Source organism: Eumetopias jubatus, unplaced genomic scaffold, assembly GCF_037043125.1.
Source record: "Eumetopias jubatus isolate StellerSeaLion01/CBP00866 unplaced genomic scaffold, mEumJub1_p1.0 scaffold_13, whole genome shotgun sequence".
Classification (NCBI taxonomy): Eukaryota; Metazoa; Chordata; class Mammalia; order Carnivora; family Otariidae; genus Eumetopias; species Eumetopias jubatus.
Window position 1 is genome coordinate 14,060,533 of NW_028274819.1, and position 72,089 is coordinate 14,132,621.

At 35.4% G+C, this 72,089-nt stretch overlaps 5 protein-coding genes and 1 pseudogene across 5 annotated transcripts; all 6 read right to left on the reverse strand.

Annotated features, from left to right (window-relative positions):
* Positions 1 to 5,317: 5,317 nt before the first annotated feature.
* On the reverse strand, positions 5,318 to 6,265 carry LOC114215137 (olfactory receptor 8H1-like). The gene has a single exon (XM_028111060.2). It carries the CDS (start codon positions 6,263 to 6,265, stop codon positions 5,318 to 5,320), a length of 948 nt encoding a protein of 315 aa, XP_027966861.2.
* Positions 6,266 to 14,641: 8,376 nt separating this feature from the next.
* Positions 14,642 to 15,598, reverse strand: LOC114215151 (olfactory receptor 8I2). The gene is given in 1 exon segment (XM_028111072.2): positions 14,642 to 15,598. A coding segment is annotated over 1 exon segment (957 nt).
* An 11,901-nt stretch (positions 15,599 to 27,499) lies between these two features.
* LOC114215265 (olfactory receptor 5J3-like) lies at positions 27,500 to 28,437 on the reverse strand (annotated as a pseudogene).
* Positions 28,438 to 43,082: 14,645 nt separating this feature from the next.
* On the reverse strand, positions 43,083 to 44,017 carry LOC114215241 (olfactory receptor 5J3-like). Its single transcript, XM_028111124.2, is given in 2 exon segments — positions 43,083 to 43,490; positions 43,493 to 44,017. Coding segments are annotated over 2 exon segments (933 nt in total).
* An 11,588-nt stretch (positions 44,018 to 55,605) lies between these two features.
* On the reverse strand, positions 55,606 to 56,556 carry LOC114215210 (olfactory receptor 5J3-like). The gene has a single exon (XM_028111101.2). It carries the CDS (start codon positions 56,542 to 56,544, stop codon positions 55,606 to 55,608), a length of 939 nt encoding a protein of 312 aa, XP_027966902.1. The 5' UTR covers positions 56,545 to 56,556.
* An 11,442-nt stretch (positions 56,557 to 67,998) lies between these two features.
* On the reverse strand, positions 67,999 to 68,937 carry LOC114215249 (olfactory receptor 5AS1). Its single transcript, XM_028111141.2, has one exon. It carries the CDS (start codon positions 68,935 to 68,937, stop codon positions 67,999 to 68,001), a length of 939 nt encoding a protein of 312 aa, XP_027966942.2.
* Positions 68,938 to 72,089: the final 3,152 nt, after the last annotated feature.

Below are 72,089 nucleotides of genomic sequence, written 5' to 3' on the forward strand. Positions count from 1 at the left end.
CTCTGTTTCTGAATCCCTTTGTTATACCACCATACCCTGTGCCTTGACTATCACAGGTTCTCTCTGCAGAACAATACCATCGTCAGATAAATTTTGTTGGTTATTTTTTTCAGAATCACTCTTTCTGTAAGTAGGACTATGCCTGTATGTTTGAGAACATTTAGCCAGTATTGTCAAAATCGCCCTGTCTTCCATCAGCAATTCTAGAGTACCAGAAACATGCACCTCTTAACAGCCCCTAGTGTTTTATTTAATGCTCTCTTTACTTTGATGATGAATTTTCTGTTTTCACCTCTGATGATAATAATATTCTCAGCCCAGTGTGATGTTGAAGAATGTGAGTTCTAGAGCTAGACGGTCTGAGTTCCAACATGAGCTTGTTCTTTAACATGGAGTGGCCATGAACCAGTTACTTAATCTCTTTGTGCCCCAGGTTTATTATCTGCAAAATTCTTCCTTCAAAGACATTTATTAAGGTAGTTTTCTAGGTGATGGGGTACAATGCTAAACAAAGTAAGGAAAAATCCTGGCTCATGATATAGGGGCAATAGGGAAGGAATACAAGAAACAAAAGTCACCAGATAAATATATAAAATGTTAGTTGGGAGAGCCTGGGTGGCTCTGTTGGTTAAGAGTCTGACTCTGGATCTCAGATCAGGTCTTGATCTCAGGGTCGTGAGTTCAAGTCCCACATTGGGCTCCATGCTGGGCATGGCACCTACTTAAAAAAAATATGTGTGCATATATATATATATATACACACACACATTAATATTATATATATAATAAGTCAAATATGTATATTTATTAGTTGGAGAGAAACTGTTATGGAAACAAATGAAGCATAGAAGAGGGCGAGAAGCAGACACAATTTTAAATCAGGTGGTAAGGGATATTATTAAAAAAAGAAGAAAAAAATCATGCATTTGCATATGAAAAGGAAGTTTCAGGGTGAAGAGAAGAAAAGGGAAAATTCTAGGCACAGTTGAGACTAATGTGCACAGGGAGAGCTAGGAGTGCATGTTCTTTTTTTTTTAAGATTTTAAAGATTTATTTATTTTAGAAAGAGAGCAAGCACAAGCAGGGGGAGGGGCAGAGGGAAAGGGGCAGAGAGAGAGAGAGAGAAGCAGACTCTCTGCTGAGCACAGAGCCGGTTGTGGGGCTCCACCCCACAACCCTGAGATCATGGCCTGAGCTGAAATTGAGAGTTGGATGCTTAAAGGACTGAGCCATCCAGGTGCCCCAGGAGGGGATGTTATTGAAACAAAGTAAGCATGATGGACAGAATGACAAGGAATGAGTTATTAGATGTAGGGAGTGGAGACAACATCATTTTGGACCAGTGGGTTTCTTTAAAAGTTTTGGTTTTCATTCTTAGTGGGATGAGAAGTCTGGTAGGATTTGTGGAAGCGATATGATTCAACTTACTGTTTAACCACTCTGGCTCTTACACTGTGATCAGATTCAAGAGGGCTGAGGTCAAACAGAGCAACAAGCTAGGGGGCTGCAGCAGTACTTCTGAGACCGGGGTCCCTCGGGCCAGTGTGGTGACAGAGAATGAGCTGAGAGATAGACTCTGGATATATTCTGTGTTTAGAGTCCACATAGGATACTGTTGGAATGGGTGTCAGGTGTGTGACATAACAAGATAATTATGGATTATTCTTAAATCTTTGCCTGAAGGAATAGAAAGATTGCTTTCCATTACGTGAGATTAGCATTTGGATATTGCTAGTACCTACCTGAAAGTTATCTTGTGAAGATAAATTATGTTAATATATACAAGTATATATGCCTCTGAATATTGTCTGGCACACAATAAGTGCTCAACAAAATACATTATTACCATATCTATCAATTATTTGGAAGCAGACACAGCTTTTCATATTTTTGTCATTCTCTATTCTACTCTTATTTTTATCATATTTGTATTAAATAGCACTTTGGCATGGCAAGAAGAATAGTCTTAAATTATGTCTGACCACATCCTATGTAAAATATGGTATGCACTAATATAACAAGGAATTTTAAGGGCAAACACAAATAGTCTAAATCTTTTATATTATGCATAGATTATATTACATATATGTAATAACATACATACTTTCTAAATTATATAATAAAGAAGATGTGGTAGTCCTACTTTAACTACAATTTAATTTAATTAGCATCTGTTCGACTTAAGTGCTGTCTACAAAATCACAGAATCTCTTGGCCATCTTTGGCAACTCAAACCAACAGGATACATTTCCTAATCATAAAAGTAGACATCAACAGACACAAGGTGAAAAAATAGTTTATAGAAAAGACCAGAAAAAATGAAAAGACCTATAAATATATTAAATGACATAGTGCAGATGCAAGATGATCAGCCAAAAAAGCATATTATTAAGCAATAAATATTTATCATAACCTTGTTACTAATTGCAAACAAAAACAAATAACACTAGCAATAAAGAAAGAGTCTAGATCACATAGATATCAAAGCAAAAATAAGTCATGATAATTTTAAGTGGCAATGATATATGAGAATGGAAATTTTAAAATATATTAAATGGAAGAAAATAATGCATATTTAAAAATTTGAATAAGTTTGTTGACACTTCTGAATTAGCGAAAACTTTTTAAACTTTTTAAAAATTTTTTTAATTTACTTATTTGACAGAGAGAGACACAGTGAGGGAGGGAACACAAGCAGGGGGAGTGGGAGAGGGAGAAGCAGACTTCCCGCTGAGCGGGGAGCCCGATGCAGGGCTTGATCCCAGAACCCTGGGATCATGACCTGAGCCGAAGGCAGGCACTTAATGACTGAGCCACCTAAGCGCCCCCAAAATTTTTAAACTTTTAACTTATACAAGAGAATTTGCACTTTTACACTTTATTTTAAAAAGTATTTAGGAAAAATAATCAACTATAGTTACATTTCAGAAATAAAAATTTTATAATATTACTGCTTGAAATGAAAACTATCTAGTTATAAAAGTTTAAACAACAAATGAAATACTTGGAAAATAGAAGAATACATTCTTAACCTCTACCTAGCAAAGAAAATTAAAACTAATTCAGATTATGTAGAGGGAAAAAGGAAAAATAAAGGAAATTTCAGCAGTATGACTACAGTTTATGGGTTGCTGCAAATTATGAATTCATTGCCATTTCTTGGCTTTACAACTTGTCTCTGTTAAAAAAAAATTAAAACAGGGCACCTGGGTGGCTCAGATGGTTAAGCGTCTGCCTTTGGCTCAGGTCATGATCCCAGAGTCCTGGGATCGAGTCCCGCATCGGGCTCCCTGCTCCTTGGAAGCCTGTTTCTCCCTCTGTCTCTCTCTCTCTTTCATGAATAAATAAATAAAATCTTTAAAAAAAATAAAAACAAATGAGTCAAACTTTTAATTCAACATTTATTTTTAGTGACCATAGCAAACTTATAAAAATTAGGAGAAAGCAATAATGTAAAACAAACAAACAAAATCCACAGAAAAGCAGCAGTTTACTGAAGCTTATTGACAAGTCACTGAAAGGTAAGATTTTTAAATATTTAGCAGGTAGCCACCAAAGAGATACGACTGCATACAGATTTTTAAATTGATGCATTTACATTTCAGATCCAAAGCCTTGAACGATGAGAGTCTTGATTTATTTTTTTCAAATACCCATAACACATTCACCTCATATTTCAGTGACAAAGGCATTATCAAATGTTAAACTTGTAAGTGTATGTAGATAGCTGTAGAAAAGTGCATAGGAAATGACAGAAATTTTGTTTATATAAGTAATATATGCACATGTGTACATAACTATAGCTCCAGAAGAACACATTCAAAGCTGTTAATGACTGTTAAGTCATTTCTATTCCCTTCTCCTTTTCCATGATTTCCATCGTTAACATGTTCTCCAATGCTAACAGACACCATTTTAAATTCATCATTGTGAAGTGTTGAGTTTTTCCTTAGTTGTTTGTCAATTAAATTAACCAAACTAATTTATAAAACACAAGTGAATATTCTCTTTTTTTAAGATGATTTAGTTATGTATTTTTTTAATTTATTTTAGAGAGAGAGGGAAAGAGCCGAGGGAAAGGGAGAGAGAGAATTTTAAGCAGATTCCCCACTGAGGGCAGAACCCAATGCAGGGCTCCATCCCACGACCCTGAGATCATGACCTGAGCTGAAATCAAAACTCTACACTTAACCAACTGAGCCACCCAGGTGCCCCACAAGTGAATATTCTTTAAGAAAAAGCCATTGTGCATTAAAAATATTACAGGATGGCCAATGGGTGGTTCAGTCGGTTAAGCATCTGCCTTCAGCTCAGGGCATGATCCCAGGCTCCTGCACTGGGCTCTCTGCTCAGCGGGGAGTCTGCTTCTCCCTCTCCCTCTGCCATTACCCCTGCTTCTGTGCGCTCTCTCCTTCTCTGTCAAATAAATAAATAAATAAATAAATAAATAAATAAAATCCTCAAAAAATATTGCAGGAAATTAACCCTTCTAATGATATTGGTCAGCATTTATTAGAACTGCCTTGAATGCTTTACATCCTTTATCTGATTTAATCTTTATAATTAATTCTATGGCCCTGGAATTATTATCTATCTTGTGCAGTTGAGGAAACTGAGGCTGATCCATTAAGGGTTATACAGCTAAATGGTTAGCAGATTTAGAATTTAAATCCTGGAATGTTTGATTCCAAAGCACATTCTAGTAATTACTCTGCTGTATTTTTTCTTCATATAATAAACAAAATAACTTCTGAAACTGCTATCATTGTGCCCAAAATGGAGCTCTTTTCCATAATAAAATTTCCTGAAGTTGAACTATTCATGGGCATTTGTATGATATTATTTAAAAGAAGAGAACTATATTGTCTCATTTTGCCTATCAGTTACCCCTAAAAATATATTTATTTTTTAAAGATTTATTTATTTAATGAATTATTTTAGAGAGGGGGGAAGAGCAGAGGGAGAGGGAGGAGAGAATTTCAAGCAGACTCCATGCTGAGCATGGAGCCTGACAAGGGGCTGGATCCCACCACCCTGATCTCATGACCTGAGCCAAAACCAAAAGTCTGAGGCTTAACCCACTGAGCTAGCAAACGCATATATTTAGATCATAGATTTAAAGCACACTTCATGGCTTTCTATTATAACTTGAAATTTCTAAAGACATCTTCCTGGAAATATCTGAGATCATATTTGGTCAAGTAAAGAATGATTTGATGGAAATATAAACAAGTTAAAGGAGTCAACTGGTTTTGGAGACAAAGAAAATACACCGTAGGGAAAACAAAAAGTGATGAGCTGAAAAATTTAACATTGCTTATTTCAATTGCTCAGAGCACTCTCCCTTCTGCATGACTCTAATGAGAGCATTTTTGACTTCTTTGTTCCTAAGACTATAAATGAGTGGATTCAGCATGGGGATCACAATAGTATAAAAAACAGAAGCCACTTGATCCTTTCCCAAGGAGTAAGACCTACTCGGCTTTAAATAAGTAAAAATCGTAGTGCCGTAAAAGATGGTGACTCCCAGGAGATGAGAGGCGCAAGTAGAGAAGGCTTTTCGCTTTCCTGAAGTGGAAGTAATTTTCAGGATAGTGGACAGAATGGACACATAGGACACAGATATTGTGATAAGAGACACTGTTAGGGTGGAACCAGCGACAACAAATATCATGATTTCGATGTCATGGGTGTCAAAGCAAGACAGGGCTAAAACTGGGGGTGTGTCACAGAAAAAGTGATGGATTACATTGGAGTCACAGAAATGCAGTCTGCTAATGCAAAGCACACTGACAAAGGAGTCTGCAAAGCCAATCAAATAGGACCCAAAGACGAGGGAACAGCAGAATCTTGTGGACATAACCACTGGGTAGTGCAGAGGATTGCAGATAGCAACGTAGCGATCATAGGCCATGGAGGAGAGAAGGAAACATTCAGCAGCCCCCAAGAAGACAAGAAAGTACATCTGGGTGAAGCAGCCCACATATGAAATATACTTGGTGGAAGACAGTAAGTTCTCTAAGGTTTTAGGTATGATGACAGTTGAGTAACTGAGGTCAAGAAATGACAGGTGACTGAGGAAAAAATACATGGGGGTATGCAGCAGGAGATCCAGGCGGACTATCAGTATCATCCCTGCATTGCCCAACACAGTAACCAGGTATATCTGGAGGAACAGCACGAAGAGGACCAGCTGGATTTCTTCAGAATCTGTCAATCCCAGAAGGATGAAGTCAGGCACCTGTGTGTTATTCTTTCTACCCATAGTGTCAACTGCTATGAACTGTGAAGAAACCAAATTTGATACTTAGCGGGAATGACTTCAAAAAGGTTTGTGTTTATATGAACCACATGGCATATTTATAACTGTGTTTCTAGCAATTGATGATGAGAGGTTTAAAGACCATGACTGAAAAAAAATCTTAATTTGATTGCCAAATATAAAAATAGGCATAAATTGACATTTGAATACAATATAATTAAAGCTAACATATTGAATAATTAAAATGAGACTGATCCAGTTCTAAATATTTCTCAATGCATTTAGTCCTTGTGAGACTATTATACCACAGTGCCACTGTTAAGCCATATTTTTAATACAAGATAGACTGACTCTAGAGAACATGCACATAATACTATAATCCTGTTTATAACAAATTTCAGCAAACCTGAAAAAAGTTAGATATATAACAAATGGTGATATAAAAACAGTTTTAATGCATTATTCAGTGTCCTTTTCTCAATATTATTTAATACAAATGACAAACTTCAAATTTAGGGGATTTTGGAAGATATACTAACATTATAGACCACATATTAATTTTAATTTCCAAACTATATGATGTTTTCCTAACCTGATCATTCAAAATTAAACTTCTAAAATATGTTCATTATTTATAGACCCTGATTCCATTAACTCTATATTTCTGATTTCACAAATCCTGGCATTATTTGGGGTAAGGTCTAAATGACATGTATATGCATACTATTCTGATAATGTCCCCATTAAATTTGATCCTAACTAAAGGCCTCTAATTTTGACAGAATAATACTTACTGTGAACCAAAGTTGGGGAAAAAAAAAACCTCCCAATATGATCTGCCTAGAAGTTTGTCAACCTCAAGTTTTGCTCACAAATCAAATTTGATAACCATTTGAGTCGAAAATTTCTGTGATACATTTGTTCTTTTTGAGATAAATTCTTTTTAAATTTTAGTGTATTCATTTTGTTTTATTCTGAGATAAAAATTAATCAACCTAGAAATTTTGTTCAGGTCCTGCTCAAATGGAAAATTTGCTAGGAAATTATTTCTAAAAAGAATACCAGGAAGCTATAGTGCACATAAGCAGAGCAGAATATGTCTTGCCTGTTATCCTGATAATTCCAGGGCACCTTATATACTGGGGACCAAAGATAATGTGATGCATGGTCATCCCTGTGGACCAATTTCCAAGGAAGATTGCTTGACATGTTTCCAAGGGCAAAAGTTCAAGGACTAAATGCAGCTATGTTAGGTTTGAGAAAATGGTTGCCTTTTCCCTTAGAAGCCACACAATGAAGAGCCTGATGGTTAGATTTTCCTTTGTGATGCTCTAAATTTTTGGCTGGGATAGTGAAGAAGCTATTTCTATTTTTGTTGTTTTCAAATTCATCAATTGTTATCTAAGTTTTATCATTTTATTTCCTCTATTAGGTTTGTGGGGAAGGAAAAATAATATTTCCTCTACTTTTCTAGATGCTTGGTTGAGAGACCCCCCTCCTCCCATAATAAAAGACATATTAACAAAAGAAAAAAAAAGTTTAATAACCTGTATACTTCTTGTACACATGGGAGATTGTAAGCAGAAAGAGTTAGGGGTCCCCAGAAAAAGAGACAAGACAAGGCTTTCTTGACACAAGAAAAATCATTTTAGGCCCCGGCCATCTTATGATCTATGCCTGACCTGCACTTCTTAACCAAAGCATATTCTTGAGTTATTTTTTTGCAGACTTTAAACCTCTTTGAGCACTCAAATACTGGACCAATTGGAGCCAGAGAATTGATGATACTAACCCTTGCCTGCCCTCCCTGGACTTTGATCAACCAGGATCTGGACTCTATCTCTTTAAGATAACTTCTTCCCCAATTCTATGCTGAATTTCCATTGTGTAAGCCCCTTCCTTGAACATGCATGCACCCTTAGCTTAAAATGTCCCTGGTCTTGTTGTTTGAGGAAAGATTGTTTTGAGAACTATTAGCAGTGTTCTCCTTTACTTGTTGCAAATAAAATCCTTCCTTTTTACTCTTTGGCTTGGTTGTGTCTTTTGGCTCCACACCCACCAAGAAGCGAACCCAGTTTCGGGTATCAAGATGACCAGGAAAATTAACACCTCAAGTGGCCCAAGTCACCACCTTGAATACCATCTCCTGCTAAAGACAAAAGATGTTGGGGGTGGAGGCCAGTTATAGGAGGTTACTTATGTAGGAAGGGCGTTAGGGATTGAAGCCGATGGGCAAGAAATAATTCTTGAGACATCTTTGGTGCAAAAAGGTGGTTTTATTAAAGCACAGGGATAGGACCTGTGGGCAGAAGGAGCTGCACTAGGGTCCTGAGGAGTGGCCCATTATACGCTTTTAAGTTGGGAAGGGGTTAGGGATAGCTTAAGCCTCTAAGAAATTTTGGAAGCAAGGTTTTCAGGACCTTGAGGGGGCTAGCAATTATTGGGAAAAAGTCATTTATTACTGTCTAATAAAACTTTAGTCATGAGACCCTTCAGATGTATATTGGTGGGCCATATGCTCAGAGGATGTTTGCCAGCATGTATCTTAGAGGGTAGAGATAAAGGAAGTTTCCAAAGGAATTTTTATATGTTAAAGTATACTTAGTAGGGATTAAGATTGCCTTTTGCCCTTAGCAAAGTGTCAACATCTCGGCAGCTGAGTTCCTAGAGGAATGTTACTTTGCCTGTTTAAAGGACTTGTCAGTGGGCTGTAGGTAGTAAGGAAATTTAATAAATTTTTTTCTGCCTTTTTTCCCCACATCAGTTACCAGGAAAATCACAGTAAATGACGGTTTGGTTGTTATGCAGATTTAAGTCTATGCCCTCTCCATTCATAAAAGTTTCTAGAGGGACACCTGGGTGGCTAAGTTGTTAAGCGTCCTCCTTCCGCTCAGGTCATCATCCCAGGGTCCTGGGATGATCAAGCCCCGCATCGGGCTCCCTGCTCAGCGGTAAGCCAGCTTCTCCCTCTCCCACTCCCTCTGCTTGTGTTCCCTCTCTCGCTGTGTCTCTCTCTGTCAAATAAATAAATAAAATCTTTAAAAACAAAAGTTTCTAGAGATTTAGTTACCCTCTTCTTCCTGGAACAAAGAGGGTAGGGATTTCCCTTATAAATGTAAATATCTCTTTCAAAAGGGTAAGTTCTATTCAGTTTTCAGAGCTTCTCCTGTGTCTACTGTTTCAGTTCAAGATAATTCTTAGGCCAAAAGTGCATTTTTGGTGGTGGCAAATTCTATGCCCCTTCTAATTGAACTCATTGTTTTTGTTTCTGCACCTAGTAACAACTGCTTGTTTTATTTACTTTTTATCTGTTTAATAATATAGGAAAATAATATTTGCATTATTAATCTGAGAGTTGCTTTACTTTTAAATTATATGTAATGATATTTATTATTCCTATTGTGGCCCATTATATAGGTAGTTAAGTTACATTTTTTTAATTTCTTATTTGACTAAGAATAATTTGATATTTTTAAAATTTCTGTGTTTTTAATTTTCAAGCTAAACATATATTTTTCTTTTTTAAACATTAATTTTAAATTGTACTGCATTACAGTCAGAAAATGTGACTCCTTTAAATTCAGTTTTGTAAATTTATTGAAATTATGGATTAATTGTAATCAACTAGTATAAACAGCTCTTAGATGCTAGGAAAGAAAGATTCAAATATTGATAAGGAAGTCTGGCCTTACCAACTACAGTATTTATAGAGTCTCAGCAGGGAAAAACAAAAAAAAAAACCCACAAAAATTAGTGATACAACAAGTTAGGAGGGGAAAGTACTATAAAAAAAATAAAATGTGAAATAGCTTAGGGGATGGAGAGTCCTGGAGTAGGGGAATGAGGAAGCAATCAGAAATAGTGTGGTCAAGGTAGGCTTCAATGAAAAATTGGTATTTGAGTCAAGATTTGAAGGAGGGAGGCGTTAATCATGTCAGTACATGGGAGAACAGTGTTTCAGACAAAGGGAACATCCATACAAAGGCCCTGTGCATTGGATGGGCCATGCAGTTCGAGGAAAAGCAAGGACTATGTGGTAAATAAAATTCACCTGGGGGCTGGGGTGACCAGAGAAATAACAATGAAGTATTAGTATGTCAATGGTGACAAGTGCTGTGGAGAAAAAACAGGTGAAGAGAGTGCTTGGAGACAGTTGGACTTTCTTAAAATAATCTTTATTTTTCAGAGAAGTCTTCAGTGATAGGGTCACACTGAAAGAAGTGAAGTAGACACCCACAAAAATATTTGGAGAAAGTGAGCATCAGGCAAATGGAATAGTAAAAATAATGTTCTGCAAAATTGGTTCCTTCTTCCCGAAGTCGGGGTCCATCTTGTCGGTTCAGAAGGAAGAATGAACACTACAAGTTATATGAACCCCAGGCATGGGACCAGTCAAGGAACATGTAGGGCTAAGCCCAAAGGATAAGGATGCTTCTCATTCAAAGGAACCTGTAGGACAAGTAGTTAAACAGCATTACCCTAGGGATAGAATCATCAGATGTACCTAATGAACTCTCTAACATAAAGAATAAAGATATATTTTCAGATTCCAAGTCTTGAAATGGAAGAGACCTCTGGAGGACCAGATGAACAGGCACCAGAACGGATGCCAGGATGACGTCATGGGTCAAAGTATTCGCCTAGTCAGGAGACCACCGCCACAAATTTTGCCCTGAAAGATCCTCACTTGCAAGGCATCAGGGTGTTTGGGACTTTAGAGGATTAGCTCCCCATTTTCCTGGGTGGTGCCACTCCAATAAATAGCTTATCTTTCTCCACTGCAAAGGCTCAGTGTCTGTTTTTATTGGTTTGTTGTGCATTGGTTGGACAAATTCTCCCTTGGTTTGGCTATATTCCTCATGTTTTGTGTCACTTTATTTTGATGAAAATTGTGTAAAAAATATACTGGAGTTTGTATTTTTTTTCCCAAATTTTTATTTAAATTCCAGTTAGTTAACACACAATGTTATATTGGTTTCTGGTGTAGAATTTAGTTATTCACCACTTACATACAACACCCAGTTCTCATCACAAGTGCCCTCCTTAATCCCCATTACCTATTTAGCCCATCCCCCACCCACCTCCCCTCCAGTCACCCTCACTTTGTTCTCTAGAGTTAAGAGTCTGTTTCTTGGTTTGACTCTCTCTCTCTCTTTTACCCCTTTGTTCATTTGTTTTGTTTCTTAAATTCCACATATGAGTGAAAGCACGTGGCATTTGTCTCTCTGACTTATTTTGCCTAGCGTAATATTCTCTAGTTCCATCCAAGTCGTTGGAAATAGTACGATTTAATTCTTTCTTATGGCTGAGTAATATTCCATTGTAAATATATACCATATCTTTATCCATTCATTAGTAGATGGACATTTGGGCTCTTTCCATAATTTGGCTATTATTGATAATGCTGCTATAAACATCGGGGAGTTTGCACTTTGACTCACTCTGATAATCTTTGTCCTTTTAGAATATATTACACTTAATAAATATAAAATCAGTTATATTTTCTCTAATATTTTTATATTTCATAATACCACTATTTTTAATTTTTTTCCCTGAAATGCATTTTCTTTTATTTGTTGTCTTTTAGTCATTTTTAGACAGCTTATCTACCCATTTTGAAAGAGAAATATCCAGTGCAAAATCCTGATTTATTCTACACTACTTTATCCAATTATCAGACAATATTCTGACATTTCTTTCTGAATAAGCGTCTAATCTTTGTGTATGAGCACAAGTGTGAGTCTAGCTTTACCTGATATCAAGAAGTCAATTTTATTCAATATGTTTTGTTTTCATTGAGTAATTTGTTGTTTCTTCAGGAATTTCTGCAAGATTTCTTAAAATAAAACAAGAAGAATAATCTCATCATTTTTTGTTTTGATATAAAAGGTATGTTAAAGGTGGTGAAATAGAACGCATGGTCAAGAAATACACATAGATAACAGGAATATTACAAAGGCACCACAGGTTTAATAGACTGAAAAAAAAGAACACTCAGTATCTTTGTATTGAAACCTGGTACATCAAACGTATTTTAAATTGAATAATTTTTTTCCAGCATATTTTTTTAAAACAAGAAGATAACTGGCAAATTAAACATTCCATGATCATTTCTGGGACTCCCAGAGATTATGGAGTTGGTTTTCTGGATTGGTCAATGGCAAAAGTTCTGGGATAGTCTGGCAGAAGAAGGACTGAAGAAAAGACAAAGATATGCATGACCAATTGTGAAAAGATGTGTATTACAGGGTCCAGAGGGAAGGTACAAAAAGCAGCTGAAGGAAAGAATGATGGGAAGTATATCAGCAACAAATGTGAAGAACATATTGAAAAACATAGATGGGCATTTAATCATAATTTTGGACAAATAAACTACATTTCTACTTCTTATGATGAGCAAGAAAAGTGTTTCATCTTTTTGCTCCTAGACAGCAATCAGCAAGAAAACATTAATAATAAGAGAAAGCAATTAGATACATAGTTTTATTAATGCTAAGTAAATATTAAGTCTTGAAATTATTTAGAGCAGAATACACATGCAATGCAAGTGAAGATAAAAATAGCATACAATTAAAACCAGGGTAAATATAAGTCATGTGCAAAAGCCACACAATTATAGAAAATTGAGCATTGGATTTAGAATGCATGAATGAAAATCCTTGGTGGAAAGAGGGAAAAAAAGGGAAATATAATCAGTTTAATAGTCCTCAATGATGATGATGAGAAATCTTCAGAACAACCAATCTGAATCAGATACCATGTTTGGAAGGAAAAAAAAATCTCACAAAGTCTTAATAAAAAGGAATGAGTAATGAGATAGGTAGACAGTAGCCTCAGTAGGTCCATAAATTAAAACATAGTATGTTTCATAAGTTGTCACTTATAATAGTTTGCAGAGTAAAATGTTGCATTGTAAAATGAAGTTTGCAGGAGTCAGACCCCAGTTATATAGATCAGAGAAGAAAATTAAAAATTCCAAAGCAAATGTATATATATGCACATACAGATCTTTTCACATACATTACCATCAGCCACTCCCAAGACTGAAAACTGATTTTCTTAATAGGAGGTTTGTTTGTGATGTCTGATATATGAATTTACTCCAGTTATTTAAAATCATATATACCAAGTATAATTCTATGTATACTTATTTCCATATCCTAACCATTGAGGAAAAAAGTCCTTTGAAAAGAAGTATATCTGTTAATTACTATGCTGATTTTAACATGTAAATAATAAATGTTTTTGAAAGAATTCTATAAATAGAATTTTCATAAAGCTAATATTTTTTTTGAATGCCAATATGCACATGACTATCCAGATTCTACCCAAGAAAGATACAAATAAGAGAAAGGCAGAATGTTTCACCTTTATGGATTGATCACTCTACTTCCACCAGCAAACAGACTGCAAAGAAAGTATTTACTTCCATATTTTGTACATGATACATTTCATAAGTGTGGAGAGCACAATTATGAATAAGCAAACTCTTCTCTGAAAGAGATTACATTCTTGTTGGACAGAAAGAAATATAGATACACACATTTTCTTGTATAAGTGTTCATCAAATTTATCTGCAGTTGCTTTCAACATACATTTTATTTTTATTTTTTTCAACATAAATTTTAAACGTGATTTACTGCTCAGTGCTTTATGCACAGTAAAGGCAGTACTAAAGGACACATCTTTTCCAGTGGTCATTTTGTAACAATGCCTGGAGGAGTCCATTAAACGGATCTCTTTTCAAGGAAAAACAAAATAAAAACCCAGTTTCTCCTTTTAATACTATGGACTTGACCAAGCATTTCTGCCTGATTTGGAAAAGCAAGAATCTCTGTAATATACTCCCAAACGCCTCAGGAATTGTACCACAGCTAGTAAGCTTTATTTATCTACACAGACACACAGACACACACACACACATACAGACACACACCACACATATATTGAAATGCTTACCAAATATTTGAACTTTGGGAAGCATATTATGATTTTTTAGAAATTAAACTCTGCTGCATTTGGTAGAGACCCTACTCCATAAACATCATTTTCTTTGTTACCAAAGCTCACGTTTTACAGATAAATGATCCAAATTTTAACTCTGTGGCAAAACTAATCCACATGATCAAGAGATTTTCTATTTCAACCAGTGTCTGTTGCCATGGTGTTTGGTATATGTAAGCTACATGCTGAAATGAACTCCTAATATGCTAGTTCAGTATTCAATACAAACAAAATAATAATTGGCCACCAAAATTTCAAGTCTCTTAAGTTATCATTTCGTTTATGTTAAGCCTTTTGAGTTTACTCTATGATTTTCCTGATTGGAGCAATCGCATGCCTGGAGCAATCGCATGCCTGGAGCCATCCAGGTGTGTTTTAATGGTAACGTGCACAGATTTGTCATGACAAAAGTTTTCTATGTATGACTCTCAGGAGAGCATTTTTCACATCTTTGTTCCTCAGACTATAGATCAGTGGATTCATCATTGGAATGACAATGGTATAGAAGACAGATGCCACCTGTACCTGGGTCAGGGATGATGTGTTATCAGGCTGCAAATACGTGAAAATCAGGGACCCGTAGAAGATAGTTACACCCATGAGGTGGGATGCACAGGTGGAAAAAGCCTTCTGTCTGCCTGCTGCAGACTGGATCCTCAGGATGGCTGAGATGATGGCAATGTAGGTGACTGTGATGAGGAGCAGGGAACTGAGAAGTGTGGTTCCCGCTAAAATAAAGATCACCATTTCTGTGCTGAAGGCATCTGCACAGGACAGGGCCAAAAGAGCTGTGGTATCACAGAAGAAATGATTGATGCTGGAATCACAAAATGCCAAGCTGCTTATCACACAGACTGAGACCAGAGAATTCGTGAAGCCTATTGCATATGGCAGGACTCCCAGCCAGTTGCACACTTTCTGGGACATAATCACTGAATACAATAAGGGATTGCAGATTGCTACGTAGCGGTCATAGGCCATTGATCCTAGAAGAAAACACTCACTGCACACCAAACCCACAAAAAAGTACATTTGAACAAAGCAGGCAACAAAAGAGATGGTTTTCTGTTGGGATTGGAAATTTACCAGTGCTTTGGGTGTTACAGTGGAGGAATAAAATATGTCAATGAATGCTAAGTTGCTAAGAAAAAAATACATTGGTGTGTGAAGCTGAGAGTCGATTCTGATTAACATGATGAGCCCAAGATTTCCCAAAACAGTGAACAAATAAATAAAGAGAAACATTAAGAAAAGACTGACTTGTAGTTCAGGGTGATTCGCAAATCCAGAGAGGATGAAGAGGGTCACCTCAGTGAAATTGTTCCCAGTCATTTGTATCAAATCAGGTCTTTGACTTACCTGTTGAATAACAGTAACAAAAATTAGAGAATGATTCAAACTTAAAGACTTAATAATCAGAGTTGACTTAGACTCCAATAATGAGAGAGTAAAATATGGCAAGCATATATTTAGTGACTTCAATTTGATTGAGAATTTATACGTGATTTTCCATTTTTTTAATAGAACTGACAGACACTAACAGAAACTTCCAAGTTGATAATTGTATGGAACTGGTAGCCCTCTAAGAGATAGCTATCTGGAAGGATTTTGGAAGAGATTCCTCCTGAGATATACCATCTTCTACTTCAGCCTATCATCATGGGCCTTGAATCATACACTTAGCAATTTATCCACAGGAATTAATTATATGATACTCTTAGAAAATATAAAGGTTATTTGTGAATTTAATGATATCTTTGTATGGCAGTCTTAATGTGTCAGCACCTCACAAATACTTTATAGCATCATTTTAGCAGCATAACAAGATCTTAGATAGGCACATCTAATCGTTTCTTGGACTCAATAAAGCTTTGTTAAATGTAGTAAGGAAAATATATACATAAAAATCCTGCTTACTTTATATGTTAATGCTAAAATTCTTTATACTTTTTTTTTCTGTCACATGCCCTTTCTATTGGTTCACTAAGACCAAACACAAGTTCATGTATAATATAGTCAGATTGTTTTGTGTACTCACTCAGCAAACATGTTTGCTCAGAACATAAAGCACATGGTTATTGGTGACATCAGGCAATAGCCAATTCAACACCAAAAACAGTGGTTTCCAAGTCAAAAATAAAAATATTACAAATAATAAAATAAATGTGATTTTCTATATTTACAATAAAGTGTTAAAATACAAGGTAATCTTACTAGAAAATCAGAGAACTTATTTGCCTAATTCAGTTGACATAAATATGATGGTTAATGCAAGTTTGTTTCAGATGTTTGACACTCCACCCGAGTGACCCAAAAGCACTTGATGTTCTATCGAGTAGACATAATCATTTAGTGTCTCCCACCCTCACAAGGGCTCCTATTCTTTCCCAATTCATTTAACAAGCATTTAATCAATGAAGGTATTTTGTCTTGCCTGTTATTAGAAACACTTTTCTTAAGGCTTACTGGAAGATGTAGGCATGTAAAAAGGAAAAGGTTTTCAGTGTGAGAAACACACACTTAACACACAAATACACACATACGCACACAGTTACAGAAAGAGATGGTAAGATTAGACTTACCTGGGAATTAATTATCCAAAGGACACCTTCTTTGTGAGCCATCTTCCAGTTATTTTCAGGTTTATCAGAGGACAGGAGAAAAAACATGCAATATTCACCAAATTCACCATTAATTTTTGACATACATTTGCCTCATTTACAGTTCTGTCTCTCCTGAATTGTTAATACGATGGCTTTGATCTGTTGCTGCGGTTTAGCCCCGAGCTATAGTTCCTATATAATGGACCCCTATTAATATCACGGATTTGATGGAAAAAATGCTGGTGTTGAGGACAGTTCTGGATAATGTGTCTATTACCTTCCATTGATAGAATATAAACAACAGCCAAATTAACTAAGATAACTGTTTATTTTTATGTGCCTTCTTGAGAATTAGAGTCTGATGTTTTAGCTCAAACCTAGACTCATATTCAGGATTAGTTTTGTTCTTCATATATTTCTAAAGCAGTCTCAGAATAGAGGATTATCTTCAGAAATCTAGTGTGTTAACAGTTTTCTCAAGGAGCATCTGTTCCTCAAACTCTCAAGCTTGTATCATAAAGGAATTGGCCAATTAGCATCTCTTGAGATTTGCATTTTAATTGTACCCCAAGGCCTATTCTTAATTTGCCTGGGATACATCGCCAATGGAAATGTTCAGAAATACATGTTCCTTCTTTTGTGTATTTCAGTTTAAATGGCTGTAGACATACTGAAAAATGTAATTGATATAGTGGAAAGTCAGGTTTCTTATTTATTAACATATACGTAATATATATATGATACATGTTTATATAATATAAATGTTATATTTAAATATATTAAAATATTGTATATAATAATTAATATCTTCAACTATAATATGATGTGATATAATATAATATGCAATCATATATATAACATCACATATCTAATGATATTATATATAGTGCAATATATATGTATATATAATGTAATTATAATAAAATGTATATATCATACATATGTATATATATGAAGCTTTTCTAAAACACTAAACATTATAAAAATATATGAGCTACATGGTGTCAGAGAGTATCAGATTACTGTTGCCTCTGCCTGGGCTTCCCAGACAACCCTCCCAGCAAGGAGAAGTAAACTTTTTCCTATTTACTGATTAAATGGTGTTATATATTGAAATTATGCTACCACGACATCAACAAATCATCCACATATTTATTTTTAATGCAGGCACTTAGTGATTTTTAGCTGACTGTTCTCAATGATCATACACAAAATCACTGACTGAGAACAGCATGCCATCTAGGAAAATAAACCAGAAACCTGAGGTAAAAAAATCAAACTCTACTCTCGGTTTCATGATCAGCTGATAGGAATTCAATTCACATCATTATCCCAGTTGTCGTTTGTTTATTTTTTTAAAGCAACTTCCTAGGCCACACGCCTAAAAAAATTCTGGGTTACTAGGATCAGACCCACAAAAGTGAAATTTTTCAAAATGCCTCAGGTCCATGGATGATTGACAAACATCAGATTTGAGGGATCTCACAGACTTGTCTCATTAAATTATTTTTCTTCTGTAAATCTTATGGTCTCTTATTTTACTTTAAAAGGGGTTTGGTGTTAGGATGATGAAACAAGACAGATTCTTCATTGGGAAAGGGAAAAATGCATCTCTAATTTTATTTAGATCACTTTAGAGATTTTTAAGAAGGAATAAAATCTATTATATATGTGCTATATGACTTACAGATAATCAGTGTACTCAGATATTCAGACAAAAGGAACAGAAGTACATTTTTGGTTTGGCTCTTCTATGTATCTTGAAAAAATAAAACTTTGAAAGACTTGGGTTGTATACCTGAAAATTCAATTTTCCATCCATTCTCTTACTCATTTTTTCAACGCACATTTTTATTAATTAATTAACTAATTAATTAATTAAGAGAGAAAGAGCAGGGAGGGAGAGGCAGAGGAAGAGAGAGAATCTTAAGCAGGCTCCATGCCCAGCACCGAGCCTGACACAGGGCTCAATCTCAGAACCCTGATATCATGACCTGAGCTAGAATCAAGAGTAGGGTGCTTATCCAACTGAGCCACACAGACACCCCTTAACACACATTTATTAAGCAGCTATTAAATGACAGATACAGACAGGACCGATTTATCGTATTTCACTTTATTGGGCTTTACAAATATTGTGTTTTTTTGTTTTGTTTTGTTTTTTAACAAATTGAAGTTTTGTGGCAACTCTGTGTCAGCAGGATTGTAGATGTCATTTTCTAATATTATTTACTCACTTCATGTCTCTTTGTCACAATTTAGTAATTCTTGCAATATTTCAAACTTTGTCATTATTATATTTGAATTGCTGCAATCTCATGATAAAACTTTAATGGATGAGGAATTGCTTCTTATGAATGAGCAAAGAACATGGTTTCTTGAAATGGAATCTACTCCTGGTGAAGAAGCCATGGAGACTAATGAAATGACAAAGGACTTGGAATATTGCACACACTTAGTTGATAAAGTAGTGAAAGGGTTTGGGAGAACTGACTCCTATTTTAATGAGGTTCCACTGTGAGTAAAATGCTATCAAGAAGAATGACATATTACACGGAAATCATTTGTGAAAGGAAGAATCTACTGATGCACCAAACTTCATTGTCGTCTTATTTTAAGAAATTGCTTCAGTGACTCCAACCTTTAGCAACCACCACCCTGATCAGTTAGCTGCTGCCAACGCTAAGGCAAGAACTTCCACCAGCAAAAAAAAAAAAATATGACTCACTGAAAGCTTAGATGATGGTTAGCATTTTTATCAATAAAGCACTTTTAAAGTGTGCACATTGTTTTTTTTAGACATAATGCTATTACACCCTTAATAGACTACAGCATAATGCATACATATCTTTTATAGGCACTGGTAAACCAAAAAATTCATTTGACTCACTTATTGTAGTGATCTAGAACCAAGCATGCACTATCTCTGAGGTGTGCGTACATTATGCTTTGTGTTGGATTGCAAAGATAAGAATGATATTGTCTGCTTTCACATTACTTAGAGTTTATTGCTACTTTCAAGATTCAAAATTTGGCTCAGTTCTTTGATAGTCTGATATTTGGTGAGCCTATAGGCTATGGTTGACCATGGTAAAAGATCAGTGGACATTTAATAAACACCAGTTTAGTTGAATTCATATTTGCTTATTAATCTATTTTGAGTTCTAGTTGTTAATCAGCTATATTTAACATTTTATTTAGATACTTTTAGGTTTACAGAGTTTTGAGTTGTACTTTACCCACCTTTATAAATGTTAATATCTCACTTAATCACAGTACAGTTATTGCCACTAAAAAAATTTACACTGAATCAATAATATTAACTAAACTACAGATTTTATTCAATTTCACCAGTTTTTCCATAAAGGCCTTTTTTTCTGTTCCAGGATCCAATCCAGGACATCATGCTGGCATTAATATCTCTCCCTGTCTCCTGTGATCTGTGACTTTCGCATTTTCTTTCCTTTTCTTTCGTGACTGTGATACTTGTCAAGATTACTCCTCAAGCATTTTGTAGAAGACTACCTAATATTTTTCTTGTGCTTAAATTGAGGTAATTCATTACAGGGAAAAGTGCCAGAGAGGTGGTATGTTTGCCCTTTCATCTTCTCAGGGGATGCATGATGTCAATGAGTGATATTACTAGCGATTTAAACTTGATCACTTACTTAATGTGGTGTCTGTGGGACTTTTTCATTATGAAGTTAGGACTTTTCTTTGTAATTTATATATACTTGGGGAAGGTAATTTAGACTATGTAAATATTCCATTTATCCTTTTGGGCACGCATCAATACGTTCCTTCTACTGATTATTACTATGCTATTTTTGTAGCAAATTTCCATTTCCCCATTCTTTTAACTTATTTTATTTATTATTTACTTTTTTATTTATTTACTTTGGTGAAAAGATTTAGATTTAGATTTAGATTTAGATTTAGCCTGACAGACTCAGTTTAAATGATCTCAATTTTGTTGGCAACATTCAAAGTATCATCTTCAAAGAGCCAATGGAACATATGTCTTCTTCTCTCCATCGGGCCTGAGCAGGGTGTTGACTTTGGCCACATCAATGTCAATAGAGCTTCTTCACAGCCTGTTGGTTTTGTGCTTATTGTTGGCCTTGACATCCACGATGAACATAAGCATGCTGCTCTCTTCTATTTTCTTCATGGCTGACTCAGCAGTCAGGGGGAACTTGATGATGGCATAGTGGTCAAGCTTAGTTCCCCTGGGGGCGCTCTTTGGAGGATATTTTGGCTGCCTTCAGAGAGCAGTGAATTGGGCCATGGGAAGGTAGGTGATGTGCAGACCTTTTTTTGTGGCTCTGGATGCCTTTTAGCACTATTTTCTTGGCCTTTAAAACCTTGCTTTGGCTTCAGCTTTGGGAGGAGCAAGGGTCTTCCTTCTTCATCTTCCATGCCACCTTTATGAAAGGGCCTTTCAACATATTTTAATTGAAATTATTCTGTAAAGAAGAGTTGTTCTTTCTTCTGTGTATTTATTTAGTTAGCTAGTCATACGAATGTGCACTCATTGTAATTACTTTTTCTTTGGGTTATCCAACACTACCATTATTTATTTTGTTGCTCAAATTGTTCCAGGTCTGCTAATGGAACTATCATTGAATTAGCTCCTGTACACTTTGCTCTTTGGTCATGCTTTTGTTTTTATTGTTTGTTTGTTTTGTTTTGTTTTTTACCTCTTACATTCTGGCAGCACAATAAGCTCCAAGCTCATCTTATATTTTCCTGGACTCAGCTCCAGAGACAACTACTTCTCCAAGGAGCCTTGCCATCTTTTATGGGAGGATGGTATTTGGAGACCAGAATCTGGACTACATACTCTATTTTTACGTGTTCGCCCATATTTTTCCCTTAAGAATATGGCACACATATTTTTGATGCTTTTGAATTTCCAAGTCTCTGTAATTATAACTTTTCAAATGAAGACTCTGTTATAGTTGAAAATGTTCAGATTTAGGAACCATAATTCTGAGTTTATGTCTTTTGAAATACCATTTACTACTTTATGACCGTGTGAACATTTCTTAATTTCTTTAATCCTCAGCGTCCCCATGTCTAGAAAACAACAATAGTAGTACCTGCCTCATGTGTTTGTCAAGATGAAATTAAATACTATATACAAAATATCTTGTATAATATTGAGGATATGCTAGGTATCAATGAATGTTGATATTCATTGATAACAAACAATGAATGTTTGTTTCGTGTCTTTAATATAAATGAGGTTGTAATAACCTATCATATTTATACACCCATGTTTATTATACTGTTTTCTCCACCATTAGACATTTACATTCATCATGATTTCTCTCTCTTTTTTTTAAGTAATTCAGAATAAACATTAACTTGTTTCCTTTAGTTAAATAACCAGAAGCATTATTTTGGGGCCAAGCTTACAACTTTCATATTAGTGGGAGGTATTCTAGAGTGGTCTGACAAATTTTAATTTCAATGAAGAATGTCCCTGATCATCAAAGTCATCATAACCTTGCCTCCATCGACCACTTATATCTTATCAAATCCCACATATGATAGAGCTCAATAAATCAAAGGTTATTTTATTAGGTATTTATTTCATTATTATGCATCAGGAATACTTCCTTATATCTTTGTTTACTATTTACATCACTTTAAATGTTATTGAAAACCTGACTTCTATAGGTGGCTGATTTTTTTTAAACCGTACTAGATGAAAAACCTCCTAATTTAAAATTTATCTTTATTTGCTCCTCAATATCAAATATGCTATTACATTATAGATTAGAAAAACAAAACAAAAAAAAACCCAAAACAGTCTTTGAAATACTTAACTTATCGATTTATTAAAGAAGTAAGTACTGCATACCTGCTATTGTGACAATCACTATCCCAGTAATCCTGAAACTATAAAGTTGAATAAGATGCAGTCTTTTCCTTACAGGACTAAACAATTCAGAAGAGGAATGAAGAGTTAAAATAAAAGCTCACAATCCATTATTAAAATACAGTGTGCAATGATAGAACAATGGAGGAAATAAACTAATTTTCTCAAAGATGTTATCAAGAAAATCTTTAGAAAGATGGGAGTTCTTGCTCTTGGCCCTTGAGATTAAAGATAAGTGTAAATTGTTAAAATGAGAGAATACATGTGGCATTAAGGAAAGAATTATGACCAAAACCTTTCTCTGAGATAAGAATAGAGACGCAGTGAAGGGGAGGGAAGCAATGGAAGAAGTCAGAAGACTACTTCAATAGTTAAGGTTTGAGAACATAAGGTCTGAACTGAGACAGCAGCACTGATGATTAATGAAGAAGAGGAAACTGATTTTAAGGGTATTTGGGAACCAGAGTCAATAATACCTAATACAATAAATATTTGAATAAGATAAGATAGATGAATCTAGGCTGACTTGCTAGGTATTTGACTAGTGTGATTGAATGTATGGAAATTAGGTGCAGGGACAGTGGTGAGATTACCTTAAAATGCTGGGTTTTAGAAATTTGAAGGACATTCATAAAAAGAACTATTTTTCTTCAGTGAGATATAAAATGCTCACAAGTCTCAAAAAAGTATGAATGTGTCTCTCAGACTTTTAGTTATCTTAATTAGCTTTCAAAGCAAATTGCTCTGTAATATCATGTGCAGTTATAAGGGAACGGGACTGAAATTCAGACTGCCACTAATTACCCAACGAGCCCAAACCCATATATAATATACAGTTGCATTTCCTTCTCTTCAGTACTTGGTTTTCTCACTAGAACAGATTATAACGTCCCATTTAATTATAAACTCCTATGATTCTGAAAAAAGAACATGGCACCAAAAAAGAGGCCATATTCAGCTCTTTGAAATTCATAAGTTATAAACTTTTTAATATCCATCAGCACAATATCTAACTGTTGAAGTGGCACTTAGAAGCCGTATACATAATATCCGTCTGATACTCAAAACTGCTCCCTACAAATTCTCACCAAATTCTTGTCCATCTTTGGCTTGAATCTTTCAAGCGATTTTTATTCTCTATGCATCTCCCTTGATCTCAGGATATCATGTATTGCAAAGCCTCATTACATTGAGTTGAAATGTAGTTCCACACAACTTCTAAGAAGTCAAGGTAGTGTTAGAGACACATTTCTTTGATTTTCAAGTGCATTTAATTTAAACCTTTTTAAAATTAAATATTAATTTAAATTAAATAATAAACTTTAAATTAAATATTGAAACCTTTTAAATTTAAATATTGTACTCCTTTAAACCCTGTAAAACAAATCTAATCCTTTCTTTTTATAACATTTCTTCAATAATGAGGCAATTATAATGTGTGCCTTGACCTTTTCAATTCCATATCCATCGACATGATATGTTTTTATCAGCATTGTTGCTTTCTCCGGCAAAAGAACTTAAACTGGGACATTGAAATACGTAATATTCACACCTACATATATTAATTCAGGATTGCCTGAGCACTGTTAATTAAAGTAGAACCAAACACCTTAATACCTTAATTTTATCATACAAACTATGTATCTATCATCTATCTATCTATAAATAGGGAGCTTGATATGTAGATACATTTAGATGTCTATAGATATAGATACATACTATCATTAGCACTGCATTGCTAACAGAGGCTTTTAATAGCAACAAAATCAAACATATATCTTCAGGTTGGCTATAGATCTAAAGAAAGAGACTATATTCACTTGCATGCCATAAAATTATACTAAATTACTGCTTTAATTTTAAAAAGCATAACCAGAAACAAGATCATCACAAAATCCAGCAGTAGATAAAGTAAACTTTAGGGAGAACTTTGCTTGGTTAAGATCTTTACTGATTGTTGGAGAAACTATCTTTGTATATAACTAATGCCTCGCTAGATCAGAGAAGTTAATTTTTGTTGCTCTTTTATATATCAGCCTTAAACTATTGGGAAAATTCACTCTACCAATTTATAACTTTTATAAGAAATATTTAAATACATCTGGGCTCTTTGTGGTTTTAATGGTATTCCTAAACAATACTTCTACCTATAATTTTATAATATTTCAGAACGCCAATTTCCATTGATTTCACTCTTTCCATTTGATTTAATATTCTCCTGTTTTCTTGATTTGGTCCAATGACCATGTTTTCAAGTCCTTTTTTTTTTAGTAAAAAGAAGAGGGAAATTTATCTCCTCAAATTGCTTCTCAATCAATTTATAATTTGGGGAAAGAAGAGCACAATCACTTATTCTATCTTCATTAATTTTCACATTATGTGTTTTGACTCCCTCATTTATGAAATTTTATTGTGCAGCACATTTTTTATTTATTTCTATGAGGTTATAATAACTAAACTTTTAAATAAACATAATTGTATTGATGAAGGAATTAGGTTTTATACAAGCTTTTGGAAAGTAATTTAGCAAAGTATCAAAATACATTTTTTCCATGTATTTTACCAAAGAATTCCATTATCAGAAATCCACTGAGATGAAAACAATTAGAAAAATAAAGATTTATATACAGACTTTATCATTATGATATAAATTTCTTTATAAAGCAAAAACTCTAAGTATATAACACTGGGAGATGGATACCTGAGTAGGCCCAATGTAGCATTAAATTATAGTCTTTGGTTATGAGATATCCAGAAAACTGTTTACCGTCGCCTAAAATCTCCCTTATTAGGTGATAGTTTTGCTTTTGGAAGTTTGATTATAACAATAACAGTGATTACTGAATAGCTATTATATTAAAATATTTGACAATAGAATTATGCTGGAAGAAAATATGGACTGTATAGAAACAGTAAAATAAAATTTGCTTTAACACATTATATTACATATTTACCTAAATTTAATTGTCAAGCAATAAGAAAAAAATTCCATAGACATAGATTTTAACAGGAAAGATTTATTGCTATGAGCTAAATATCATTCCATTTGATAAACATTCTTTTCACACACTCAAAACCATTGTTCACTACATATTGCAAAAATACCATTAGCCAAAGGCGATAACAATGATACTGGACAGAGTTTTTGATGTATAGCTGAGTAAGCAGAACAATAAACACTATATGGAATAATGAACATAAGCAACATGGGGTTCTAACAGTTACTTTGTTTAAAAAACTATCAGCATTTTTAAGTGGCTGTTTCATGGAAGTTTCCTAAAGGTTGATTTTAAGTGAATTCCAATGTAATCTGATATGACAGAGTGTCTTTGCATTGCTATTTTGGTATTTCTTTTAAACTGACATTCGGAGTGTCTGGCTGGCTCAGTTGGTAGAGCATGGTGCTCTTGATCTCAGGGTAGTGAGTTCAAGCTCTATGTCGGGGTGGAGCCTACCTTAAAGAAAAAAGTATTAAACAACTGGCAGAAATGGAATTGCCCTAAAAAGGAGCCTGTGGAGGGGCACCTGGGTGGCCCAGTCAGTTATGTGTTTGACTCCTGACTTTGGCTTGGGTCATGATCTCAGGGTCATGAGATCGAGCCTTGCATCAGCCTTCACGGTCAGTGGGGAGCCTGCTTAAGGTTCTATCTCTCCCTGCCCTCTGCCCTTCCTCTCCTGCTCGCACACTCTCTCTCTAAAAAGAAAAAAAAAAGAGGTTGTGGAATTATTTTTAAGTTAAATATTCAATTGTAACAGTTCTAGATAAAAATGTCATACAAGATACACACAGGGAATTCTATTTGTTTCTTAAAATGGAAAGAGGGCTGAGTGCAAGTATATATGGATATATGTGTGCTTGAAATCTATCTTTCAAACGTTGATCTTCTCTGGTCTTGGGTGAGCTTTTAACTCCATTGATCCTTTATTTTCTCATCTGTAAAATAAGTCAGCTCCTCTAGAGTTGTAAAGAAGGAAAATTTAGTGCACTCTCTGTAACCGATTTTCATTGAGTTAGTAGGGATTCAAAATAATAATTTGCAAATGTAAGGGATCCAAATTATATAGTGGCATAAAATTATTTCCAACTAGAGACACTTGGGATTCAGTTGATGCATAAAGAGAGTTTTTCAGAGCTTCCCTTATTTGACTAAAAGCAGAAACCTCTAAGAGTGAGGCTGCTGTAACTGCTCTCTCCCTGGGGTGTTTTCTCCCAAGAAAGAAGACAGAGAAGACCACTAGCCCCTGTATAAACAAGCAATATCACAAAATTTCTTATCTCTCCTTTTTTTCCCTCAGAAGCCTGTTTGTTCTTCCTATAAAAACTTTTCACATACTAAATTATATTGAACTCTAATTATTGAACAAGCTACTTTTTTTGCATCTTATATACATATGAATAAACTTTGCCTATTCATTTGTTAATCTGTCTTTTGTTAGTTTAGTTCACAGGTCTTCAAACAGTAAACCTAGGAGGATGGAAGAAATGTGTTTCCTCCCAGACAGAATGTATTGCATGTGTATATGTATGTATCGGCATACATACATAATATATATATATATATATATATATATATGTGTGTGTGTGTGTGTATATATATATGTCTGTGTGTTTCCAAAAGCCAATAATGAATACATTTGAAAATATCATTTTTTTTCTCCAACAAATCTCACAGGTATTTAACAATACACCTGCCTGTAGAATCAATAAACATTCCTTAAAAGTTTCTTCTTGAAAATTCACAGTCACTGAGCAAATATTTTTCTCAAAATAATTCTTTTCATTGCCTCTTTGGCCTCTGTATTTCTCACACTGTGTATCAGGAAATTTAGGATTGGCAGCAAAAGAGTATAAAACACGGAGAGGATTTTGGCTCTATCCTGTGGGTAGTTAGAGCTGCTCCCCAGATAAGTAAATATCACTGTTCCATAGAAGAGAGCGACTACCATTAGGTGAGAAGCACATGTGGAGAATGCTTTATATCTGCTCCTTGTGGAGTGTAACTTCAGGACAGTGAGGAGGATTCCCAGATAGGAACTGACCACTATCAGAAAGGTAGTCACTGATGTCGTGCCAGAGAGGACAAAGAATAAAATCCTGCAGTACCGGGTGTCAGAACAGGACAACTGAAAGAGCAGTGGAATATCAAAGAAGTAATTGTTCATGACATTGGGCCCCCAGAAAGACAGGCTGAGCAAGCCGCTCAGGTGGGTGAGTGAGCTAGCAGAACCTACCAGGTAGGACGCAGTTACCAAATGGACGCAGAGCATGCGGCTCATGAGGCCTTTGTAGGGAAGTGGGTGGCAAATGGCGACATAGCGATCATAGGCCATGGCTGCCAGGAGGAGCATTCGGCGGTCAGGAACATGCTGAAGAAGGAATACTGAAGGAAGCAACCTCGATAGGAGATGACTTTCTGTCCTGTTATGTAGTTCACCAACATTTTAGGAATAAAGACTGAAGAATAGCAGAAATCCAAGAAAGCCAACGGGCAAAGGAAAAAGTACTTGGGGGAATGCAGCTGCGCACTAGCCCAGATGACTGCGATAATCCAAACATTCCCCACCACAGTGGTGAAGTAGATGGAGAGAAACAGCACAGAAAGGACAACATTCAACTCAGGGCTATTGGTCAGCCCCAGGAGAATGAATTCTGTTACGACACTGACATTTCTGGTGGCCATTTGGGTGTCCCCCACTATGTGGGATCTGCAGGGAACAAGAAGACAATGAAAATAACTGAAGTATAGTGTAAATATATGCATTCAATCAACTAGCATCTTTGAAAAGCGCAAGGTCTTAGTTAACAATCACAGTCCACAGGAAATTTCAATTCTCTCAAGTGAGAGAAATCAGCCTGGTAAGAGACTTTGGTTGACTCAAAGTGTCATCAGGGGGTGTAAACTGACATTATGCACCATGAGAACCTTGGAGGAATCAAAACTCTCTTGCAAAGGCTCAGAGGAATGTCGGTTTAAGAGTTTAGGTGATGGATCTGGGGTAACAGTATATTCCACATTCCAGAACACAAGGCAAGGATTCTGTTTTTGAGGAAAAACATCCCTTAACAAAGAACACAAAAACTCAATATGTAATGGGTAAATTTCTGAGACATCTGGCAAAACTACTATCACATCTTTTTAACTTAGACAAATAAAACATGACATGTGTTACACAATAATATACATACACAGTATAAACATGATTAAATTTATAAACTATCCATAAAAATGGAAAATGAGAATTAGGGATGTCTAGAATAGAGAGTGAAAAAACAGTCAATCATATTATATCATAACATTACTTCTTTGTTAAAATTCACTTGTTCTGGGAAGTCGTTCTCTGCTATTCCAACAGATATTTGTCATCCCACTTTCTGATATCTGAGAGCATTTATTATCCAATGGTGTGGATCAGTCCATATCAGGTTCTTTTCATTAAGATTGAATCAAGAAACTTTTCAATATGTTTGATCCCTGCAGTCAAAAAAAATCTCAAGTCTAATGTCAAGGACAATGCATATACTTTTGGTACATTAGATCATGTGTGAATATGGATTTTTATCAAGAAAAGGGTTATTAAATTAATTTTATTTTAGGCTTTCTCATATAATCCAGATTACATGAAAAATAAGATTATGAGAGCTGGTACATTAGGGAAACTCAGGATTAAGTAATTTTGGAGGAAAGTTTCTTCAATCCAGGATTTATAGGAATACATGATGGACTAATACACTTTGGGAGTTTCCAATAAAAGAAATAAATATAAAGCATGCTTCCTATTAATTTGACAATTGAATCTATTTTCATTGAACATTAATGAATATGGTGTTTCATAATCCAGGCTCTGGTAATATTTCCCTGATATTGAATAAAAAGTGAGAATGACATGGTTTTGGATCTCTGCCCTTTACTCACAGTGTGATATAAAGTTATTTAGTAACAATTCAAATGTTGCAAACCTGGGGACCAGATTGCTTTGATCATGTTTACTTTACTGAAATGCCAGAGGTGAAAAAGAAGGACGTGTTCTTTTTTGCTCCATTAAACTGTGATTTCATGTCTAAGTCTTAGTTTCTAGCTTAACTACCATTTCACCTATGAATCTTTCTCAGAAGATAGTTGTGATAATTAAATAAGAAAATACATGAAAACTGTCTGGCACAGCCCCTAAATGTTTGCTGTATAGTCAAAGTAAAACAAATAAGTAAAACAGACACCAGACTGTCTATTGACATACTGGACAAATGGCTTTTGACTAAAGTACTATTTTGGATCTTTGCTTTTTTTGTTTGTTTGTTTCATTTTGTTTAGATAGCTTTGCCTGCCTCCCTTGACTTTAAACAAACCAATTTGTTACTTTAACTATGAGTTCCCTCTTAAGCCACTGATTTTGTATTTGTTCCTTTGATTTTCAATTAATAAGTAGTAATTTTCATCTGCACTGCCTTTTCATGCCATTTTTCTTTTACTGTAAAGTCAGTTATATACAACAAATTAATCTTTGAATCTAAAAATTAGCTCTGGTAACAGGGCCAAAAATCACCACTCTCTCAGATTTTTTTTTAAAATTTTTTTATTGTTATCTTAATCACCATACATTACATCATTAGTTCTTGATGTAGTGTTTGTTCCATGATTCGTTGTTTGTGCATAACACCCAGTGCTCCACGCAGAACGTGCCCTCCTTAATACCCATCACCAGGCTAACCGATCCCCCCACCCCCCTCCCCTCTAGAACCCTCAGTTTGTTTTTCAGAGTCCATCATCTCTCATGGTTCGTCTCCCTCTCCGACTTACTCCCCTTCATTCTTTCCCTCCTGCTATCTTCTTCTTTTTCTTTTTTCTTAACATATCTTGCATTATTTGTTTCAGAAGTACAGATCTGTGATTCAACAGTCTTGCACAATTCACAGCGCTCACAATAGCACATACCCTACCCAATGTCTATCACCCAGCCACCCCATCCCTCCCACCCCCCACCACTCAGCAACACTCAGTTTGCTTCCTGAGATTAAGAATTCCTTATATCAGTGAGGTCATATGATACATGTCTTTCTCTGATTGACTTATTTCACTCAGCATAACACCCTCCAGTTCCATCCACGTTGTTGCAAATGGCAAAATCTCATTCCTTTTGATGGCTGCATAATATTCCATTATGTATATATACCACTTCTTTTTTATCCATTCATCTGTTGATGGACATCTTGGCTCTTTCCACAGTTTGGCTATTGTGGACATTGCTGCTATAAACATTGGGGTGCACGTACCCCTTCGGATCCCTACATTTGTATCTTTGTGGTAAATACCCAGTAGTGAAATTGCTGGATCGTATGGTAGCTCTATTTTCAACTGTTTGAGGAACCTCCATACTGTTTTCCAGAGTGGTTGCACCAGCTTGCATTCCCACCAACAGTGTAGGAGAGTTCCCCTTTCTCCACATCCCCGCCAGCATCTGTCGTTTCCTGACTTGTTAATTTTAGCCATTCTGACTGGTGTGAGGTGGTATCTCATGGAGGTTTTGATTTGGATTTCCCTGATGCTGAGCAATGTTGAGCACTTTTTCATGTGTCTGTTGGCCATTTGGATATCTTCCTTGGAAAAATGTCTGTTCATGTCTTCTGCCCATTTCTTGATTGGATTATTTGTTCTTTGGGTATTGAGTTTGATAAGTTCTTTATAGATTTTGGATACTAGCCCTTTATCTGATATATCATTTGCAAATATTTTCTCCCATTCTGTCAGGTGTCTTTTGGTTTTGTGGACTGTTCCTTTTGCTGTGCAAAAGCTTTTTATCTTGATGAAGTCCCAATAGTTCATTTTTGCCCTTGCTTCCCTTGCTTTTGGCGATGTTTCTAGGAAGAAGTTGCTGCGGCTGAGGTCGAAGAGGTTGCTGCTTGTGTTCTTCTTTAGGAATTTGATGGACTCCTGTCTCACACTGAGGTCTTTCAACCATTTTGAGTCTATTTTTGTGTGTGGTGTAAGGAAATGGTCCAGTTTCATTCTTCTGCATGTGGCTGTCCAGTTTTTCCAACACCATTTGTTGAAGAGACTGTCTTTTTTCCATCGGACATTCTTTCCTGCTTTGTCAAAGATGAGTTGACCATAGAGTTGAGGGTCCATTTCTGGGCTCTCGATTCTGTTCCATTGATCGATGTGTCTGTTTTTGTGCCAGTACCATACTGTCTTGATGATGACAGCTTTGTAATAGAGCTGGAAGTCCGGAATTGTGATGCCACCAGCTTTGCTTTTCTTTTTCAATATTCCTCTGGCTATTCGGGGTCTCTTCTGGTTCCATACAAATTTTAGGATTATTTGTTCCATTTCTTTATATAAGTGGATGGTATTTTGATGGGGATTGCATTGAATGTGTAGACTGCTCTAGGTAGCATTGCCATCTTCACAATGTTTGTTCTTCCAATCCATGAGCATGGAACGTTTTTCCATTTCTTTGTGTCTTCTTCAATTTCTTTCATGAGTATTTTATAGTTTTCTGAGTACAGATCCTTTGCCTCTTTGGTTAAATTTATTCCTAGGTATCTTAGGGTTTTGGGTGCAATTGTAAATGGGATCGACTCCTTGATTTGTCTCTCCTCTGTCTTGTTGTTGGTGTATAGGAATGCCACTGATTTCTGTGCATTGATTTTATATCCTGCTACTTTACTGAATTCCTGTATGAGTTCTAGCAGTTTTGGGGTGGAGTCTTTTGGGTTTTCCACAACAAGTATCATATCATCTGCAAAGAGTGAGAGTTTGACATCCTCTTTGCCGATTTGGATGCCTTTGATTTCTTTTTGTTGTCTGATTGCCGTGGCTAGGACTTCTAATACTATGTTGAATAGCAGTGGTGAGAGTGGACATCCCTGCCGCGTTCCTGACCTTAGGGGAAAAGCTCTCAGCTTTTCCCCATTGAGAATGATATTCGCTGTAGGTTTTTCATAGATGGCTTTTATGATATTGAGGTATGTACCCTCTATCCCTATACTCTGAAGAGTTTTGATCAAGAAAGGATGCTGTACTTTGTCAAATGCTTTTTCTGCATCTATTGAGAGGATCATATGATTCTTGTTCTTTCTTTTGTTAACGTATTGTATCACGTTGATTGATTTGGGGATATTGAACCAGCCTTGCAGCCGAGGGATAAATCCCACCTGGTCATGGTGAATAATCCTTTTAATGTACTGTTGGATCCTATTGGCTAGTATTTTGGTGAGAAGTTTTGCATCCATGTTCATCAAGGATATTGGTCTGTAATTCTCCTTTTGGATGGGGTCTTTGTCTGGTTTGGGGATCAAGGTAATGGTGGCCTCATAAAATGAGTTTGGAAGTTTTCCTTCCATTTCTATTTTTTGGAACAGTTTCAGGAGAATAGGTATTAATTCTTCTTGAAATGTCTGATAGAATTCCCCTGGGAAGCCATCTGGCCCTGGGCTTTTGTTTGTTGGGAGATTTTTGATGACTGCTTCAATTTCCTGAGTGGTTATAGGTCTGTTCAGGTTTTCTATTTCTTCCTGGTTCAATTTTGGTAGTTGATACATCTCTAGGAATGCACCCGTTTCTTCCAGGTTATCTAATTTGCTGGCATAGAGTTGCTCATCATATGTTCTTATAACTGTTTGTATTTCTTTGGTGTTGGTTGTGATCTCTCCTCTTTCATTCATGATTTTGTTTATTTGGGTCCTTTCTCTTTTCTTTTTGATAAGTCTGGCCAGGGGTTTATCAATTTTGTGAATTCTTTCAAAGAACCAGCTCCTAGTTTCGTTGATCTGTTCTACTGTTCTTTTGGTTTCTATTTCATTGATTTCTGCTCTAATCTTTATTATTTCTCTTCTCCTGCTGGGTTTAGGCTTTCTTTGCTGTTCTTTCTCCAACTCCTTTAGGTGTAGGGTTGGGTTGTGTATTTGAGACCTTTCTTGTTTCTTGAGAAAGGCTTGTATTGCTATATACCTTCCTCTCAGGACTGCCTTTGCTGTATCCCAAAGATTTTGAACAGTTGCGTTTTCATTTTCACTTGTTTCCATGAATTTTTTTAATTCTTCTTTAATTTCCTGGTTGACCCATTCATTCTTTAGTAGGATGCTCTTTAGCCTCCATGCATTTCTTTCCAACTTTCCTCTTGTGATTGAGTTCTAGTTTCAAAGCATTGTGGTCTGAAAATATGCAGGGAATGATCCCAATCTTTTGGTACCAGTTGAGACCTGATTTGTGACCTAGGATGTGATCAATTCTGGAGAATGTTCCATGGGCACTAGAGAAGAATGTGTATTCTGTTGCTTTGGGATGGAATGTTCTGAATATGTCTGTGAAGTCCATTTGGTCCAGTGTGTGTCATTTAAAGTCTTTATTTCCTTGTTGATCTTTTGCTTAGATGATCTGTCCATTTCGGTCAGGGGGGTGTTAAGTCCCCCACTATTATTGTACTGCTGTCAATGTGTTTCTTCGCTTTTGTTATTAATTGCCTTATATCATTGGCTGCTCCCATGTTCGGGGCATAGATATTTACAATTGTTAGATCTTCTTGTTGGATAGACCCTTTAAGTAGGATATAGTGTCCTTCCTCATCTCTTATTACAGTCTTTGTTTTAAAATCTAATTTGTCTGATATAAGGATTGCCACCCCAGCTTTCTTTTGGTGTCCATTAGCATGGTAAATCGTTTTCCACCCCCTCACTTTCAATCTGGGGATTCTTTGGGTCTAAAATGAGTCTCTTGCAGAGAGTATATAGATGGGTCTTGTTTTTTAATCCAATCTGATAGCCTGTCTTTTGATTGGGGCATTGAGCCCATTTACATTCAGGGTAACTATGGAAAGGTATGAATTTAGTGCGACTGTATTGCCTGTAAGGTGACTGTTACTGTATATTGTCTCTGTTCCTTTCTGGTCTATGCTGCTTTTAGTCTCTCTCTTTGCTTAGAGGACCCCTTTCAATATTTCTTGGAGGGCTGGTTTCGTGTTTGCAAATTCCTTTAGTTTTTGTTTGTCCTGGAAGCTTTTTATCTCTCCTTCAATTTTCAATGAGAGCCTAGCTGGATATAGTATTCTTGGCTGCATATTTTTCTCCTTTAGTGCTCTGAAGATCTCATGCCAGTCCTTTCTGGCCTGCCAGGTCTCTGTGGATAGGTCTGTTGCCAATCTAATGTTTCTACCATTATAGGTTACATATCTCTTCTCCCGAGCTGCTTTCAGGATTTCCTCTTTGTCTCTGAGACTCATAAATTTTACTATTAGATGTCGGGCTGTTGACCTATTTTTATTGATTTTGAGAGGGGTTCTCTGTGCCTCCTGGATTTTGATGCCTGTTTCCTTCCTCACATTAGGGAAGTTCTCTGCTATTATTTGCTCCAGTATACCTTCTGCCCCTCTCTCTCTTTCTTCTTCTGGGATCCCAATTATTCTAATGTTGTTTCGTCTTATTGTATTGCTTATCTCTCGAGTTCTGCCCTCGTGATCCTGTAGTTGTTTCTCTCTCTTTTTCTCACCCTCTTTATTTTCCATCATTTGGTCTTCTATATCACTGATTCTCTCTTCTGCCTCATTTATCCTAGCAGTTAGTGCCCCCATTTTTGATTGCACCTCATTAATAGCCTTTTTGATTTCGACTTGGTTAGATTTTAGTTCTTTTATTTGTCCAGAAAGGGTTTCTCTAATAACTTCCACGCCTTTTTCCAAGCCCAGCTAGTATCTTTAAAGTCATGATTCTGAACTCTAGGTCCGACATCGTACTAATGTCCGTATTGAGTAGGTCCCTGGCTGACGGTACTATCTCTTGTTCTTTTTGCTGAGGTGACTTTTTTCATCTTGTCATTTTGTCCAGAGGAGAATAGATGAATGAGAGAGCAAAATGCCAACAGGTTAAGAACGTCCCCAGCAAATATACTCTATACAAATCAGAAAAGACCTGAAACCAGGGGAAAAGAAAGGAAAAGAAAGAAAAAAGAAAGAGAAAAGAAAGAAAGAAAAAAAAACCAAAAAGAAAAAGATTAAAAACAAAAACAGAACAATACAAAAAAAACCGAATATGATCAAATATGATCAGGCTAGTGCATAGATCAGTGCCACACACTAGATTTTGGGCATATTTTGGTCTGTTAGAAAAAAGTGCCTCCTAAAATTTTAAAGGAAGAAAGACTTATATATGTACAAAATAAGGGTTGATACAATGAAGGGATGGAAGATGACTGTAAAGTTGAAAATTATAAAAGATTTTATAAAAGGAATTGATACGATAAGAAGTTTGATAAAACAAAGAAGAAGATTTAAAAAAAATAAAAGGGAGAGAATGTGATCAGGCAGGAGACTAGAACAAAGCCATACACTAGTGATTTAGGGTATATTTTGATCTGTTAGAAGAAACTGTATCTCAAAATTTTAAAGAGAGAACAACTTATTATATATATGCCAAAAATAAGGGTAACTACTATGAAGGGATAAAATATGACTCTAAAAATGAAAAATAATGTTTTTTTTAAAAAAAGGGATTGATAAGATGTTGGTTGAAAAAGGGAAAAAGAGAAATTAAAAAAATACAGTTAAAAAAATTAACTTTGAAAAACCAATGAATCATGTAAAAAAAGCCACGAATTCTATGTGCAGTATTCCCCTAGCGCTGGAGTTCTCCCATTCTCCTTGATCGGTAAACTTGGTCTTGGCTTGCTGGCTGTTTGTGCTGGTCTTCTGGGGGAGGGGCCTGTTGCTGTGGTTTCCAAATGTCTTTGCCGGAGGCTGAATTGCCCCGCCCTTGTCAGTCCGGGCTAAGGAAGCTGCTCCGGTTTGCTCTCAGGAGCTTTTGTTCCCTGCAAGCTTTCCGTATGGCTTTGGAGGAGGACAGTGAAAATGGTGGCCTCCCAATCTCTGCCCCAGAGGAGGGAAGAACTCGGGGCCCCACTCCTCAGTGCGCCCCCAGAGAAAAGCAGTCAGTCACTCCCGTGTCCCTGGTCTCCGGCCGCACTCCGTGCTCACCCGGCCTGTGACCGAGCATTTCTATGTCTGGCACCCAACCCCGTGTGGACTCTCCAAACCCAGCAGATCCCTGCGGTGCGCTCCCGCGCCGCTCCTCCCGGGGGAGGAAGGGGAGTCTCCCCGGATCTGCCGCCTGTTGGGTCCCTGCTGGAGAAGCAGTGGCCCGACTCTGCTGCAGATCACAGTTTATGGCCACCCCGAGCTGAGAGCCCGCGCCTCAGCTCCGTCTCTGCAGCCGGCTTCCCCGCTCCGATACCTGAGAGCTCTGCCGCACTCAGACACCCCCGGTCTTTCTGTGACCCCGAGGGTCCTGAGACCACACTGTCCCCGAGGGTTCCACCCCCGCTTAGCCACTGGTGTGACGTCCCTCAGCGGAGCCGGCTTCTAAAAGGTCCGATTTTGTGCTCCGCGGCTCTAGCACTTGCCAGAAGCGGCCGACGGAGGCCCCTCCCCCGCCGTCTATCCTCCCGAATATCGCCTCGGATTCACTTCTCCGCACGTCCTACCTTCCAGTAAGTGGTCGCTTTTCTGTTCAGAGAGTTGTTGCTACTCTCCTCTTCGATCTCCTGTTGAGTTCGTATGTATTCAGGATGGTTTGATCCCTATTCAGCTGAATTCCTGAGACCAGATGAAATCCAGGTCTCCTACTCCTCCGCCATCTTGCTTCACCACTCTCTCAGATTTAATACAATTCCCAGCTTATAATAATTAAATTTTAAAGGATTTCTTTAAATAAATTTCCTTTTGTAATTTACATAATTATATGAAGTTCTAAATACACTACGTGAGGATATAGGGAATGAACCCAATAATTTTTTTAAAAGGATTTATTTGAGAGAGAGAAAGCATGAGTGGGAGGGGGAGAGGGAGAGGGAGAATCTCAAGCAGACTCCCTGCTGAGCACGGAGCCCACACAGGGCTTGATCTCACCACGCTAAAGTCATGATCTGAGCCAAAATCAAGTTGGACGCTTAACCGACTGACCCATCCAGGCACCCTGCAGAGAGCTATTTGATGGGGCGCTTGGGTGGCTCAGTTGGTTAAGCAGCTGCTTTGGCTCAGGTCATGACTCTGGGGTCTTGGGATCCAGCCCCGAGTTGGGCTCCCTGCTCAGCAGGGACTCTGCTTCTCCTCTCCCTCTTCCTGCCACTCCCCTGATTGTGGGCTCGCTTGCTCTCTCTCTGCCAAATAAATAAATAAAATATTTTTTTAAAAAAATAGAGAACTATTTGATGTGGTAATGGTCTAACTCTATTTCACTTATCTCAATAATTTGAATAGATTTGAAGCAGATGATTTTTCTTCACATTCCATTCATAATATGTATTAAGAGTTGCTGTTTTTGAAGACTCAAGAGGCATTTATAATTCCTTTGTTAGAGCATATAAATATAGCACATACCTGGTGTTGAGATGAAGCTTAGACCTTTCTCTTAGTTTCCTGACTTGTGCTTATATTTGGTTCAGGGTCTTTGGAGGATGGAATCCCCAGTGATTCTGTGATACCATGTTTCATTAAAAGAGCAAAGAGAGACTTGAGGAAGGTAAGGTCCCAGCACTATCTTTCCAAATTGTAGCAATTCATGGATTTGGCCATTTCTCAGTTTTAGAGAAAACTGTCACATCAGTTCATGTCTCACCTATATAAGCCTCTGCAAAACAACACCCAAATTATTAAAAATGAATTCCAGCAGTATTTATCATTATAACTTACATAACATAGTTATATATATATGTATATATATATTTATATATATATTTAGTTTTAAAGATGGCCTAAGTTCCATTTGTTGATGACAATATGCTTCTATATACATGTATTATTATTGGTAGTAATTATGGAAAATAGACATATTTCTACCTAAGACAACCTAAAAGAAGTGGAAGCAATCAGCAATCACTAGATAGAATTCAAGTGTGCATGTGTTTATACACTAAATTGCCTTATAATATAAGAAATAATTCAGCCAATTTAGACACTAAAATAAATATCAAGTTTAACATTTTTTTTTTTGCAGTGGTAGTTGAACAGAAATGTAATTTTTAGAAATCCTAGGTAGGCTGCTACTTGGAGGATAGAATGAAAAATATAAAAGGTGGTAAATTAGAGTAAAATGGTAGGCATTTACATATAGTGAAAAAGGGAAGGGGGCAAATTAGAATAAATAAGTCACTGATACAGGTCAAATGCAACCAAACCAACAAACACATCTGTACAAAAACAAGGTGGTGAAAATTTGCAGTGATATTAAAATGAAGCAATAGTTAAAACAGACTAACACATAGGGAATATTATAATTAGTTTTACTAATAAGAATATTGCTTTTTCTTTGATAAGTAATATTAAATAGGATCCTATTTGGGGTGGTTTTTATTTATTAAATGTTTAGTATATTCCAGGCACTTCACAACTATTATCTCTAATCATTATGTAATTTTATTTAATTGAATATTCTGATCCATATGATTCACATTATATGTGGCTCAGAATAACTAAAGGAATTGTCTGAGTTTGGACTTTAGCAAATGGTAGGACAACACCTTGATACAGTGACTGTCTGATGTAAAAATTTGTGTTGCTTTTATTATTTATTCCATACAGCCTTTTAATATTGACAGACTAGGAGTGAACATAATAATGATGGAATTTGAAACCATATTGCAAGAAAAATAGTGGAAAAGATAGGAAATATCCAGTGTGAGAAAAATTAGACTCAGGACAATATTCCTTTTTTTTTCAAGATTTTATTTATTTAATTATTTTTTATTTATTTGACACAGAGAGAGAGAGAGTGAGAGAGAGAAAGAGTACAAGCAGAGGGAGGGGCAGAGGGAAGATGGATGCGGGGCTCCATCCCAGGACCCTGAGATCATGACCTGAGCAGAAGGCAGACGCTTAACCAACTGAGCCACCCAGGTGCCCCTCAGGAGAGTATTCTGATTCAGCAAACACTGAATATCCGAGCAGTCTAAGAATGAAGAGTGAGAATATATGAATTTTAAGACTTCATTAGATATATCTAAGACTAATTGATAACAACTCTAAGGAAAGAGATAGGTCTTCCTTAAATTGAAAAAAAAAAGTCATATTTAATTGGTAAAATTTAACAAGCTGGTTTTATAGGGGAGAATGACAAACAATGGACCATTTGTAGAGGGCAGTCTATAGCAGTTTAGGGTTTTGTGGGATGAAAATATCCTCCTTAGATATCCATAATTCTGGGAGTTGTGATTTGTTTACAGGCCACAACTGACCAAGGACTAACTGAAAATTGCCATCAAAGCTGGGATTGATGTAATCCCTATTGTGTTCACAGCACAAGACCAAACCTCAAATCTTGGGAAGCATGAATTCATTACACTGACTTGTGGGTCTCTTAAAAAATAACAAACATGACCATGGTGCAAATGTACCCATGACTAGTCCACATAGTGCCAGCAACTTATTTCCCTGATGCGTTAGGCCAATTTCTAAACTACAAACTCCAAGTCTACCCACGTGAAATAAAAAAATAACACATATTTAATAGAAATTTTCTGTGAGCTAAGAGGAAAGTTATGTTAGATAAACATCTGCCGAGTCCTGATTTCTCCAAGTGTTGATGTTGAGCAGTAACCAATTTTATGGATGGGGTAGAGGGACTGGAGCTGAAAATGCCCATTCTCATTTTTGTATACTGATATTTTACATGAAATTTGAAGAAATAGCATCAGATATTTCATTCATGAAGTCCTCATTTATTTCTTTTTTAATCTTAATTAATTAATTATTTTTTTATTATTCTGTTATGTTAATCACCATACATTACATCATTAGTTTTTGATGTAGTGTTCCATGATTCATTGTTTGCATATAACACCCAGTGCTCCATGCAGAACGTGCCCTCTTTAATACCCATCACCAGGCTAACCCATCCCCCCACCTCCCTCCCCTCTAGAACCCTCAGTTTGTTTTTCAGAGTCCAGTCCTCATTTATTTCTAATTGACTAAGTATATTAACCACTTAAGGATATTTAGAATCTGCTTAACTGAGTTGCATTTACTGATATGTGTGTTACACACACACACACACACACACACACATATATGTATATATATGAGTCAGGTATATATATATATGGTATATTACCCATTATATAGAATATATTACTCATTTTCCAATCTTCATCCTACAAACCTACCACATGCCCTTCATCTGCCTCACAATTTAGGAAAGGGCTTTTCTTTTTTATCTTATTTGAGCATCCAGTTACTGTCTATAATATAATATAGTTACTATATATACTAAAATACAGTAACTCTTCATCAGGATGAGTTGAAAGTCAGTATTAAACATAAACAAATATCTTACTTTTGTTCCATAAAATAACACCCCTCACACACATGTACACTTAGTAAACTATTTTATTTACATCCTGACTAGCCCCTTATTTTATGAGGTGAGTATTGTAACAGAATGAGTTCAATTTGTTTTTCTGAGTTTTAATTATCTGACTTGTATATTATTTCTTGTGTTTTATACTCTAGGATAAAAGATATTGAATGCTGTTGAAAAAATTGTGAAGAACAATATAAAATTACATTTACTTATCATTATTATTTTACCTTTTTACTTTTTTCTGAAAACCAAAACTTTAATACAAATTCATTTATATGAATTCTTCTCATACATAAATGTCACATATTTGTAGCCTTATGGGACCCAATTTCAAATAATATATTAAATAATTTTAGGGGTGCCTAGGTGGCTCAGTCAGTTAAGTGTCTGCCTTAGGCTCAGATCATGGTCCCTGGGTCCTGGGATGGAGCTCCCCATTGAGCCCTGCATCGGGCTCCCTATTCATCTGGGAGTCTGCTTCTCCCTCTCCTTCTGCCCCTCTCCCTGCCTGTGCGTGCTCTCTCTTTCTCTCTCTCAAATAAATAAATGAAATCTTAAAAAAAAATAAATGATTTTGGATAATTAGAAAGGGTCATACAAATGTTATATGATGTTCTTGGTGGTGTTGGTGGTGTCATTATTTCATTCTGAATATAGTAAGCTTTCATACGAATTTCTTTGCTTGATTTCTAATATAATGAGGATGTCAATTTGCTATCTTTTTTCACATTTCAATTTGCTACCTTCACAGATAGTGGAGCCATTCACTCATGAGTTTGGCTGTCACTGAGAGGAAAAAAAAGTTTAATCTAGCCTGCCATGTAAAACCATGCCTTAATATTTATAGAGTATTCAGCTGTCTCATTGTGCTGCTTAGCCTAGTTGCCTCTTATTCTTTCAGTACTTAAAAGAATCTCCACAAATTAAATATAATTTTATTTGTAAATGGAGATATTCTCTAGAACACTGTTTTGTTTCTAGACAGGAGACTTTATAGCAATTTAGGGGGAAGAGATAACTATGGAAGAATCAATATTTGTGGGCCTGATTTCATCATTATGCACCTGAACATGTAATTTGAATCAAAGGGAAAACAGTGGCTTCACATATTTTCCCTTCCTGAAATACATAGCACAGGTTTCCTCCTGCATAGAATACCTTCAGGGAATTTCTTGTTTAAAGTCTAAAGAATATTCCGGAAGATGTTTAATGGAAAAAGAAAAATGGGTCTGATTATTCATGACTCCTGAATTATCTTTGAGGCCTCCTTTCTAAACACGAAGTCAAATTCTTTAGTGTATGTTTTCTCAGAATATTAGAACCCTCCCACATGGAGTGGTAGTAAAAGTGTGGCATTCTGTCCTGTTCGGTTTCATATGCAGTAATGGAAACCAAAGCCAGGCACAGGAAAATGGTCCAGACTAACCACTGGGAATGAAATGACACAGGCAATTTAGAACACAATTTTTTTTTTCTATTTTTGAGTATTTGCATTTATTTTGAAAAATGTCTGGCTATAAGTAATCCAGGCTAATTTCAGAACATGCATATGCCAGCTTTGTAGATAATTCAAGTACCAATCTTTTTTGCTTTAAAAGTATTTTACTTATTTCTGTGCTTAATAGAGAGACTGAGTTAAGAGATATTTTATTACTTACTAATCTTATGTTTGTATCTGTCTATTTGTGTGTCTGTATATCTATTTGTATGTACTCATTTCTACACAGGTACAGGAATGAAAGTGTCTTCAACCGTCCAGAGATAAATAGCCTAGATCTTGCTATGGTTTTTAGGTTAGTTTGCAAAATAACCAGACATATCTCTTGTACCTGTTATTCTTCTAGGCTTTTTTCTTCTGTTGTAAAATAGAAGGCTCCCATTAAGTAAACTCTAGGATTCCTTTGGGCTCAAAACTTTAATAAATTCATATAAATATTCTTATCCAGAAGACTTCTTTATATGCTATTTTGGGACACATATGGTGTGAAATCAACAAAGAAAATATTTCATTTCTATAGCTCTTTTCACAGCATCTTTTACCTCCTTGTTCCTCAGGCTGTAAATCATTGGATTTAACATAGGAATCACCAGGGTATAGAACACAGATACCACATTTTCTTGTTCTAAGTAATATTGGGAGCTTGGTTGGATGTAACTAAAGCTTATAGAGCCATGGAATAAAGTCACAGACGTTAATTGTGAAGCACAGGTGGAGAAGGATTTGTATCTACCTGCTGCTGAGCAGATCCTCAGGATAGCAGCAACAATGAAGACATAGGAGATCATCACAATCAAGAAAGTGATCATAGCAATAATTCCAGAGAAGATTAAAAGCAACAGTTCATTCATGAATGTGTCAGAACATGACAACTTCAATAGTGGGGGAAGGTCACAGAAAAGTGACTGGTGATATTCGGCCCACAGAAAGACAATTTCACCAAGCCAATTGTGTGTGTCAGTGAGTTGATGAAGCCTCCTACACATGACCCAATGACCAGGACCATGCAAACTATTTTAGTCATAGCCACTGTGTAAAGTAAAGGGTTCACGATGGTCATGTAGCGGTCATAAGCCATTGCTGCCAGCAAGAAGCCCTCAGTGGTAAGGAGTGACACAAATAAAAAATATTGCACGATGCACGCAGAGAATGAGATTGTCTCCCATTCAACAAAGGAGTTCAGCAGCATTTTTGGTGCAAAGACTGACGGATAGCAGGCATCAACAAATGACAGCCAGCTAAGGAAATGATACATGGGTGTTTGGAGTTTGGGAGTTATTTGGATTAGAAAAAGCATTCCTAGATTCCCTACCAAAGAAATGGTATAGATCAGGAATAAAACAAAGAGGACCACTTTCAGTTCAGCACGATCTGTCAGTCCCAAAAGGATAAATTCCGTAACCAATGTAAAATTAACAGCAGCCATGTGTGCATGTGTTTCTTGGTACCTGTTAATGATAAGAAAATCTAAATTGAGAATAATCATGCCACACTATCAAGAATACTTGGAATCCCTAACTAGCTGTGCAACTTGAGCTGTTGACTTTTCTTTTCTGGTTGTTTTACCTATAAAATTAGAAATTTTTAACTAGAAAGTCTCTAATCTTTTCAAGTACTGTTTATTAGTTTATTCCAAAAGGAAATTCCACAAGTAAGAAAATAAAACATTAGGGTCTTAGCTTCAAAGTGTGTTTAAATGCTTCTCTTTTTATGTGAAAGGAAAAAAAAGTTAAAGTGAATTTCATTCTAAAATGTATGCAATACAAAATCTAGTTTATAAAGCATAATAACCAAGGTTGGAAATTTAATCTGTGTTCTCACTGAAGTTCTTTTAAACTTCTCACTTTGGATTTAATGGCAACTAATGTCAAATACATCAAAATTTAAGAATTAACTATACTGTGGCATTTGAACTGAGAAATTCCATGTATGCCTTCACGTTTAGTTCGTATTCCACAATTTCTTTTTTAAGTTGGACGTGATGAAAGACAAAGCCCTAATATCCAAAAACTTTATGGTCATCCTTAAAAAATAGCCAGAGTCATTGGTTTCTGAGAAAAATGCCCACTGGGAATGAGAAGACAGGGTACTCTGAGCAGGAATGTGAAACATGATGAATAGCAACTTATAATTGGCTTTTGATATCCAATAGAAATGTCTTAGGAGACTCAGGAAACAGTTTTTATACTTTTTCTGATAAAGAACAATGTAAACCTGTAAAATAAAGCAAACCTATAAAGCATACAGATACTTTTTCACAATATTTTTTTGGATGTTGCAATACATTTCCTAAAATATGCAATGTGTTTTCCACTTAATGTACAATGGTTGATTATTATATTTTGTCTGAAAAAATATAACTATCTTTTTACACTATATAGAAAATAAAAATAAATATTTTAAACAGTTCATAATGCTATAGTTTTACCTCTTTAGAATAAAGGGAGGTGTTTTTGATGGCTTCATTATCCTTTCATTTGGTAGACACTATTTCTTTAGTACAGTAGGTAAAACTCAGAAAAAAAACAACATTTCAAAGTTACTGAAATAGTAAGAAATGAGGCAACTGTGTTAGATGTAGAATATCTACACTGATAGGTGAATAATCCCTGTGGGAATATATGTAATTATGACAGATTGCAATTCATCCTTTAGGGAAAAATATTCCACACTGATTAAAACACTGATTTTTCATTGTTTCACTAGATGTTGCCTACCAATTTTGATGTTAATGTAGAAAAAGAAATTGAAGTGTAGGGTAAAGGGTGAGAATAAATGGCCAAATTATAAATTCCTCCTACTCTGTGTTTATAAGAATAAAATTAGCAATAATCGTGCCTTGGATAAATCTCATTGGCTCCAATACTACCACTGTGCAAGGCTGTACGAATAAAATTAAAACATAATATTTGTGTCTTCTTCATCTCGTTTTTTGTATTTTTAACTGATTTTCAAAATGTATTTATATGAGAGAGTCAAATAAGTGAGTTTCACTTACCAGTGGAAGAAAAAAATATTCAATACTTTAGCTTATTTAGGAACTATATAACTGCTCATTCCAATGGATTATTTCTCTATATTCCCCCCAAAACAATCAATCAATCACACAGAAAAGTTGTATTTGTCTAACACTTAGAGTAATATAAAAATTGGGTAAATGATAGTAGTTACAGGTAGGAAGATTGAAATTCAAACTTCTTCTTTAATATATGATAACCATAAACAGAGCCTCCATGGTATGAAAGCAAAAGCAAGATGGCCAAAAATTTAGTTTTATATTTACTATAGTACAAAGGGAAATGAGTCCCCAGAGTTAATCTTCTGATCAAAAGGATATAATAAATACATGATTAAAATTTCCTATGTGTTTCTCAAGACCTTCATGGCTCCCTGAAGGCATTCAATTTCCTGAATGTTAGAATGAATAGAAGGAAATGAAGGGCAAGTAAGTATAGGGGAAAAACCCAGATTATATAAATTCTGAAAAACAGTGCAATAGAATAGATAGTGATCCCTGCTCAGTACTTTAGCAAGAGAAGCTTTTCAGAAGAATCCTTTAGTTGGGCCTACTTGTCAGAAAACACATGGTGATGAGCATTGGGTGTTATAAGCAACCAATGAAATCACTGAACATTACATCAAAAACTAATGATATATTATACATTGGCTAATTGAACATAATAAAAAAATAAAAAATTTAAGCTCTAAAAAAAGGAAAGAAAACACACATGTACACATACACATACACACCCACAAAGTGAAGCTAAAACCCAAACATCAGTGGGCTTTAAACTAGTAGAAATAACACCTGGTTTTCAAAAAAAAAAAAAATCGACTCCTTTGTTTTCTTGGACTGTGAGGATAGAATCAAAGAAAATTAAAACTACTAAAAAGGCTTCCTTGAAATGAACCCAACCACCTCTATCTTGAATGTTTTTTCCTCCATTCTAGTATGTGTCTGCTGATAGACAATTTTGGGCATTTTGCCTTCATCTTAAAATGAATAATGAGGAATTCTGGTAGCAATATTTCACTCTGTTCCCTCACAGTGTGAAAGTGTAAATTCGATTTATTTAATTGTAAATTGTCATTTAGTTACAATTCTGTAAATAAGAATTGCCCTTTATTGTTTATTCTAAAAGCAGTTAAATTTCCCTTCCTAAATGTACATTTCCTAAATTCCTTAATTGAAAGCTAATAGAGCAGGTGTTAGGAGTGGGGATTAGGTGATATTCTAAAGTTGAATTAGGCCAGAAGATGATCATTATTTTAGACGGCCTAGAAGATTCTATACCTGATGCATTCTGTTTTTTTTTTCAAGTATATAATTTATTACCAATCCATGTATGAAGAATTATTTGAGAAATATATATCAGAAATATAAAAAGATTAAGCTTCTTTGACCAATATCCTCTTTTCTCCTGGGAAATTGTAAATCAAGGACAAAAATTATCTGAAAAAACTTATAAATATCTGTATTTGCAGGTGTTAAGGGAGAGAATAAAATAGAGTAAGCATTGCTAAGAGGATTATTTTAAATGGAGTGGGGAGGACATTGAAGAGATGGGGCTAGAAGCCAAGGATATGTTTTATGTTAAAATGGACACAAATGGACTTTCTGCCTTAACACAGTTCTGCCTAGCAACCAATCCCGTACGAGTGTAAGGATGGCTATACCAGCACCAATCACATTTCCTTCAAAATGATTTATGTAAATTCCCTCTCTCCTTTTTAAAAACTCTAACCTCCTTTGTTTCGCCCAAGCACACTTTTGATTTTGGTTGAATCTGTGTCTCTTGGATTGCAATCCCTAAGTCCCCAAATAAACACATATATTTTATTTTGCAACTTGCAGTTTTGTCTTTTCCTTGGTTGACACAGGCACTCGGTTGGGGGAAAGAAAAACTACATTTAGAAAATCCCTATCAGGTTCTCTATCTTCTGCAGATCTATTAATTCCTTGAGATTATATGCAATACTATTTTCTTTTCTTTTTTTTTTTTTTTTTAGTAATCTCTACCCCCGACATGGAGCTCAAACTCAGCACCCCAAGATCAAGAGTCAAATGTTTTACTGCTGAGTCAGCCAGGCACTCCATGCAATGCTGTCTTTAAAACATCTTTTTCTGGGAAGTGGCCTTATACCAATCATCAGACACTTAAATGGATACCCAAATTAATATCTAATGGCTTTGTTAACAATAAAAACTGATAATAAATTTTAAAAAGTTGATATTTAGCACATAGATAGGGCTGCAATTGAATTTGGCATATAGAAAAATTTAGCAGCATTATTTAAAATGAATTTAGTACATATTTATTGATTTTTTGTCATGAAAGAAGACTTTGTGAAAAATATAATTTGGAAATTATATTAATATAACATATTGAAGTGTTATTTTAGAAAGTAATAACTTTTTTCAAATAAAAGTTATTGAGGAATAATTATGATACAATAAGCAGTGTTCAGTTTAAGTGTATAATAAGTTTTGACAAATATATACGCCAGACATATTACTACTATAATTAAAACATAGGATATTTCCATAACCCCCAGAATATCTTGTTCTCTTTCTAAGAAACCCCCTATCACTGATCTCCAACCCCAAAGAACTGCTGATCAGTTGTATATCTATATTTGTGAGATTTGCTTTTGCAGAGTTTGACAAAATTAGGATAATACAGTTTTTTTGGTCTGGATTTTTTTTTCAATCAGAATAATATTTTTATTTTTTTGTTTTTTTTTTTTTAAGATTTTGTTTATTTATTCATGAGAGACAGAGAGAGAGAGGCAGAGGCAGAGAGAGAAGCAAGCTCCCTGCAGAGCAGGGAGCTTGTTGCAGGACTTGATCCCAGGACCCTGGGATCATGACCTGTGCTGAAAGCAGACGCTTAACTGACCGAGCCAGCCAGGTGCCCCGGAATAATATTTAGAAACATTCACATTGTTACATTAATCATTAGTTCTTTCTTTCTTTTTTATTGCTTGGTAATATTCCATTGTATGGATTAGCACACTTTGTTTAACTGTTAAATCTTGATGTATTTGTTGCTGTTGAATTTATTCTGAAATTTTGTCCTATTGCTAATGGAAATATTTTACTAATTTTTGAATTGTTTTCTATTAATATACAGAAACACAGTTCATGTATATTGATTTTGTCTTTTACATACATAATAATTTCACTTGAGAATAATGAGAATTGTGTTTCTTCTTTTCCAATTTAGATGCCTTTAGCATTTTGTTTTGTATTATTCATTTTATTTTGTTTTGTTTTCTTTTGTATCATTCTTTCATTTTGTATTGTTCCTTTACTTTGTATTGTTCATTTATTCCTTACTTATTTTTTGCCTCACTTTTGAATTGTTCTACCTTCCACATTTAAGCTCCTTAAACTTATCTTTGTGTATTATATGTTAGGTGATAGAATCTCCAGTAAAATGTTGAATGGGATTTTTTTACCAAATGAAGGCAGTTTGGTCCAGGTTTTGCTTTATTTTATTTTGCTTTGCTTTTTACCTCTTTCTTTTCTCCTCCTCTCTGGGAACTCCACTATGTACCTATTGATACACTGAATGGTTTCACACAAATCTCTGAGCCTATTTTTCTTCATTCTTTTCATGTTTGTCCTTCAAATGGGATGATTTCCATCGCTCTACTCCAAGATCACTGATTCTTTCTTCTATTACCCCATATTTGTCATTGGATCTTTCTAGTGGATTTTTCATTTCAGTTACTGTATTTTTAACTATAGAATTCTCATTTGGTATTTTTTTATTAATCCCTTTTTTATTGAGGTTCTATATTTGATGAATACTTTCTGTCACACTTTCCTTTAATTCTTTATATATATTTTCTTAAGTTATCTGAACATTTTATTTATAATAGCACTTTGATGTCTTTTTCTGCTCAATCTAACATCTGGGTCATTCAGTTTCTACTGACTTTTTTTCCTGAGTCCAATGTACTACATTTTTCTGTTTCTTTGTAGGTCTTGTAAATTTCTGTTAAAACTACACTTTATATGTAATACAGTGTTGATGTTCTGCATTTTATACGTGCAGCTTTGTTAAGTACTGACAATTATTTTTTCAAAGTTGTTGTTCTGCGTAACATCTCTGTCAGTGCTTTATGAGAGTTGTAGCTGCTCCATCTCTTCAGCACTTGATATTGGAAACTTTTTTAAAAAGATTTTATTTTTTAAAGTAATCTCTACACCCAGCACGGGGCTCGAACTCACAACCCTGAGATCAAGAGTCTCTTGTTCCACCAACTGAGCGACAGGTGACCCTGATATTGTATACTATTTTTATTGTCATATCATTTTGTGGTTAATTTTCTTTCCCCAGATTTCTAATAAAATTGAGCAATTTTCCTTTATTTTTACTGGAAATTGGGAGATTTTCAATATTTATTGTGTCATGTGCCTTACAGATACTTTGCCCCCTGTCTGCACCTTTTTTTTCTATTATGTTGTCTATCTTGGTTTTATTGGTTTGTAAGATTTCTTTATACATTTTGATTATAGTTTCATAAATATGTAGGGAAACTATTTTCACTGACTCTGGTTTACTTTTTCATTCTATAATTTTTTTAAAGATTTTATTTATTTATTTGACAGAGAGAGACAGTGAGAGAGGGAACACAAGCAGGGGGAGTGGGAGAGGGAGAAGCAGGCTTCCCGCCGAGCAGGGACCCCGATGCGGGGCTCGATCCCAGGACCCTGGGACCATGACCTGAGCCGAAGGCTTAAAGATGCTTAACGACTGAGCCACCCAGGCGCCCCTATAAATATATTTTTAAGTATCAATGTAATTCAATGCTCCTTACTTTCTCCTTAATGGTCATTTTATGTCTTATTTAAGAAATATTTTGCCTATTAAGTTTTTAAGATGTCTCAATTTATATTTTTTATTGTTCTAACTTTTGCATTTACTATGTTATGGATTGCCTTCCGTTTTAAATTATGCAATTTGAAATATTAAATGTAATGCACTCCATTCCTTATTTCACTTTTCTTTATTAAAGCCTTAGATTTAATCCCACTGATCCACACTGCTTTTTGCATTGTTTCCATGCATTTATATTCAATTTATTTTAAACCTCCTAATAAAATATTATTGTTGTACAGTCAAAAGTCAATCACAATTTGTAATTACCCACAAATCTCCAATTTACCCTTCCCTTTGCTTTCCATATTTTTATTGAAATTCCATTTTTTTGTCTTTTCCTCTGAACACTTGTTCAAGAATTATATACACATGCATACACATACACACACATTGTTAAAGTGCCCTGATATTAAATATATAATTTATTTCAGATTTCTTTTTTATTTATTCATTTGAGAGACAGAGGGAGAGAGAGAGAGAGAGAGAGAATGCGAGCAGCAGGGAGGGTCAGAGGGAAAGGTAGAAGCAGACTCCCCGCTGAGCTGGGAGCTGGATGTGGGTCTTGATCCCAGAACCCCTGGATTGTGACCTGAGCTGAAGGCAGATGCCTAACTGACAGAGGCACCCAGGCGCTCCAAGTATACAATTTATTTCAATTTTATATATATGTACATGAGCATAACCACCACACAAATCATAATGATACAGATATTTCCAGCACTACAGAATGCTCCCTCATAGCTATATTACCATAACTTAAATTTATCTGTTGTTAAACCTTACACAAATGGAATCCTACACATGGACTTTTCTTTTTTTTAAATATATGGGCCTTTTGTTTCTGCTTTCTTTTAGTGAGCATAACATTTGTGACATTCATTTACCTCATTGTACATCGGTAGCTTTATAAAAAAAGTGATGTTTAGCCTTCCGTTTTGTGAATATATCAAAATTTACTAATGTATTCCTTAAAATGGTCTGGTTTTTGTTTCTAGTTTATAAATATAAATATTATGAATAAAACTGCTGAGAATTATTGTTCATGTATGTTTGTGAACACACACATTCATATCTGGGAAATCTTGGGACATAAGTTAGCTGTATATTCAGTTTACCATCAGACAGTTCTCCAAAATGCCTGTACCATTTTCATACACCTGTTGGAAATATGTGAGTAATGATATTAAACATTTTTACATATGCTTATTGGTTATTTTGAATGACTTTCATATAAACATTTTCTATTTTTTTTCCATATTTAGTTGTCTTATTTGTCTTTTATTGACAAATTCTTTTTAAATATTTTGGATGAATCTTTTGCCAGTACACACTCTATGAATATTTTTCCATATTCTGTGGCTTGCCTTTTTAGTCTTGTAATGGTGTATTTCCAGGGACAGAAGTCCTCATTTAAAACAAAACCTCACTGGGTGTTGTATAGTAGTGTTGAATCACTCAGTTCTACACCTGAAACGAATATTATACTGTATGTTAAGCAACTGGGGTTTAACTAAAAATTTGGAGAAAGAAAGAATAAATAAATAAAACACAGATCTATTCTCCCATTGTTCTTTTTATTTTAGTGTTTGTATATTCTTTTTTAAAAAAGATTTTTTAAAATATATTTGTCAGAGAGAGAAAAAGAGAGCACAAGCAGAGGGAGAAGCAGGCTTCCCGCTGAGCAAGAAGCCTAATGCAAGACTCAGTCCCAGGACCCTGGGATCGCCACCTGAGCGGAAGGCAGATGCTTAACTAACTCAGCCACCAGGTGTCCCTGTATATCCTTATTAAGAAATGTTTGCCCATTTTGATGCTATGAAGAAACAGACATATTTATTTCTAGAGGCTCTATTTTTTTTCATCTTTCACACGTTTACTTCTATGATCCATGTTAACTCAATCTTCATGTATGATGTGAATTTAAAGTTAAGGTTCATAGCTCTTCTGTGATCCTGCTTATATTTTCTGTTCTCCCACTCATTCTTACTCTTTTTAAAAATAATTTCTGGTTCTTTGCATGTGATTAAAGATACATAGAAAGTGAAAATGACATTACTTTCTACCAGGGAGGGCTTTATTCTTTCTAAAAAGGCATAACGGATGAGAGGCTGACTAAATTAATTCAGATAGTATTTGCACTGGTTCTAGACTGGGTTGAAGTTAGACCTCATTTTTCTTCTGCCTTGTCCCTGTTTGGGTGTAGATTTCCCAAAATATTGATTAAGAGGTGGGCTTCTCTCTCTCTCTCTAGCCCTTAAACACTATAGAAAATTAAGTTTTAATTCTTTGGTTGTGTGAACTTAGCTCCCTGCCCTATACAGCCATACCTTGGAGATATTGTGGGTTTGGTTCCAGAACACTGCAATAAACTGAGTTGAATGAGTTTTTTGGTTTCCCAGTGCATATAAAAATTATGTTTATATTATGCTATGGTCTATCAAGTGTGCAATATCATTGCATCTAAAAAAGCCAATGTGCATACCTTAATTTAAAAATACTTTCTTATTGCAAAATCTTAACCATCATCTGAGACTCCAGCGAGTTGTCATCATTGATCACAGATCACTGTAACAAATATAATATTGAAAAAGTTTGAAATATTGCAAGAATTACCAAAATGTGACACAGAGATACAAAGTGAGCATGCGCTGTTGAAATGACATTGATAGACTTGCTTGATGCAGGGATGCTATGAACCTTCAATTTGTAAAAAATCATGGTAGCTGTAAAGTTAAATAAAGTGAAGCATAATAAAGTGAGGTGTGCCTGCACATCTTCAAATTGCAGCCAGTATTTTCAGGGGGCTGCCAGTCTTGTGTCTGATGCAAGCTTCTACCTCTCGTGGAATTTTATCAACCAAGCACCTAAAGACTGAGAAAAATATCACTGTCTTTCCAACTCCATTTGAATCTGCAAAAATCTGAATCTTCTGTGCTTCACAAAGAAAACTCTGGCCCTTTTTGCCTGGTTTACAGCAACACCAAAATCTGGCAAATGTTCTGGGGAGGAAATCTTTATTACATTTGTTGGTAGCTCTTCCTTCTAGCAGGATTTCATGCCTTCTAAGTACAGCAGGAGAGTGGGAGATTTCAATCTACCCCTGTGGCCCAGACCAGTTTCTTATACTCTCCACCTTCCATCCCAGCCAATTTCCTGTTGGGGGGGCGGGGGGGGGGCGGGGGGGGCGGGAAACAGCTGTGTTTTTAAGCTCCGATATAATCCAGTTCATCTCCTCAGGCCACATAACTGCTGAGAGGACCATTGTTTTCTCTTCCCCTGGAACAGTTACAAGGCACAGGAGCCCCTGCTTTGGAAGATGCCAATCTTTAATATTTGTATTGTTTGGGACAACACCAAACATTCCTCTCTGTTTTTTAGTTCTTTCTTTCTTTCTTTCTTTCTCTTTCTTTCTTTCTTTCTTTCTTTCTTTCTTTCTTTCTTTCTTTCTTTCTTTCTTTCTTTCTTTCTTTCTTTCTTCCTTTTTCTTAATTATTTAGGAAGGGGGGAGCAGAGGGAGAGGTAGAGAGAGAATCTTAAGCAGGTTCCATGCTCAGCACAGAGCCCAACACAGGGCTCCATCTCACTACCCTAAGATTATATGACCTGAGTGGAAATCAAGAGTCAGACACTTAATGGACTGAGGCACCCAGGCACTCTCAGAAGTTTTCCATTTAAATCTATCTATTATCTATCTATCTATTATCTATCTATCTATCTATCTATCTATCTATCTATCATCTATCATCATCTATCTATATCATCTATCTATCTAGTCCATTGTGTGTTCATCCCTCTGTTTATTTGTTTACCTGGTCTTCAGACCAGGTAAATGGAACCGTGTGGTGAAACCTGAAAAATATCTGCCCGAACCTCTCCTGAGTCTGCTGAACGCTTTCCAGAACCCTCCATGCAAGGCAAGCCTGCATTGTCAAGTGTGCCCTGAATCAGTGAGACTAGTTAGCTCACATATCCAAGTTCATGCCTCTCTGAAGCCTAAGCCCCTCTCACTCTCTTTTCTTCAATAGCTACTCAACTTCACTCAACAGATAATTCTTATCTTATCTTGCTTTTTTTGTTATTTTTACATAGATGTTGTTTTGATCACAAGGTACTTCATCCAGAAGTGCATATTTTCCTTTTTTTAATTTTGAAACATTTCAAACTTATAGAACAGATTCAAGAATAAGACGATTTGCAAGAATATTTAAATGATCTCTCCTGTGTTCCTTACCTATAGATACAAACTGTAATTGCTTATTTGCTTTATCAGTCTCTCCATCTTTAGCTTACTATATGTATATACGTATGTGTGTGTATATACCCATCTATATATACATATATTTCTTTATAATAGTAATGACATAATATTATTTTATATTATCCAGTACACTGTCATGCTTTCCAAAAGTTTGAGATGTAATATTAGGTAATGCATTCATCTTCACACAATACTTTGCAAACTCGTTTACCATATCCCTCCATTACCTGTTCCTCTAACAGCTTTTGTCCCATATCTTAAATATCTTAACATTTGGATCTCACAGAGTAACTGGTACAAGTAAAGGGACTAAACAGAAGAGTGTTGAATGAATAAATTATAACTAATGACATTAAGTTATTTTTTCTATAGCTATTCTAAGATACCATTAAGAAATATAATTTAAATACAAAAATGGAGATATATGTCTTTACTTGGATGATAGCATTTTTAGAACAACAACAACAAAAAGATCTGATCCAAGAAAATCATGCCAAGAGGCTATTTCACTTTTTCTCCGAAATAAGAATGCATTTGATAAATTCCTATTGTTGGAGTGTTTTTTTCATTTGAATCAATGTCAGAGTCTTTTAAATCCATAGTAATATCTTTCAGAGTTTAGCATCAGAATTTGTTAGGGAAAAAAAATGTACTAGGTCTTGAGAGAATGAAACTGTTGAGTCACAAAACAATGAATGGTAAAATACAGTGATTTTCAGTCTTCGTGTCAAACTCAACACTCATGTCTTCAATTTCATGAGACTACCCTGATTATAGTTTTGTTGGTGTTTGTGTCTGTGATACAATTTTAAGGAAAGTCTATCTATTTAATGTTAGGCTAACAAAGCCATGGACAAGATTGGGTCAGTTGGGAGTTCTCTTCCACCATATTGACCTTTTGACTGCATCTTTCACATCTTTATTTCGTAAGCTATAAATCAGTGGGTTTAGCATGGGGATCACCAATGTATAAAACACAGCAGAGACCTTCTCCTGTTCCAGGGAATACCGAGAACTTGGCTGGATGTAACTAAAGGTCACAGACCCATAGAATAAGGTCACAGCAGTCAGATGAGAGGCACAAGTGGAGAAGGCTTTGTACCTCGCCTCAGCTGAGCGGATTCTTTGGATGGCAATGATGATGCACATATAAGAGACCATGATGATAGTGAAAGTGAACATTGCAATGACCCCAGAGAATATTAAAAGCAGCATTTCATTGTTATGGGCATCAGAACAGGAGAGTTTCAGAAGAGGGGGAATGTCACAGAAATAATGATTCACAATGTTAGGACCACAGAAGTCTAGTTTGAGCAAACCTATTGTGTGCATGAGCGAGTTAATGAGCCCACCCAAGTAAGATGCGACGACCATCTGAATACAAACCCTTTGGGTCATTATGACTGTGTACAACAAGGGATTAGCTATTGCCACATAGCGGTCATAAGCCATCATAGCTAGGAGGATGCCCTCTGTCGTTACATATACTGCAAAAAAGAAACTCTGTAGAACACAACCAGAAAATGTGCTGGACTTGTGTTTCGACAGGAAATTGACCAACATCTTAGGAGCAAAGACAGTAGAGTAGGATATATCACAAAAAGAGAGGTTGCTAAGGAAGAAGTACATTGGAGTATGAAGATGGGCATTTAACCAGATCAGGATAATCATCCCCCAGTTATCTGCCAGAGTGGTGAAATAAATAAGGGTGAAAAGCAAAAAAAGAGGGATCTGCAAATTAGGGTTTTCAGTTAAACCTACCAGAAGGAATTCCTTCACCCTGGTATGGTTCCAACCTGCCATGCATTCAGGTTTATATAGCTTTTCAGTTGCAGAACAGGATGATATCACTCAAATGAAAAAGATATATGTATAATTTCCTCCATGATCCAGTATCCTTAATAGTATTGGGGTGTTTATGTTTACCCTGTAGTTGGTTGAAGAAAAGAAATTAACTTCAGCAGTGGGTTATATGTATACTAGACAATCCATTACAGTAACTCAAATTCTTGGAACTAGAAATCATTTTATGCCCTGCTTCTCAGTTTCCACATCATAAATATTGAGAGAAGGAAACTCTTCCAGATTCCAAGAAAGTATTAATTGGTAAAATTGACAGCCAAACCCAAAAATGCCTTATACCAAACCTCTGACTCATGCTAGGACATATACAAGTTCTCTGCTTACATCAGCTACACGCTGTGGCTCCTTGTGATAGAAATTATTTCCTTATCTTTTTGCCAAACTGTTGCTACTTTTCAACGCCTAGTTAACTCATGATGCTGACTTTCATAATATGCAACCCTTTTCCTTTCCAAATCTCAAACATTGGAACTTTTTTATGCCCCAATTTCTGCTCAGATTCTGCACTTGGAAGATCAATGACTGTGTCCTCTATAAGAGCTGAATTGAGAGGAGGAGGTAGAACAATCTTTTCTTCATTGAGTATTGTTGAGGCCAATCAAAAAATAGCAGTGCAATCTAATTTGAAAGCCCTTCCCTTTAGCATCTTTAGCTAACTTCACCTTTGCATCTTTTTTTTTTTTTTAAGCATTAAAACAAACTCCCCAAAAACCCAGTGTCAAGAGACAGGGTGTGAAAAAAAAAAAAGACAGAGTGTGAGGGCGAGATACTGCAACTATACCTATCAGATATGTCTTGTTATTATAAAATATTATATACAAATAAATATATAACTGATTAAGTATTATATGAAATATTATATATTTAAGTTCACAATTCTATAACTTCATAAGTATATACATGTTCTTATAATTTGAAATGACATATACTGGTTTATGACTAAAAACTGCTTATAAGACGAAGCAAAAAATCAGATAACACACAAAAAATAAAACTTAAACAATAATCACAAATAAAAATGTAAAAAACCCACTATCGACAACAACTTTGTCATACTGAGAGACCCCAGATTATAGCTTGGATAGTCTAATTTAAAAACAATACATGTTGATTTGAAGTCTATTATATCCAGGCACACTAGGGTTGTAGTAGGAAGAAGTATTAGCTTGTTGTAGCAAAAACAGTCTTAAGCTCTGAGAATCAAGTGTCTGTGTGCATGCCCTGGTTTTATTACAGACAGGATACAGCGACAAACTCAAGGAAAATAGAAATTAATTCTTAAAATGCCATTACTGGATTCATAAAATAAAATTATATCTAAAATATTTCTAAAATACTATTATATAGATATGAAAGGAATGGTTTTCCTTGTGAGGTAGTTAAAATACATTGTAATTTTCAGATATTCCATTTTAAGGAATTTTCCATAAATGTGCAAGTAGCCTTAAGTTACTATATAAACCAAATATTAAATACTGTAAACACACATGCAGACATGAAAATATTGAATGTAGGTATTACGTAAATTTTGCCCTTTTTCCCATAAAATGAAAATCTTTGAAGCCTTTGAAATATAAATAACTCACAAGTTAGGACATTGTTTTCTGGCTACTTGGGAACAATACTGAAATCATATAGCTGGTAGCAGGTTCTTTTAGCATGCAGAGATAGGAAATATTAAAAGTTTTAAATCAACCTACATTACCACTTCTTAAATATATTCACAACAAAACGAAGTCCAGAGTAAGCTAAATATCTAGTGAAGACGACCAGGTTTTCATGATTCTTAAAAGACTAATTGCTGAGAGTAGAGATTTTTTTAATGTTTGGTTGTTTTTCTTTTGGGGACATGAACTATAGCTCATGTGTAGATGTGAATCTCAGATGTCCACAGGTTGGATCATTAGCATCCTTTCCGGTCTCTTGAGACTGGAGCTAATCATGCCCCTGCAGGTCTTCTCACTCACCATTCACTAGATGCCTTTACCTTCACTTTGATAACATGCAACTTCCTTTTATAAATAAAACACTCACACATCTTGGGGTAAAGGCACAAAACAGAGAATAAATGCAATGCAGGAACTAAAGAAATGTGTTCCACTTGCATATATGCTACCCAGACAAATCTTCAAATGTTCTAATGATGAAACAACTGAGATTGTCTTTTTTTTTTCCTGTGAAATGGGAACATTCACACATGTTCTATCAACCTCATTGGTTCCTTATGAAATTAATCTAAATTAATGCATGACATCATACTCTCCAAACTTTAACAATAATTTACATTAAATTTTTATGAGATTTTACACACATACACAAACACACAGAATTGAATTGTATACTCTCCTTTTGGTTTATTTGTATAAAGTGTATGTTTTTCTTTTCTCTAATAATTCAATAGACAGCACAGAGCTGTGGATTATGTCTTATAATTCTTTTGTAGCTTCCATTCTACCAAAGTGTAGACACATTAGACACTGTGGAGATTTTACATATATTTCACATAGCTTTATTAGATTTTTGCGTAATTTATATTTTGCTCTCTTAATCATACAAATAATATATTTATTTCTGTATGTTTGGGAAAGGGTAGTGGATGGTTTTGTTAAGGTGTGCTGTTAATTTTAACATGAAAACAGAGTAAGTTACAATACATGCAGATAAATAAAATAGTGAAGTCATGTCAATCCAAATATTGTACAAAAACCAAATAATTATCGCAAATTTTTATATGCAGTTGTGAAGATACCAATAAAACAACATTACAGTGTCTTCAGATACAAAATAGAATATATTGCCATGTAATGAGAGAAAAGAATTTCAGAATCTAACAAAACAGTCAGTGAGGAATGGAGTTAGCTACATGATGAATTAGCGTTGCAAATTAGAAGCAGGGGGAAAAAAAGCAATATGGTTAAATGTAGCCAAATTAATGGCACAAACTCTAAAACCAACTGTTTCATAATTTGTGAAGTCATTGCTACAGTAACTCGAATAAGGGATCAGTGTCAATGGCAAGAAGAAAATCCTATATTTGCTGGCCAAAAATATCTTGGCTGATATACAACTTAAGTTTTCTGAAATGGAATCTTTGACTTTCTTGAGATGGGTTAGTTCCTTCAAAAATGGGGAAGTATTTCAGATCCTAGGAAGGTTAGATTTATTATGGAAATGGTAAACTTAAATTCACAAAACCCAGAGTTTAAGAAAACTTGTTACATTATAGCATCAGACTGATCACATTTATGAAACCAACTTCAAATACATAATCAGAAACTGACTTAGAACTGGGTGTTTTGTTGAAAATTGAAGGGAATGTTAGTATGATTTTAAACAGTATAAAGTAATAAGACCATTTGGAATTCACCATATTTATATATTCATGTATTAAAATATAAAGCATTTATATTCTTGTGTTGATTTAATTAGTTGGCCTAATAAGATAGAGAAAATAAAAAGAAATCTATAAATTCAATTTAAAATATAATCAGTTTAATTAAATAAGGTTATATATTATGGCAATTTTTGAGAGCCCTTAGAAAAATGATTGTTATAATTTACTAGTTATATAATTAGAGTACCCTGTTTTGCAATTTGAATCAAAATGTAAGGAAAAAAGTTGCTTTTTATGTTTATTACAGCAAAACACCACTTGTTAAATAAAATAATAGAAAACTAGCAATGAAAAGTCTTTTCTGTGTGGAAAAGTGATTCTTGAAGCTAACAAATAATTCACATTTCAAGAAATAGATGGCGAGTAATTTGTTCAATATTCCAAAACAAAATCACTATTCATATTAATTTCCAGCTTTTTAGATAAATGATATTTGAAGTTTGATATACTCATCTTATCCGTATGTTAATTGCTGATTACACACTGAAAATTTCATTATATTAAGATTCTCATGTATCATTCATGGAATTCTGGTGACATTGGATTAAAAAATGTATCTTTCTATATGCATCCATGAAATCCAGTACTAAATAACAAAGAAAGAAAGGAGAGAAGAGAGGGAGGAAGGGAGGAGGGAGGGAAGGGAGAAAGGGAGGAGAGAAGACAGAGAGAGTGAGAGGAGAGGGGACAGAAAATATCCATATAACTTTAAATACAAATTGTAAAATAATAGATAGCCTAAGACAGACATTAGCGTTTTTTTTTAAAGATTTTTATTTATTTTTTTGAGAGAGAGAGTGAGAGAGAAAGCGCAAGCAGGGGGGAAATGGTAGAGAGGGAGAAGCAGACTCCCCACTGAGCAGGGAGCCCAGTGTGGGGCTCATCCAAGATCCTCAAATCAGGACCTGAGCTGAAGACAGACACCTAACCAACTGAGCCACCCATATGCCCTAGAACAGACGTTAGAATTTCCATCATTATTTTAAAAGCTTTTGTAATTTCACTTTCATAGTGCAAAGTTCAATCATATGAAGAATGATTTGGTATTCAGGTAAGGATTGGAAATTGAAAATTTAAGAAGAATTACTAACATGACATTCTTAGAATATACTCGGCATTCTTCAACATCTAGACCTATGCCTGGCAAACACTACCATTTAACCCCCTTCCCACTCAAGATCACAGACATTCTTTAACCTTATTTTATAGCTATAGGTCAGATTTTACCTCCTTGTACAAGCTTTTCATCAGAGTCCCATAGTCAAAATCTATGTCTTTCTCTAGAAGTGCCTAACAGAATGCCTGGTTTATCGAGTTGTACAATAACTATTAGTTGAAAAACTGAATATATTTTATATTACTCTACTCACCATCTTTAGAGTTTTAGGTAGAAATAAATAATAGTTGTAAAAATTATAAAATATGGAGGGATTGATTAAGATATTTGTGCATGTCTATGTGTGATATGTGTGAATGTGTGAATAACTAAAGATGAAAACAAATAATAAACTGAATAATTGAGCTGCATTCCAGAATTATCAATGAAAAGCTTGCACCACAAGCAGAATAACCAACAATTGCCTATTCCTCTATAAATGGATGACAGCACTCAAACTGACCGTAGTGGCTGACATAAATTCTGTGAAAATATATTCGCTAGTGAAATGTGAAGCAATACTTGTTAATATAAAAAACTAAGACAGATGGGCTATTTCTCAGAAATGACCGGTAAGGATTAACTTATTCAAGAGTGATTCCTCAACAGGCTGTCTTCTTGCAAATTTGCATGGAAATCAACTACAGATCAATGTGAAGGCAGTAAGGAAAATGCTGAGGTGAGGAAACAGGGAAGCCACATGTCAAAAGCTTCAACATCAGCAATTGGACTCCATGCCCCTGATTAAACCAGGAAAAAAGATGGTGTTTCCTTAACCATGAAGCCTGAGCTAGCAGATGAGGCTCCTGTCTAACTAATTATTGTATTAGAGGTTCTTGATCTTTATCAAGTCATGGGGACGCTGATGCTTCCCAACATATAAATGTTGAGGTGGAATCTTTGGGTGGCCATTATTTTGCCTACCATACCCACTCGATGGTCATTAAAAAAAGTTTCTAAGCAAAATTACCATTTTTACACTGTAGCCACAGATTTTAGGCTTGTTTGTATACTATTTATTTTCATGATGGTGATAACAGTTATGGGCTGGTCGACTCACAAGACACCTTATTTACTGGATGATTTGTTCCTATAAGGCTAATCTTTCTATGTGGGCAAATGTCCACCCCTGTCAGCCACATGTGAACATGGCCTGCACCCTGAGGCTTGTCACTTAACCATCCTTATGTTTCCACACTTCGTCCATGACCTACAATTTCACAACCATACTTTGGTTTGGATGTTAAAGAGCAGTGCTTCTCAGGTTTCTAAGAAGTGAAAAAGATCTAACTACAACTTCAGTGGTGGTCTTTTTATTGGATGAAGGTAAGTGAGCTGACAAAAACAACTAAAGTCTGACAGTCATGCTATGCCAAATAATCAAGAAGACCACCCAGTTTCGGGGGGCAAGTGAATTAGCCTGGAATGCTTGGCCTGGCAAATTTTATACTTCATAATTATTCTGTTAAACAGCCAAGGAGGGATATGCGTCCTGGTTCATAACTTGTATTATATCTAGATCAACATCAGCAGTCTTTGAATTGGGGAAAAGCCCAGATGTTTGTCTAAAGTGTACCATCACCATCCTTGGACATCTTCTTTTGGAGGAGTCTTAGATGGTTTGGCTCCTGGTTTAGTAAAAGGCTTCAAGTGTCACCACACCTTTGTTTGTTATGTCCACAATCCTAAATGTACATACTTGCTCCTGCAGCGATGTCAGGGATCATGTCTACAGCACTTTTTAGGGGAAATGGAAAGGATCACTGACATAGTGAGGTAGAAATCATGGAAGCCACCATTTTGGATAGGAAAGAAAGAATTAGAGTTAAGAGTTAATTTGTTCAAAACTAATTCTTTGCTGGCTATGAAAAGTTAAGAAAATCAATTATGATACAATGTTGTGGTGGATCAAAGATGGCTGTCAACTCATTGACACACCTCCCCTTGAGTCTGAGGTCACCTTCACAACTTATTTCTCAACAGAAGACAAAAGGGGTGATGTTCTGGGACTTCCGAGGTTAGGACCTGAGAAGCTAGTAGCATCTGCCTTAGTCTTTTGGAACACTTGCCCTTGGGTTATCATAAGGTCATCTTACTGAAGAGAACATTTGGGAAGACCAAAAGGAGATGCCCTAAGACTGCATGAAGAAGAGATGCCCAGCCAACCTCAAGCTATTCCAGTCCCACGTACTCAAATGATCCCAGATGAGACACCAGACACGGGGGAGAAAGGAGACTATCCCTATCTAGCCCCTTCCTACATGGTAGATTCCTGAGCAAAACAAATGGTGGTTGTTTTTAGCCACCAGATTTTGTGGCAGAGAAATATACAACCAGAACAAATGCTGGCAGGGCAACTCAGGTCATATATTATGACATTATTTGTATAGCTCCACCCTAAAGGTTTGGACTCCAGCCCTTGCTCACCCAGATGGGTGGTGGTGCCCCTTTGTGGCAATGTCAGAGTTTTCTCTTCTTGCATGGTCTCAATTGTAAGGCTTGTTTTTCAGCCTCAAAATCAAGTTTTAGAAGCTGGTACTCTCCCCCAACTAGTGAATTTTGAGTTTGCAGAAAAGAGCTAAAACAGGGTTTGGCCGTGACATATGGGTATTCAACCCTATCCTCTGATGGGAAGAAGGAGGGTTTGTTGCTTCCCCAAGAATATACATTAAAAGCCACATATCCTGCTTCTCAATAATGATGGCAGATCCAGCCAGATTATCATACATTATCTCAAAATGGGATAAACATTGATGAGAACAGTATACTTGATGTTGCTTCCATCTGTGAGGAGGGATGACACCAGGAGGTGGTGCCAGGAAATTTTTCTTTAGTTTGCTCAAGAACACATAAAACAGAAATGATTTTTGTGGAGCATAAGACCTTTTACCTTCTTACAGGAGGGAAATGATATGATAAAAATCCTGGGTTTTATAAACAATGAGGACTATGTTTATATAAAAATGCAATGTTATTAGTATACATACTTAATTAGAACTAATAATATAGCAGTTATAAATTACAGCATGTCCTCACCATACTTAGCAGCTCAGAGAAAGTATGGATTCTCAATTAATACTTAGCCCAGTCTCTATCAACTGGGCAAACATCTCATGTGTTCCAAGAAAGTATTTTTTATTTATTTCTCAGACAAAAACTACTTATGGATGTATTCTTTTGAACATATCTTTTAAATATGACCAACAATTTTTTTTGTTTCGTGTCACTAGAAAAAATGGTATTTTTAACTCCTGCCATGAAACTCACTTGCCCCTGCCCTCCAATGCTCAATGTAAAGGTAATAAAGATATAGAATTGTCACATAGACTTTATTTCTGACTTGAATAGAGATCTGCATTAAAATGTAGATATTATTACAGAAGGAACACCATTTTTAGGATTTAAGTTTGTATACTGCATTGCTTTCTTATAACTGAAATGTAATATAGCTTCTCTGGTAACATTCTTTCTCACCACAGACAGAAGCAGAAAAATAAATCTTATAAAATGTGATGACCATAAATACCCTACTTTATTATAATTTTTTTCTCTACTGTAGCCCACTTCTTGATATATATCCATTCAGCTTTAAATTTATGTGCTTACTTTATTAAAATTATGTGTTAATTTTCTGTGTTCATGCAGTAGATCTTTGAAATAAATCAACATTAGGGAAATAATGCAGAACAAAATAAATCTTATTGAGATGTTCTTACCAAATTATTATTCTGATATGTTCAGGTAGTGACCTCACTCTCATGGGTTTCATTTGCTTTATGGACAAAGAAATAGTCTTGACTAAGTTCAGTGGTCTCACTCAGGGGTAATTTTGCCTCCAAAGAGACAATTAGCAATGTTTGGATACATTTAGTTGTCCTAGATAGGGAGGATGCTACTGTAATCTAATGAATACAGATCAGGGATGCCGCTAAATACCCTAAAATGTACAGAGTAAGCCTCTCTTCCTCCCCAATAAAGAAATATTGGCCCAAAATATCAATAGGAACTTGGGTTAGATAAACTCTTAACAATTTTATAGTTTACAAATACACTGCAGTCAAAAACTGGGCAGAAGACATGAATAGACAGTTTTCCAAAGAAGACATACAGATGGCCAACAGACACATGAAAACATGCTCAACATCAGTGGTCATCAGGGAAATACAAATCAAAACTATAATGAGATATCACCTCAAACCTGTCAGAATGGCTAAAATCAACACTACAAGAAAAAATAAGTGCTGACAAGGATGTAGAGAAAGGAGAAACCTCTTGAACTATTGTTCAAAATGTAAACTGGGCCAGCCACTCTGGAAAATAGTATGGAGTTTCCCCAAAAAGTTAAAAATAAAACTACCCTATGACCCAGCATTTGCACTACCAGGTATTTACCCAAAGAATACAAGAACACTAATTCAAAGGGATACATGTACCCCGATGTTTATAGTAACACCATCAGCAATAGCAAACTATGGAAACATCCCAAGTGTTCATCAACTGGTGATAAAGAAGATGTGATACACACACACACACACACACACACACACACACACACACACACAAAATAGAATATTACTCAGCCATAAAAAAGAATGAAATCTCACTATTTTCAACAACATGGATGGAGTTAGACAGTATTACACTAAGTGAAATATGTCAGTCAGAGAAAGACAAATACCGTATGATTTCACTCACATGTGGAATTTAAAAAACAAAACAAATGAACAAAGAGAAAAAAAAGAGAGAAGGAGGCAAACCAAGAAATACTCTGAACTATAGAGAACAAACTGATGGTTACCAGTTGGGAGGTTGGGGGGGTGGGTTAAATAGGGGATGCGGATTAAGAAGAGCACTTGCTCTGATGAGCACTGGGTGTTCTATGGACATGTACATCACTATATTGTACACCTCAAATGAATATTACAGTGTATGTTGACTAACTGGAATTTAAACAAAAACTTAAAAAAAATAAAAACAATGACAGCAGCAACAACAAAACCAAGTACACTGCAGTTTATTTATTTTAAAACTAACTCATTTTAGAAAATGAAAACAAGCCTCAAATTTAATAAGCCCTATTAAAGAACCTGATCATTTTTTTAAGCAACCTTATATCCATAACACGATGGATGGTCGATAAGGAATCAGCTCATTTCACAATACTCCCATCAATGTTTTCTTAAAAGGAAATTTCACTAAAATTAAAAGAAAAATTCAAACTAGCCTATAAGTTTCAGAAACTAGTAAAAAAAATAACAAATTAATGGCATTGTACTGTGTACTCAGGTAGTCTTCATAGGAGGACAGGTATTTTAACATACTGAAGGTCATTAATTTGAAAATTGAGTTCTGCATTTTTGTTTTTTGGGTTTGGTTTTGTTTTTTTTTTTGGTTTTGTTTTGTTTTGCTTTGCTTTTTTGCTTTCCGGCAACATCTCAGACATTTGATGTGCTTCACAGATATTTTTGAAATGCCTAATTTCTTCTGGGAATCAAACTTTTATTGTTTCTTAAAATAGTAATATAATAGTAGAAAAATAATGAACAAGGGTATACCATTACATTATAATTGGCAGTAAAAGCTTTACGTGTATTCTAGGAGATGGATACATATTTGATCACCCAATTCTGAAATCATACATATGCTAATAGCTTTACATATATTAATTCACTTAATCCTCAAAGCAAACGGTGGCAATGGGCAATATCTTATTCTTGTCTTATCTCCATTTACAGGGTTACATCCAGTATAAACTAATCTAGTCATTCATACTTTCATGCTTACTAGAAAATGCACAATATTATATATTCACATGTACAAAATTTATTCCTTTAACTTTGTCAAGATAAAACAAAGGAAATGGAGACTGAAGGATCACAATCAACCACAAAAAATGTCTGATAATTTAATCAACAAAAAGTGATCCCAGAGCAAGGAGTGTTTATACTTCAGTTGGTTTGCATTGTCAATTTACAGAATAAAATAATTAAAGCCATTGTTCAGCTCTTCTTGAAAATAGGGACTCAAAGATTAATTCAGTAACATATAGTCAAATAATTAGTAATGAATACAGTTTATAATCTTGATGACCTTTACAAACTTGTTTGGTTTTCACATGTACCCACTATGAATGGAACAGTAGAGGATCTCTTACACTAATCAATCTAGCCCAAAGAAAATCAGTGTGCTATAACTTCACTCTGTCCTAATATTAAAGAGACCATTGTTATGTGACTTCTATCTGATTTCCTAACAACCTGTGAAAGCACCACTTCTTATCATGAGTGATATCAAATGTCCCTGATGATAAATGTTCTGCAAGTGCAGAATCTAGACTCAGTTTCCCAAACAAAGAAAGCTACACTTACTCACTCATCTTTCCATCCATTTATTCTACCCATTCATCCATTAAACACACATGTAATGAGAATGTGCCATATGTCCAATACTGTATAGGAGTTGGAATGATAAACCAAGATACATATCCCCTGCTGACAAGGAGTTTCTAATATGGGTAGGTTGACAGATAATTCAACATATATCTTTAATATAACATGATAAAGAACATAATGAATCAATGCACAAAGTTTTGTGAACACGAATTGGAAAGCAATTATTATTATTTATTTTATTTTCAGTGTATTTCACAGAGTAGAATAATTTTGGAGAGCACATTTCTGAATGAGAGGACAAAAGTGTTTTAAAGTATTGAGGATGAAAAGTTATCTTTATTTCTGAAAAATTGTAACAAATTTCAAAGAGTTGACATACAAGGTGTTTATGGCATGATGATATTGGAAGGGCAGCTATATCTGGAATATTCTTAAATGTTTTAAATTCCTATTCATTTAAAAGTCCAGTTTCTTTCTAATAGCTTTTTGAGGGCGCTCTTTACATCCTTATTTCTGAAGCTGTAGATTATTGGGTTAAACATGGGAAAGACAACAGTATAAAATATGGCAACTACCTTGTCAGTATCTAGGGAATAGCTTGTGGTGGGACGTAAGTACATAAACAGGAGCGTCCCGTAAAATAACGTGACTGCTATGAAATGGGAAGTACAGGTGGAGAATGTTTTGCTCCTGCCCCTGGAGGACTTAATGTTCAAAACAGTGATGAGGATACAGAAGTAAGAGATAAATATGACCAAAAAAGTGCTGGTCTGAATGAAGCCACACAAGGCAAAGAGCAAAAGCTCATTGATATGGGTATCTGCGCATGATAAAGCCAGGAAAGGTGGGATATCACAGAAAAAATGATTAACAATATTGGAGCCACAAAATGGCAGCCTGAACGTGAGGCACACATGTACCAACGAAGTCATACTTCCACTGAAGTAGGCCAACACAATGGAGCAGATACAGACTCTCCTAGACATAAGTGTAGAATAGAGCAATGGGTTACAGATGGCTGCATAACGATCATATGCCATTGCTGCCAGAATAAGGCACTCAGCATCAGCAAAACAACCAAAGGAAAACATTTGTATTGCACAGCCATAGGAAGAGATGCTTTTCCTGGATGCTAAGAAATTCACCAACATTTTAGGGGCAATGGCTGAAGAATAGCAGATGTCTAAGAAAGACAAATTGCTGAGAAAATAATACATGGGGGTTTGAAGGCTTAAGCTGATATTAATTAGGATTATTAAACTCATATTTCCCACAAGAGTTAGTATATAGACTATGAGAAATACCAAGAATAGTGAGACTTGGAGAGGGAGATAATCTGTGAATCCAACAAGGAGAAACTCAGTTGGTATGGTATAATTGCTCTCCAACATCTTGGTTTTCTTGTTTTTCTTGTCCAAAAGAGATGGTATCAAAATACGTGAGTTGACTTGAGTGATGTATGAAGCAAGAATATCTTTATTCTCCCTTTTAAGGAAGCAAATAGAAGGATAATAAAATCACAGCTAATGACATTTTCTGTGATCTGTTTGTTTTCTTTTTTTGTCATTTTCTTTAAAAGAGGTAATTAAAAATCTTCACTGATACCCGAGGATGTTATTCTGAGTTGGTGTTCTGAGATGCAGTAACTCTCCAAAAGCTGTGCATATTAAGAAATGAGATTAGTTCCTTTCAAGCTGAAGGGAAAAGAATGTGGCTTGGTTGATAAGATCTAGTAGAATTGTGAAAGTTGCCAAAATCCTTAAAGCAAAGCTTAGTTTGTCCATCTTAAAATCACGTTCTTCCATGTAAAGGAAAGTTGAAAAAAATTCTAGGAAAAAAGTGCCCACAGGTAAGCTAGATAATTCTACAGAAGAATGTCTGTGATCTTGGGAAGTAGTTTAACATATAAATTAAGACACAGAAGTTACTGTAAGAGATGACTAGGTTCAAATCTTAGCTTTGCTACTTACTGGTTGTGTGAGTTTGATAAAGTTATTTAACCACTCTGTGATGGCTAGAGGAATAAATGAGTAGATATTTGTAAAAGATTTATGTTACTGGCATATAATAAACACTAATATGAGCATTTATTAAATGAAATTAATTAAAACAAATAAATTGAACTTTTTGTTTCTTTTTAATTGCTTACTAAATACTGAATTTTACTATATATTTATTTGTTTGTTTGTTTGTTTGTTTTTAAGTGGGCTCCCCACTGGGCATGGAGCCTAACGCAGGGCTTGAACTCACCACCTTGAGATCAAGACCTGAGCTGAAATCAAGAGTTGGAGGTTTGGCCGACTGAGCCACCAAGGCACCCCTCAATTTTATTTTTAATAAAATATTCAAGTGTCTCAAAATTCATCTTATCTTTGGCATCCTGGATATATGATCTGTGCTCTCTTATAGAGAAAAGGCATTGTGTGTGTGTGTGTTCTATGCAAATATATTGTTTGGCAGTAGTAAATCTTTTACACGTGTCCTATAATTATTGCTTTCGTCTCCCTGGACTTATGTCTCTATCTCACCTCCGAGGTAAGACAATGTCTGATGTGAGGTCCCTGAAACATAAAACGTCTTGAAGAACAACTATATCTCTGCACTTACTAGTGCACTTCTAAACTGGTTATATGAGAAAATATATGTTATATAACCAGAAGGAAATTAATCAAGGGGAAAAATAGAATGAGTGCAAAGAAAAAATAAATTATAGCATGATGGAAGATATTCAGCCAGCAGTTAAAGATTAGTAATATTAGAGTAGCACTACAGTGAGCGATAAGGCAAATGAATAATGGAGGTCTATTCTGTCCACCATGCTTGTTAAGCTCAGAATTACCCCTCCCCCAACAAAATGACCTGCACTCTTTTAGAATCACTGAGAAGAGAGGTCAGTCTTCTTTGGGAACCAGATCCTACAGAGGAATATGTAAGGTGAGTGTCTGAAACTATGGTAAAGCAATCCAAACTCTTAAAATAAAGGAGAAAAAAATGTTTACTTGGTTATGCAGTGCAAATGTCATTTGTAAGCTTTATATAACATTCACATTCTCACTTAAATCTGTCTTTTCTTTTTTCTTGAAGTTGTGGTTAAAAAATCAATTCAGTGATTAAAGTGGTTAAAGAATCTGCAATTAATTACTTGCTGTATAAACTTTAAATAAGGAGTTTGCACAGATTCAGTGGTTAAAGAATCAATTCAAAAATCATAAAAAAGGTTTCCTCTAAGTCATTTTTGTGAAACTTCTAACTAAAGAACTAACATTAAAGAATCAATTAAATAACAAAAGTATAGCAAATTTAGGAGATTTTATGCCATTGGTTCTCAGCGATTGTATTAGATGAGATCTAACTATTAACATCAGCTCGATTATAAGAGTGGCAACAGTCTACACTGAGACCTCCAGATCATCACATCTGCCTGCTTATTGGGACTTAATTTGCAATCACTGGTACAGAAGAGGCTGCAACAAGGAAGATTAGCAAATTGTCCTGTAAGGCAAATGAGTCAGCATATTCAAGAGCTTCAGGATTACATAGGAATCCTTCATCCTCGTTTGGAGATTAGTAATAGAAATTCTAAAATCAGGCAAGTTTATCAAAATATGTTTTATTTTCTCACTGGCAACACCAGAACAAATGGCGCCGTGCAGTACTGGTTAACACATAGGATTCAGAGGGAGGCAAAATTGATGTTAACCTCAGATGCGGCATCTAAGTTTCTGTAAGTCATTCAAGTTTGGTATCCCTAAATTTCTTGATTTTGTTTATTAGCATAATAATATTCCATAAGGTTGAAACCAGGATGAAACTGGATAATTTATAGCACCATTTGCAGAGCTTATTGTATTATAGATACATAAAATGGAACCATTATTGTCTATAATTACTATTAAGGGCATTATGATTGTTCAATAATTCGATATCTGACTTCAAAGTCATAAGTTCCCTGAATTGATGATTATAGGAACAAACACAAAGTAGTCATACTATAGATGAACATATGTATGTGCTCATAGCAAGTGAGATTTGGCTTACTGATGAGGGTTATTTAAGCTTACTCAATTAATTAGACCATTGGATTTCCCCAAATTCCAAAATAGGCACAGTTAGCTTTTGCATCCTGGCAATAAGGGGCACAATGAATCAGGCAAGGCTTTTGGAAAATGCCAGGGGTAAGGCAAGGTCAGATTTATGCCTCCACCATCCTCCATCCACTCCCCCGGTCCACACATACACACAAACTAAGAAAACACAGAGAGAATGAGTGAACAAACCTTTTATCTAAGACGACATTATCTTTGTTACATTGTTGCATTCACAGCAAACAGTCACCTACCTTAGCACCGTCTAGAATTTTGAATCAGATAATTTATTTTGTAGAAGAGGTTGACAACCCTTCTCTCCAAATTTTACGAATGGGTCTTATAGTGGATGGCTATTTATCTTCTCGGCGGTGACAAGCGGGACATGACCCCAAGATAATCCCCACCCCCAGGAAGACTTTGGATACACAACTACTTCCTTTCCAGTAGTGTGGCTT

Bases quoted from the DNA above. Each gene is read 5' to 3' on its own strand.
- LOC114215249 (XM_028111141.2), bottom strand. From the start codon at position 68,937: ATGTTGGAGAGCAATTATACCATACCAACTGAGTTTCTCCTTGTTGGA.
- LOC114215137 (XM_028111060.2), bottom strand. From the start codon at position 6,265: ATGGGTAGAAAGAATAACACACAGGTGCCTGACTTCATCCTTCTGGGA.
- LOC114215210 (XM_028111101.2), bottom strand. From the start codon at position 56,544: ATGGCAGGTTGGAACCATACCAGGGTGAAGGAATTCCTTCTGGTAGGT.